The following is a 72089-nucleotide window of genomic DNA, read 5'->3' as shown; positions in this document are numbered from 1 at the left end:
ATGTCTGAAATCAAATGGGTTAGTCCAGTCCTAGTCACAAAGAAGAAATAGGGAGTCATATTAGTAGAGAACAAAGAAGGAGATTATTTTCCAGATAATTCATAGTGGGGGGCGCATCTGCATTGATTACAAAAAATTAAACACAGCCACTGGAAAAGATCATTTTCCACTTCCATTCATCAATCAGATGCTGGAAAGACTTGCTAGAAAATCACGGTACCACTATCTAGACGGATTCTCAGGCTTTCAACAGATTCCAGTTGCACCATAGGGCTAGGAGAAAACAACATTCACCTGCCTATTTAGAACATTCATGTATCGGTGTATGCCATTCAGACTCTACAATGCACCTACCACATTCCAAAGGTGTATGTGTTGGAATAGTGTCTAAGGCTGCAACTATATTTGGCAAGTATTTAACCCGATTGTGCATGGTCCTTTTGGGTTGCCATCACCATAGCAACTTGACAGGATGATTTATAATGAGAGAAGAAATATTATTAATATATTATGAGTATAATATAAGGAATAATAATATTGTTATTTGATTTATATAAGTCATAAATAAATTAGGAATTAATTTGGTGACTTAAAGAGATTAATTGAATAAAGGGGCATAAACTGTCAATTGTATGATAGTTGTATTTTGGGTTGTGATTCCTTATGGATAAGGGGTGGACGATTTTAGGGTTTGGAAGAGCCTAGAAATCGTCCAAGGGCTTATCAATAAGGATATTGGATTGCTTAAGGCCTAAGTTATCCAATTAGGGTTTTAAGGGTGAAACCCTAGGAAGCTCACTAGTATAAATATACCCATAGGGTTGAGGAAATCGACACTCTTGCATCTCAAGAAACCCTGGCCGATTTCTCACCCTCCTCTCTCTCTCTCTCTCTTATCATCCTCTTGCTAGTTGGTGTTTGTAAGCCATTAGAGGAGTGACAATTGTGACTCTAAGCTCCAAGGACAAGAAGATTCAAGCAAGAAATTCAAGGCAATCTTTTAGATCTGTTTTCATATGTTATGATTTGAATGTTTACACTAGATCTATCAATCAAAGTCTTGGATACATTGCATGTTCAATTAGAGAAACCTAGATCCAAGCATTAGGGTTTGTATGTGCACATAGGAATGTTCTTATGGCTCAAACCCATCAGTGGTATCAAAGCCTTGATTGGTTTCTATTGAATTGATGCATTGGTTGCTTGATTGTTGATTGCAAAATCGTTTTTTGTCCTTCTGCCTGATGAACTCGACGAGTACCACAGTGTACTCGGCGAGTCCATTGTGGTACTCGGCGAGTTCGAGCATCAGAAGGAGCTAGTTTCGGGATTTCTTGATGTTTATCTTATGGAAACTTGCCTTTATCTTTATGGGTCAATATAAATCTGATTTTAACATATATTTGAGTATATCCTTGACCTAACAAAATATATTTACCAATTAATTGAATAATAATTTCCTTATATGATATTAATTGATTATTTTAACTAAATTGGTGAATTGTTTTGCAAGAAACATTTAAATAAATCAAATATGGGTAATTATGAGATTAAATGGTCAACTTAAATTATTTGTTATTTGATCCCTTATGTTTTAAAAGTTTAAATATTAATCCTCAAGTTTGTGAAATTTAGTTTTGTGATTAAAAGTTTAATTTGGACAATTTAAATTTCAAACCCTAGAATTTTACAAAGTTTAAAATTTAACCCTATACTAATATAATATTAGAAGACTAATATATATATATATATATATATATATATATATATATATATATATATATGTATAATTAAAATGCTAGTCTTACCGTGAGTAAGCCTCATTTACGAAGCCGGTCTATAAGGTGGGTATAAGGTTGTTGCCTATAAAATGGCGCTTAATTGGTGTACACTCACACCCACCGCTTGCTTGACCGGTGGATGGTCGTTAACCGAACGGGTAGGATAGGGCGACTTTGTCTCCTCATTAAAAGTCTAATATTAAAATACAAAGTAACTACATGATTTTAAATTCCCAATCCTAGATACTTTAGGAAAAGTGAATTGATGCAATCCCATGAAATTACACTTTGCACCCTTGCTAAGAAGTTAGTGGAGCGCGTGTGGTTTACCGGCAAACTAATTGGTTCTAAGCAAAGTGGCAAAGGGTGATTCATTGTTTATCATAGTTCGGTGGAGCGTGTGTGGTTTACCGGCACATCAAATAGGTGATTGTAACAATGAAGGCACCATGTAGATTTGCATGGTCGTTCACACCCACTTTGTGACCCTCGTCATCCCAGTCACAAACGAGAGGGGCATATCAAAATTTAAACATGTCATTGAAAAGTTCAATGAATCTCATCGAAATCTAGGAATTCTCAATACATTTAGAACTTAAGGTTATGTTTTCATGATGGAGAATTAGTGAATCGTCATTCACTTACCTTCAAATTGTTTGCATGTTGGATTACGGCATCCCTTTTCTAATGTGTAAATAATGTTGTTGGATCCTAGCCCTAATTTTTCATATTGGGTGATAATTAGGGATTCAATTCTAATCATACTTTGTCCTTTCTATTTGTAGATGTCGAACGCGAACAACGCTGTTGCTAGCTCATTCACGTTGATGAACCTTTGCAAAAAAGTGACTTTCGATGGAACGAACTTTAGTGAATGGATAAGATACATTCGCACAATTGCTCGCTACGAGGACAAGGAGTATGGCCTCGACGAGAAGCTCGAAAAGATCAATCCAGAAATCGCTACTCCGGTTGAAATGACTGCCTTTGAGACTCTTGAGCGTGATGCAACGAAAGTTCATTGCATCATGATAGCCACAATGAACGCCGAATTCCAAAAGTCCTATGAGGACATGTATCCGTACAAGATGCATCAAGACTTGTTGGAGAGATACCATCAAAACGCGAGACAAGAACGTTACGAGATCTTTACTAACATGATCAATACTAAAATGGGAAATGGAGAATCTCTAACCGTACACTTGCAAAAGATGCAAAGGTATGTCGATCGTCTTCGCAAGTTGAATGTCGACTTTGGGGAAGATTTGGCTATCGACATGGTCCTTCACTCCTTGCCTCCGTGTTACAACCAATTTAGGATGACCTACCACATGAACAAGGAAGAGGTCACCCTAAGCAAGCTCCAAGGGCTCCTAAGGGTTGCTGAGAGCAACCTTAAGGACAAGTTTGTTGCACAAACTCCCAATCCACCCGCTGCTCCTGTTTTGGCTATAGGGCAGGGAAGGGGCAAGAAGAGGAAGGCTCCGTCAAAGAGCCACCGCAAGGGAAAGTCCCGAGATGGTTCCTCTTCTAGTGGGACCAAGGTTGATCCTGCTAAACCCAACCCTAACCTGAAGGAGGCAGAGTGCCACCATTGCCACAATATAGGGCATTGGAAGAGAAGTTGCCCAGAATATATGCAGGCCATCAGGGAAGGGAAGATCAAGCCGTTTTTCACAGGTATTTACACAATTAAATCTAATGATTCATCTCATGCTATTTCTTGGGTCCTTGACACCGAGTGTGGTTACCACATTTATTCTGAATTGCAGGGACTAAGAAGAAATAGGGATGTGGAGCATGGAAGAATAAATCTAATCATGGGAAACAGAAGATCGTCACCTGTCACCAAGATTTGAGTGTATTCTTTAGTGCTTAGTAATGGATTAAGTTTACATTTGAATAATTGTTGCTACTCGCCAGATATGGCAAGAAACGTCATTTTGTTTCATGGTTTGTTTAGACAAGGATTTAGACATCCGTTTAATAATGAGAATGGTTCGATTTATGCTTATCTAAACGGTGTTTTATATTTTGAAGCAATGCCTTGTAATGGAATTTATGAAACTGTTATGATTGTAGATGACCTAGGAAATGATGTTTTATGCATGGATTCTTCCAATAGTATGGATAAAGCATGTTTGTGGCATTGTCGTCTTGGACATGTCAAGAAGAAGCGCATAGCCCAACTCCAAAAGGATGGAGTTTTGGAGTCATTCGACCTTTGGGAAGATGACACGTGTGAGTCTTGTTTGCTTGGAAAGATGACCAAGTCACCCTTCACTGGTACTTGTGAGACGGGTGAGGGTTTATTGGATCTCATACATACCGATGTATGTGGACCCTTTACATCCACCACAAAGGATGTGAACTGCTTCTATGTGACTTTCACCGATGATTATAGTAGATATGGGTATATTTAGTTAATCAAACACAAGTTTGAAATGTTTGAAAAGTCCAAAGAATTCAAGAATGAAGTGGAGAATCAATTGGGCAGGAAAATAAAGATGCTTCGATCCGATCGAGGAGGAGAGTACCTAAGTCTTGAATTCCACGACTATCTCAAGGAATGTGAATAGTTTCACAATTGACGCCACCTAGGACACCGCAGTTAAACGGTGTAGCAGAAAGGCGCAATCAAACCTTGTTGAACATGGTTCGCTCTATGATGAGTCGTGCTTCACTACCTATCTCATTCTGGGGTTATGCCTTAGAGATTGCCGCCCATATCCTTAACCAAGTCCCTACAAAGAAGGTTGCCAAAACACCTCACGAGATGTGGACAGGGAAAGCTCCCTCGTTGGCACATATCAAGGTTTGGGGTTGCGAGGCTTTCGTAAGATGAGATACTCACGACAAGCTCGAACGTCTTAGTGAGCGATGTATTTTCATCGGCTACCCGCAGAAATCCTTTGGATATCTCTTCTATAGACCGAATGACAATGTTGTCTTCGTTGCGAGAAGAGGGGTTTTCCGAGATAGAGAACTCATAAGCCAAGGAGACAGTGGGAGGCAGATCGAGCTTGAAGAGATTCAAGAATCGAGTGATGAAGGAACCTCCACCGCTGGTGCTCAACCCGAGGAGGAAACTCCGGTTGAACCAATAGACGAGTCCTTACCTCTTAGACGTTCTGAAAGAGTTAGAGTTCAACCCCAGTTTTATGGTTTTCATATTACTACCGAAGGGGACACGTATATTAGTGATGGTACACTAATAAATCTAGATGAAGCTAATAGCTATAAGGAAGCCATGGCAGGCCCGGAGTCTGAAAAATGGAAAGAGGCAATTGACAGCGAGATTCAATCCATGTATGACAACCAAGTTTGGAATTTGGTTGATAATGTGCCCAGATGTAAGACGGTTGGGTGCAAATGGATCTTCAAGAAGAAGACCGACATGGATGGGAATGTGCACACGTACAAGGCGCGATTGGTTGCGAAGGGCTTTACTCAAACTCCCGGAGTTGACTATAATGAGACCTTCTTACCAGTTGCGAAAATAAACTCTATTAGAGTGATGCTAGCTATTGCCGCATTTCATGATTATGAGATATGGCAAATAGATTTCAAGACCGCCTTTCTTAATGGGAAGTTGATTGAGGATGTTTACATGGCTCAGCCAGAGGGTTTTGTCGATCCGAAGCATCTGAATAGAGTGTGCAAGCTTGAGAAGTCCATCTATGGGCTTAAGCAAGCGTCTCGCAGATGAAATCTCTGCTTCGATGAGAAAGTCAAAGAGTTTGGATTTGTACGAAGCGAAGATGAATCATGTGTATATGTCAAAGCCAGTGGGAGTATAGTTAGCTTCCTCGTTTTGTATGTCGATGACATACTACTCATAGGAAACGACGTCCCGACCCTGCAGGAGGTTAAGTCCTGGCTCGGGAAGTGCTTCGCTATGAAGGACCTCGGAGAGGCTTCCTATATTTTGGGAATAAGGATAGTGAGAGAAAGAAGTCAGAGACTAATAGGACTTAGTCAGAATACTTACTTAGATAAGGTACTAAAACGTTTTTGTTTGGAAAACTCGAAGAAGGGAGAACTACCAATACAGAGTAATACCAAGTTGAGTAAGACTCAAAGTCCGAGTACTGAAGCCGAGATAGATGAGATGAGCCGAGTACCTTACGCTTCCGCAGTTGGCTCGATCATGTATGCTATGACTTGTACTCGCCCTGATGTGGCCTTCGCTTTGAGCATGGTCAGTAGATATCAAGGGAACCCTGGCAGAGCACATTGGATTGCGGTCAAGAACATCCTTAAGTACCTTCAGAGGACCAAGGAATGGTTTCTAGTCCTCGGCGGGAGTTACAACTTAAAGGTGCGAGGGTACAGTGACGCTAGTTTCCAGACCGACAGGGACAACTACCGTTCGCATTCGGGATGGGTCTTTACCCTTAAAGGAGGAAAGGTAACTTGGAAAAGTTCCAAACAGGAAACTGTAGCTGATTCAACGTGCGAATCATATTACATTGCAGCTAGCGAAGCGTCAAAGGAGGCAACATGGTTGAAGCACTTCATTGGTGACCTTGGAGTTGTGCCTGCCATTAAGGAGCCCATGGAGATTTTCTGTGATAATGAAGGAGCGGTAGCCTTGACCAAGGAACCGAGGGATCATGGTAGATCTTGGCATATCGACAGAAAATATCACTTTATTAGACATCGAGTAGAAGAAGGACAAGTCATGGTTAAGAGGATATCATCAGAAGATAACCCAGCAGATCCGCTTACGAAGGGACTGAGTAGGGTCAAGCACTTGTAGCATGCTAGGAGTATTGGGCTGAAGGATGATATTAGTTTAGATTAGATAGTATTGGAAACGTGTAATAGATAAATGTAACTAACATTTGATGATTAAATAAAGGAGTATTATTTATGGGGATATATACAGTAAAGTCCCAATATTTTCATCGATTTGACAAGAAAGTCCTAAACTTTATTTTTTTGACAGTAAAGTCCAAATTACCGGCAGTTTTTGACACTTTTACCCTTTTTCCCCGGTTAGCCGGTAATTAGGACTTTTTTGTCAACCAAATAAAGTTTAGGACTTTCTTGTCAAATCGTCAATTAGGACTTTACTGTCAAAAAAAATAAACTTTAGGACTTTTTTGTCAAATCGTTCAAAATATTGGGACTTTAGTGAATATATAATTTTTTTTGTTAGAAATTTAATGGTATGATACTCTTTAAGCATAAGAGTTATTGAAACATTCTCTAATCAGCTAGATCCTATTGAAATCCTTTACGTTTGCTTCTTGTTAAATCGTTTTTTTAATCTCAACAAACCGACATTGAAAAAAATTGAGATAATCAAGAAAGAAAGAAAGAACCAGGGTTGTGTTGGCTTTTTGCAGTCTCAAAATGGAGAAATAAGATACCGAAAAAACGAAATTGCCCTTCTTTCCCTTCTCCACATTCACACCCTTTTGACTAGGCATGTGTTGTTTGTGTTTGTATAAAGCTAGGGTAATTTCGTTTTTTTAGGTTTCTAATTTCTCCATTTTTGAGACTACAAAAAGCCAACACAACCCTGGTTCTTTCTTTCTTTCTTGATTATCTCAATTTTTTTCAATGTCGGTTTGTTGAGATTAAAAAAACGATTTAACAAGAAGCAAACGTAAAGGATTTCAATAGGATCTAGCTGATTAGAGAATGTTTCAATAACTCTTATGCTTAAAGAGTATCATACCATTAAATTTCTAACAAAAAAAATTATATATTCACTAAAGTCCCAATATTTTGAACGATTTGACAAAAAAGTCCTAAAGTTTATTTTTTTTGACAGTAAAGTCCTAATTGACGATTTGACAAGAAAGTCCTAAACTTTATTTGGTTGACAAAAAAGTCCTAATTACCGGCTAACCGGGGAAAAAGGGTAAAAGTGTCAAAAACTGCCGGTAATTTGGACTTTACTGTCAAAAAAATAAAGTTTAGGACTTTCTTGTCAAATCGATGAAAATATTGGGACTTTACTGTATATATCCCTTATTTATGAGTAAAGTTACTGTCATATGTTAATTGTTTAACTATTGTTTCACTTTGCATGTTTTGACTTCCTGAATAATTGAGTTTATTAAGAATAATCAAATTATTCGAATGGTCCACAATCGTTCATATATTGGAAGTAGGTATGAATGAAGATTGTCGTGAATTGGTGTGTAGAGTTTATAAATGGTATTAGACATAGAAATGGTTTGCTACAACGTTCGTGAGTGCTTATGAACAAGTTTTGAGCATTAGAATAAACCCGTGCTTGCTGGAATCATTTTGGAATGATCGTAAGACGATAATATCATATGGTCTTAAAACCTAGATATATGGCTTATTATTTACTAATTGGTTGTATATTGATAATGCGAAACCGCATCAGTAAATTGATGTCATAAAATGCATTGTTGTGTATAGTTGGTTAGTCGATAAGTAAATGCATATAAGTCGAAGTTTATCTGTTACTTTTATTCTAAGAGGGTAAAAGCGATATCACGGTCGCTCGATGATTTGATTTGACTTGTGTGTCGGGCCCGGTCAGGACTGAATTGATGTGTTCAATTAATTTCTATGTCAAATAAATCTGAGATCGAGGAAATAGGTGCTGGACAATGAGTATGACAATGTCTCATGAAATCGTCTGCACGATATCAAAACAGAGGGCTGTATAATCCCTTATCTAAAGGACAGGTTACTGATAAGATCAGAGTTGACAGCGTCTTTGAGAGCTACGATTGCTAATCGGATTGTGTTTGCGTTTATAGTTACTAGACTTATCCAAGTGGGAGACTGTTGGATTTGTCTCTAAGGCTATAACTATATTTGGTAAGTACTTGACCCGATTGTGCAGGGTCCTTTTGGGTTGCCTTTCGCCATAGCAACTTGACAGGGTGATTTAGAGAGAAGATATATTATAATTAATATATTATAAGAATAATATATTAAAAGAATAATAATATTATTTGATTAATATAAGTCATAAATTAATTAGCAATTAATTTGGTGACTTAAAGAGATTAATTGAATAAAGGGGTATAAACTGTCAAATGTATGAAAGTTGTACTTTGAGCTGATAATCCTTATGGATATAGGGTTTGATGATTTTAGGGATATGGATCACCTAGAAATCGTCCAAGGCCTTATCTAGGAAGGGATTTGGATTGCTTTGAGGCTAAGTTGTCCAATTAGGGTTTAAGGGTGAAACCTAAAGAGCTTATAGTATAAATAGACCCATAGGGTTGAGGAAATCGGCCACCATTGTGATTGGAGAAACCCTAGAGCCGATTTCCCTCTTCCTCATCTCTCACAAGTCACCTTCTTGCTAGTTGGTGTTTGTAAGCCATTAGAGGAGTGACATTTGTGACGCTTAGCTCCAAGAAGAAGAAGGTTTCAAGCAAGTAACTCAAGGTATTATTCTAGATCTCTTTTCATATGTTTTGTTCTTAGATCTAGCCATGAAAGTCTTGGAATTATTGCATGTTCAATTAGTAAAACCTAGATCCAAGCTATAGGGTTGTATGTGCACTGATAGCTTCATTTTATTTACTTCTTTTTTATAGTTTTTTTTAGCACATTTCATTCGCATTTTAGTTAATTTCCATGCATATTTTCCTTTGTGTTATTTTTATGACCATTTCGGGTACTTTCTAGTTTCTTGAGCATTATTGCAGATTTTTTTGAATACTAGTGTGTGGGATCTTTTGGAAGGCGATTGGGCTTGAATAGCAGTGGGGATATCATGCTTGATAGCTTTGGAGGTTATCCATGGAGTAGGCTTGTCGATTGCTTCAAGGCGCAGAAGTGTTGAACTATAAATTTGAAAGGGCGCAAGAGACTTCTTGAGTGTGCAAGATCGATGTTTAAGAGTTTGCGGAAGTTTTGAATGATGAGGAAAGACAAATTGGGCTCAAATTGAAGAAATAATGAAGAAAAATGGGCTAGAAGTTGATTGGACTCAAACTAGGCCAATGGATTAGCTGTGGGGGGCCAAGACTTGAATAAGCCCAAAAATCCATCAGAGCCCGCGACCTGCGTAAGATTCCCCGCGGCCCGCGTGGATTCCTGACAAGGGCAATTTTGGGATTTTGCTAAGAGCTCTATATTGGGAAGGTGGGTGTGCCTCTTTAGCCTAATCTTGAAGGTCCGAGTTTGACTTGTTCTCTCTGGAGTTTGGAGTGCTTTTGAATGCCAAGAACACCTCAAGAACATCTTGATTTCACCTCTTGATTATTGTAAAATGTTTGGTACAATTTTCTCTAACTTTGTTTCTTTGAGTTAAGCCATGCTTGGCTAAACTAATCTTGGTTTACTTTTTGTTGAATCCTTTGAATTTTTGTTGAATATTGAAGAATCCATGAACTTGTTCTTAAATCTTTATGGAAATGTTTTGTGTTTTATCATGTTATCACTACTAGTATGTTTTCATTCATGAGTTTAAATGTGTTTGTGGTGATTAGTTGGCTAATTTCTTGATTAAGTAAAGGATCCTCAAATTAGCAAGCAACAAATGATTTTTGTGTTGTTTTTGCTTCACACAATCATAGAAACATTTCCTCCAACATGGTGGTGAAAGCATTTGACTCCTCTTGGATTTGGTGACTTTTGGTTCTTAATGCTAGTTGACTTTCACTAATTACATGCTATTTGGAATTAGTGACTTTGACTAAGGAAATTGTTATGAGCTTCTCTAGCCATTTCAACAATTAAGAAAAGTCTAGGTAATCTCAAGCTCCTTGGATTACTATAGCCAAATTTTAAGGATTTAAATCAAAGTATTGCACCATTGGATTCTAATGATATGTTCATCAAAAGTCAAAGTGAGGAAACTTTAAGTCAACCATCTCTCCCTTATTGATTTTACATCAAACCCTTATCTTTGTTGAAATTGTCTATTTAAGTCATAGTTAATTATAGTTTGTTTCAAGTATTTCAAAACACCAAATCCCCCCATTTTATTTTTATTGTTATTTTACAAGTATTTTTACAAAGAGATTTTTCATAGAGTTATAAATTGAACCAATCTCCATGGATTCGATCCCTTTACCACTATACATTATTTTAGTGTGTAATATTTAGGGTTATTATTTGTGTTGGCCTCGACAACCACCATGCACATTGGGAAAGTTCTTATGTCGAAAACCCATCAACAAGCACCGATCAGACCTAGGGTTTCAGGTAGGGGACATGGTTCTCTTGAAGGTATCACCTTGGAAAGGTGTCATCCGGTTCAGGAAGAAGGGCAAGTTGGGCCCCAGGTACATCGGTCCATTCAGGGTTTTTGCTCGAGTGGGCCGGGTTACTTATCCTTTGAATCTTCCAGCAGAGCTTAGCTAGATCCACAGTACTTTTCATGTCTCCTAGCTGCGGAAATGATAAGTGGATGATTCAACAGTCATGACTTTGCAGGATATTCAGGTGGACGAACGCCTGAACTACATTAAGAAACCGATAATGATTCTCGATCGAAAGACGAAAACCGTAAGGAACAAGGTTGTACAATTGGTGAAGTTGCAAGGGATGCACCGCAAGGGATCCGAGTGGACTTGGGAGCCCGAGAAGGAGATGAGGGAGCACTATTTGGAGTTTTTCAGGGCAGCAGACTTCGAGGACGAAGTCTGATTCAAGTGTGGGAGAATTATACCATCTGTGACTTCAGGTAATGCTAAATTATTTAATCTTTTAATTTATTTGTTGGACTATGAGAATTAGTATTGAATCATGAGTTAGGCCTTTATTGAGTTGGGCTGGCTGAATCCATACATTGGGCGTATGCTTGGCGTACATGGAGCGTAGTAGGAACATCATATGCGGGGGTGAAGCACGTACGTGCAGCGTACAAGAGCTGACTCAAAACCCTAATTTTTAGGGTTTAGGCCATATATATATATATATATATATATATATATATATATATATATATATATATATATATATATATACACACACATCATTATCATTATGTCCCAGACCCCAGCCTCCTTAACTCAGAAACCCTAGAAACCTAATCATCTTCATCTTTGTGCGATCTTGATCTTGTGAAGTCCATTTTAGTAGCGTCGAGCATGGAAGGAGATAGAGGAAGTTGGTGAAGAAGAACTTGTGTAGCTTGAGCTTAAGGATATGATACATCATCATTATTTAGCACTCATTTAAGGTAAAAAAGCTCAAAACTTGCCTCATGAATTCTTAGATCTCTTGTAATGGGGTTTTAGACCTTTTTGGTCCCAAGAATGGAACTTTATGGTTCCAAATCCGTTTTTAGGCTTAGGGTTGCCACCCTTAGTGCTATTGGAATCCCAAAGATAGAAAAATTACCATCTTAAAGGTCTTGATGTGGCCATGCATGAGTATTTGTCATTTCTATGGAAGTAGGTTGTCATATTTCAAGTTTGCGTCCATTTGGGGGTTTGCAAGCGACCAAGTAACCGACTTTATAGGTTAAGAGACTTTATTGGACTCAGATACGTGTTTGGAGCTTTAGGTCTTAAGGGGTTAAGCTCCTTTTAAGATTATAGCTTAACATGGGAGTACGCTGGTTGTACAATCCCGGACGCACAGCGTACTAGTCATGCAGCTTGTATGCTTAGCGTACAGAGGAGTATGCCCCGTGTACTCACTAGATTTGGGCTTTGCGTTATTTGGGCCTCGGTTTCGGTTATTCCTTGGCCTTTGTTATTTTGGACAATAGTGGGCCATCAGAAATCAGTTATTTTGGCCTAAGAAATGTTTGGACTTAAGGGAAGGCCCATTTGAGGAGTTGGGCCCAATTTAGAAAATTAGGCCATTGGTGGGCCATTAGTGGGCTTGGAAAGGCTATCAAGAATTAGGCCTTTCATGTTTTTGATTTAGGCATATGTTATGGACTTGATTAGATCAGGGGTAAAATGGTAATTTTACCCTAAGAAGGATTATTGGGTTTTCACTGAGCGTTATTTTGTACTGATAGCTCGGAGAGTCGTCAGAGCAGCCGTTAGAGATTTCTTACCGTGAGATTTTGCATTCAGCTTTGCGAGGTGAGTTTCCTCCTGGTTTGAACGGGTCGAAGGCACGAATGCCGGCCCGTGTATATTATGTGTGCAGATTAGTAGCTTAGTGTGGGCAGGGCTCGTATCTTAGCATTATTTGAGTATGGATATGAACGGATTGGTAGATTTGGTTATGCTTGTTGTCTGTATGATACTTGTATGTGGTTCTTGGTTAGCTGAGTGTGGGCGGGGCCCGAATCTCACTATTAGTTGAGTGTGGGCAGGGCCCGAATCTCCTAGTTAGCTGAGTGTGGGCGAGGCCCGTATCTCCAAGATAGCTGAGTGTGGGCAAGGCCCGTATCTCACTAAGCACGGGTGGGGCCCGTAATGTATAGGGCGGGACCCGTTAGCCGAGTGTGGGCGAGGCCCATATCTCCTTGAGTATGGGCGGGGATCGTATCTCCTAGCTGCATGTTATGTGTATGGTATGTGGTAGTTTGGGAAGACTCACTAAGCTTCATGCTTACAGTTTTGGTTTCAAGTACTTCCGGTAGCAAGGGGAAGAGCTCGGGATGACTGCGTTGCACACACCATATTGTTTAGCCTGGTATGTTTACTCTAATATATTTGACAGATGTTTTGATATGGATATACCGTTTATGATGTTTTGACTTATGTTTGATGAGATTATTTTGATAACTATGGTTTTATTTAATAATTAAAAATGAAATTTTTGGTCATGATTTTTGGGATGTTTCAATTGGATCTTTCTTTTAGATGATGTGTTATGGGCTCACAAAGGAGCGCACAAAACAATGATTGGCATGTCACCTTTGTAACGACGTAAATTTTAAAACCAAATTTTTCATTTTAAAACACATAAAAACTCATAATATATTTATCAAAACAATATTTTTCAAATGTCAACACAAATCCACATAAACTATCACTATCCCAGAATCATTCACAAGGTCTCGAATCGGGGTGTACAATCAAGTCGGTGCCTTCCTGTGATCCTAAGAGGTACCTGAAACACATTACACATAACACGGTAAGCACGAAGCTTAGTGAGTTCCCCAAAATACCATACATAGCTCATTAGCCTCTCATGACTATACTCAGATAAGACCCTCCCGTTAATGTGTCTCAGTGGAACCCTCCGGTTACACAGCTCGGATGGACCCTCCAGTCCTAACTCAGTAAGCTCAAAATAATACACAACATAAATCACATAGACATAATGCAGGATATCACAATACTCAATATAAACACATAAGACTCTCCGGTCACACAAAGGTTAGCACTCTAGGTGAGTATAGTGAGAAGACTCACCTCGTAAGCAAGCAAGTAAATAATCTCATACACGAATCTCGAACTAGCCTCCGCCTAATACGTAATATAATTATCTCTAATTAACATTTAATTCACGACTCTAAGTAAACTAGGTTATTCTCTCTCTCAAACTCTTGGAATGGGTAAAAGACCATCTTACCCCTCCATGGTCCCTATAACCCCTACCTTGACCAAAACCTTAAAGTCAATAGAAATCAACACTCGAGTCACCTGTCCTTGTTGACCTGACTCGTCGAGTCCCCATTGTTCCTTCAGAACATTGCGAAAACCCAACTTAACTCGTTGAGTTGTCTCATCAACTCGCCAAGTTACCCATGTCCAGACTCATCGGGGAAAACCCTAGGCGACTAGTCGAGTCCCTTAAGTCAAATTCTCATTCAGACGTTTTAATGCAGAACCCATGCCCCATACTCCAGATCTGACTTCTTAAGGCTCGATTATAACGTAAAGCTTCGATCTTTACGTTCAAGCATGGAATATTTGCTCCATAATGCCAATTCAAGCTCTAACAAGGGTTAGATGCACATGATCTTATCTTTAGCTCAATAAAGTTCGGGTATTTGGACTCACAGGACCTTTTACACTCCAGATCTGAGGTTTCAGCCTCAAATCATGCTCAAAGGACTCAAATGACACAAAAAGAGATGGGACAAACCCTAGAAACTCCTAAAACAAGATCTCATAAGGAAATGATCAAGTTAACATCTTTTTACCTCCAACTGAAACAAAACTCTGATGAACCTCTAGATCCACAGCCTGCTCTTGATCCAAGCTTTGATACTCTCCTCTTCTCCTTCAAAAGTGCACTAATAACTACAAGATTAGCTCATCTCTCACTCTTTAGCTCAAGTGGACGATTAGGGTTTCTCTCAAGGGTGTAAGGTGACTAGTGAGGCAGAAATGAGGGCTTAAGTCCCCTTAAATAGGTCACAAGCCTGGGGATTTAGGGTTTCCTCACACAGCGCCAACTCGGCGAGTCTACTCTCTGACACGTTGAGTCGGTCATTAAACCCACGTGACCATTCCAACTCTACTCGACGAGTCGGACACACAACTCGTCGAGTCACTCATTAGATCCCAAAAATAAATAAATAAATATATTTAATACCTAGGAGTCGGGATGTTACAACCTTATAGGATAATTTACACAGAACGTGTCGACTTCCAGTGAAACTGGAGCATCAAGCGTACAGGCAGTCAAGAAGCTAAACACACAACTACAATTTGGAACTAAGTCCAAAATCTCACTCATTAGGTCTAAAAGTAGTCCACTAACTAGCCCATCAATAATCTAAAACCCATTAGGCCCACCAAGGCCCAATAATAAATGGGCTCTCCTGAGGCCCAACTCTCAAATCTAATTGGCAAGCCCAACTCAAGGGCCCAAAGCACATACATATATTCCTTTGGTCCAAAACCCTGTTGCAACCAACCCAAACTCCAGGCCCAACACTCAAGGCCCAAAATGAGACTTAGCCCAAAAGTCCACAGTGAGGTTACGTGGGGATTACCTCCATTGGTACACTCAGCATACTCATGAATCCAGATTGGCCATCGGGGAGTATTGGGATTATGCTCAGCATACGTCCCAGCTTCACTCTTTCTACTCATTTGGTCTTAATCAGTTAAGACCTTGGCTCATATCACAGATCTGGACTACCTAAAATCTCTTACTCCATAAAGTCATTGACTGTAATCCTTGGCATGGCGGATAAGGTCACAAACACACAAAACTCTCACTCTCTTATCTCAAAATGCTCATATCTCATGCATGGCATGATTCCAACGTCCAAGTCTTGATTTTTATGACATTACATTACCGAATACACTCAAAGGGGTTGATCATAGTCTCTGGAGCTCAAATATCACATAAAGTCTCTAAAATACTCTATTATGATGCACATAACAAAAGAGTGAGAAAGCTTGAAGCTTTATACCTATATATGAAGCTCGCAACACATATATGCTCAGATCTAAGGGCCTAGACTCTCACTCCTTCTTCTCCAAAGCTTCATCTTCACTCTCAGAACACACAAATCACTTAAGGCTCTCAAATGGACACACACACAAGTCAAGAACGAGGATTAAGGATTGAGAGGGTTTATTGTCTGAGGAATGTGGCCAAGAATGAGGCCATCTCATTCTTTATATAGGGATACCCCTCAACTAGGGTTTTTCATTCAGTTCCTAGTATGCCCAGCGTACTAGGTGGCTACGCTAAAAAGTCACGTACATGAGTACGCTAAGCGTACACACACGTACGCCCAGCTTACTCAGCTGCCACCTTTCTCAAATAAGGGAATTATCATACCAAAACTTCAAACATCCATAGCTTCCTCGATATAACTCCATTTCCAATGAACCTCATACCCATGGAAAGGTGACGAGATGCCCTACGCTTCTAGCAACTCGTCACAACCCCGAGGCTTCCCCATGTGCGGGTTGCAGCCCATAAACACTAATTACAGACAATCTGAAATAGGATGTTACAATTCTCCCCCACTTGAATTAGATATCGCCCTCGAAATCGCTCCTTATCAACCCATAGATCGAACCCAAAAACCCGAGAAGCACCACCGAAAGGACCTCATATCATACAACAATCTCTTCCAAAGACACCTGGACCCAACATGAACTCTTGACCCCGAAGAAGGTCAGACCCTTCTACCGCTGTGGTACTCGATTTGACTCTCTCCAGAACTTGAAAACTCTAGTGGTCTGTCTCCCTGCCAGACCACCCTCGCAAAATATCATCATGTTAATTGCTCATCGAATAACAGACTCTAAGAGCACTCTACCAACTCTGAGTCTTTAATCGATCCTCGTTGAACTCAAGAGGAACGAAAAGTTCATATCCCACTAAGGACCCACCGCCTGAACAACTATCAAAACTCTCCCGAAGGAAATGATCCTCAAAACTCTGTCCTCGGGCACAAGAAAGCGGTCAAACCAGCTCGGAACAATCCTCTGACACCCTTAATCCTAAGCCCCAGTTCATCTTAAATGTCCCTTCCAACATTGAGCACCAGGTCAACTCCGACCTAATAGTTGAACCTCCAAAGTTTACCCCCTGCGCACCCAATAAAACGGCTTACCGGCTTCCTTCTCACGATAACTATCTCGGCTCATTGTGACACACAAGTCACGAAGTTCACTTTACCCCAAGTGAAGACTACAACCCCACCTGAAGTCATCTCACCTCCGACCTCTTACGTCTACCACCTACTGGTTCCATGCGTCTCGTGGGTCTTCCCATACCAACGAAACTAGCGCACTCTGGTCTAAGACATCAGATGGAGATCACGACCCCTCAAAATGGAACCCATCTACAAAACTGGAACCTCATCTCACTTACTCAATACATGAATTGACCCAAACTCAACTCGAGAGTCTCATTTAAGAGAAAAATTGGAACCACTCATTTACAACCTGGTACTCAACTCATGACCCAAGATTCGCGAATTTATGCACACCCAATCTCTCCAATTCCTTCCGATTACAATAATCCCTTCTCAACCCATGGTATAACAATTCTCGACCGCCACAGAGACCCCAGTCTCGCCCCTGTTCCGGCAACAAGGTTCCCGAAGACTCAAGTGGTAAGGCTACCCAAGCCTAAGAACTCCTCTGCGTCATACTCTAACTAGTGAATACTACAGCTCCCTGCAGAATAGGATTCACTCTTATCGACTACTGAGTGCTATGGTCCCCCCCCCCCCCGGTAGTCTTAGGATACTCCTTTATGGACTAATGAATGCTACGACTCCCTGCAGACTTACGAAACCCTCTCACTGACTCGTGAATGCTACCGCTCCCCGCACTATCACAATGCTCTCTTGCTAACCAGTGAATACTAAGGCTCCCCGCAGTATCACGACACTCTATCGTTGAATAGCAAATACTACAGCTCCCCGCTGTATCATAACACTCTCTTGCTATCCAGTGAATACTACGGCTCCCTGGAGTATCACTACACTCTCTCGCTGAATAGCGAATACTATGGCTCCCCGCAGTACCACGACACTCTCTTGCTGACTAGTGAGTACTACGGCTCCTCGTAGTACCACGATACCCTCTCCCACTAACTCATGGATGGTACGGCTCCCCGTAGTCTTACAGCAATCTCTCGCTCACTAACTCACCATGGGATCACTCCTTGGTTTCTCTTGACAATCGCAAGCGATTACTCCCACCCGAATGCACTTGCTCTCTTATCAAACCATAATCTTGTCATCAAGTCATCACTACCCTGAGTTCTCCAACTCATGCTCCGCAACTCAACATAGATAGGTGCTTACACCCACCCAGCTTATGCACCACCACTCCTGATGTAACTTCTCACAGGCAAGGCACTAGTCTCAGCACATATACACCCTTAGACAGTCCCACTCCAGCGACAATTAACTAATGGGTTCCAACTGGAACAAAAATCACTCAGGTACCTCGGTACAGGATCACAACATCTCACGATGTCTTGTCTCAACCACTGATCTTCCACTTACACAACTTGAAACCTAGAAATATTCCCATCTCACAAATTGAAGCACGGTGGAATCGTCAACGACTGAAAACACGTTGACAAAAATCCGAAGCTCTACCTTCTACTGATCACCACCCATACGAAAATACTCATACCGAATCTCAAATTGGTTTACAATTCAATTGCTGCCCCTCCTGGAGTATAGATTACAATCTATACCTATACCCACAAATCTCAGCTATTGCACCCTGACTCAGCGACCCAACCACCTCGAACTCATATTTGCAAACCCGAAAAATCCCTGGTCACAATAAATTCTCTGACCAATGGCCACCTGCGGTGGATTCAGTCATCCTTTCTTAAGCACATACACATACATCATCTCGTCTCATCCACGAATAACCCAGGTCTCATGTGTCGGCACTGCAGATCTCCATAACCAGTTCTCTAACCGCACTTGAACGGATGGCTAATCCTCTCAATAGAATGCCCAGTTCTCCCCCACTTGGGGTTTGAACCATCACCAATTGGCATACCAACAATCTACTCCATAGACTGTTTCACCAGGTATGTCACACTTGACTCTTGGAACGTACCACATAATCACTCAATGATCTTCCAAATGGAAACCAAGAAACTCCAAATATCCCATAACTCAGACAAAAATCTCAGAATCCTCCCAACGTGACTGCCTTTAGTCATCTCGAAACCTTATATTGATATATCGCCGGATACCCCACCTGTTCCGAATTAGTCCTGACTCTGAGTCCGGAAATAATGCACTATCACGCACCTCGTCTCTAATTCCTCGACCAGCCTCCCATCGTAGGAATCATCATAAAATCAAGAGACCTCACTCTCACAATCGATACAAAACGTAGATAACGAGGGCCACCGCCCGATATACTCCTTTTGATCACCTAGAACTACTGCTAAGAGTATATCTCCCTCAATAAGGCACCTCCTTGTTCTCTTCCATCTTAGTCCCACTAATGACTCTCTTGTGGTATAAAAATACCTCGCAGCAAACATACTATCCAAATACTCTGGTGAAAAGGTTGCAACCCTATGCTACCCTAAGGGGTTTACCTCCAAACTCTGAAACCGGAAGATCGTTATCTCTTTTACTTCTCCCGAAAAACGGGGACAACGCAACTCTTGTCACAGAAGATGACGTCTCATCTATTGGTCAATTGCTCAACTCATACTGCGATCCTTCAATAAACATCATCTCTACTCATCCCGGAGTCTTGCGACTTCAACTGGCATCTCACCAAAAATCCCTTGAAAACTAACTCGATTTCCTTCTCAAGGTATGCTCCATTGAAACTCGTTCGACAGGGCCCTCTGACCCAACACTCTATCATATCTGCTCTCTATCTAATCAATCACAATGAGAGAACTGGTAAACTCTGATGCACTAACCGCCATGAATCATGGTACTCGAACCATGTGATCACTTCCCAATCTACTACAAATCATGGTACTCGAACCATGTTATCACCTCTCAATCTTCTACAAATCATGGTACACGAACCATGTTATCACCTCTCAATCTTCTACGAATAATGGCTCTCGAACCATGTTATCACCTCTCAATCTACTACTTAGAACCTATGGAATTCACCTTGTTTCAGGTATGGGTCCTTTGCTTTCAGTAGTATGGGCCCATACTACCTGCCACATCTTCCCATACTTTCCACACGGATTGTCCCAAATTTCCTAAGTAGCTGCTCAACCTTCGATCACCAATCCCGTTAAACCTGGTCGCTCCCCAGCGAATACTCTCCTCTATCAGTGTACTCAGCGGACTAAGGTCACTCCCTAGGCTCTTCCTAGGTTCTCTCACTTCTCTGTCATCAGCTGCTGAAGAACTCCTTATGTTGCCAGCCATCTATCTCTTGATATCGTCATATTCACTTAGTAGTTGACTCCCATCATCAAGAGTTCCACAAAGCACGAAGCAAGCTAATTCGGGCATCGAATAATCTCCACCAACACGTAAAACTACTCTAGGTTACAAATCCACTTGCTCTACTCACACTCAAAAGGTATCACCAAACTCAAGTAACCCTACCCCTTGCGGGTATCTAATTACTCCCTCAATAGGCTCCTCCAATGCTCATCTAGGTATCTCTCCTAGATTACTCCTCTACTCAAAGCACATCACAGATAGAAAAATTCATAGGCTAAGACATCACAAATTAGGCAACTGTAGCCCAAAAATATGAAATACCTAGCCTATAATCTAGCATGCAACACCAATATCTTAATAATAACTCTTAACACAAATAAGTAAGGGTATTTTGGAAATCACCATTCGGGCTCTAGCTAATTGTACACACTGCTCCTTCTCTTTTTCTCTTAGAAACTCTTGCTCATTTTAGAAAAATCTCATTTATTTTGAAAACTTTTCTCAAATCCTCAGTTTGAGTCCAGATATACCAGAAGGTGCATCCGAATCCCTCAAACCAAGGCTCTAATACCAACTTGTAACACCGTAAATTTTCAAACAAAATTTTCATTTAAAATCACATAATTCTCATAACACTTTTCACAAAAAATCTCATTTATTTTATTTACAAAACTCAACTCCATAATTGTTTGATTAATAATCTAGGATCCTCAAAACATAACTCTTTCTCTGGTGTGTAGAATCAAGTTAGTGTCTTCCCTCGATCCTGAGAAAAACCTGAAACACATATCACATAACACGGTAAACACGAAGCTTAGTGAGTTCCCCAAAATACCACACATATCTCAGTAGCCTCTCATGGCTATACTCAGATAAGACCCTCCGGTCAATGCGTCTCAGTGGGACCATCCGGTCCCAAAACTCGGGTGGACCCTCCGGTCCTAACTCAACAAGCTCATAATAATAATACTCACCATAAATCACAAATACATAATGCATAATATCAAAGTACTCAATAAAAACACATAAGACACTCCGATCACTCAAGAATTACAACTCTAGGTAAAGTATAAGGAGAAGACTCGCCTCGGATGATAAACAACCCCTATAAACACTATTGTTGCGCACCGACCTCTATCTCTGAGCCAAACCCACAATTAACCCAATTAGGAACTAAGTCCAAACTCTCACTTATTAGGTGCAAAGGTAGTCCACTAACCAGCCCATCAATAATATAAAACCCATTGGGCCCACCAAGGCTCAATAATAAATGGGCTCTCCCGAGGCCCAACACTCAAATCTAAATGGCAAGCCCAACTCAAGGGCCCAAAGAACCTATATATATATATATATATATATATATATATATATATATATATATATATATATATATTCCTCTGGTCCAAAACCCTATTACAACCATCCCAAACTCCATGCCCAACACTCAAGGCCCAAAATGAAACTTATCCCAAAAGTCCACACTAAGGGTACACAGGGTGTGCCTCCCTTGGTACGCTCAGCGTACTCACAAATCCAGATTGGTCATCGGGGACACTTGGTCAGTACACAGGGTGTACTGGGATTACACTCAGCGTACGTCCCAGTTTCACTCTTTGTACTCATATGGTCTTAATCGGTTAAGACCTTCGCTCATGTCATAGATCTGGACTCCCTAAAAGCTCTTACTCCATAAAGTCAGTGGCTTTAAGCCTTGGCATGGCTGATAAGGTCACAAACACACAAAACTCTCATCTCTTATCTCAAAATGCTCATATCTCATGCATGGCTTGATTCCAACGTCCAAGTCTTGTTTTTTATGACATTACACCACCAAATACACTTAAAGGGGTTGATCATAGTCTCTGTAGCTCAAATAACACATAAAGTCTCCAACATTTCTTGGAAAAAACCCTAAAATACTCTATTATGATGCACAAAAGAAAAGAGTGAGTAAGCTTGAAGCTTTATACCTCTATATGAAGCTCCCAACACATATATGCTCAGATCTAAGGGCCTGGACTCTCACTCCTTCTCCAAAGCTTCTTCTTCACTCCAAGAACACACAAAATCACTTAAGGCTCTCAAATGGAGACACACAAGCTTAGGAATGAGGATTAGGGTTTGAGAGGGTTTATTTTCTGAGGAAGGTGGCCAGGAATGAGGCCATCTCATTGTTTATATAGGGGCACCCCTCAATTAGGTTTTTTCATTCAGTGCCAAGTACCCCCAGAGTACCCTCTATACGCCCAGCATACTAGGTGGCTCCGCTTAAAAGTCACGCGCATGAGTACGCTAAGCGTACACACACGTACGTCCAGCATACTCAGTTGCCACCTTTCTCAAATAAGGGACTTATCCTACCAAAAATTCAAATTTCCATAGCTTCCTCAATATAACTCTGTTTCCAATGAACCTCATACCCACAGTAAGGTGACAAGATGCCTTACGCTTCTAGCAACTCGTCATAACCCCAAGGCTTCCCCATGACCGGGTTGCGGCCCACAAACCCTAATGGCTTACGATCCAAAACAGGTTGTTACAATTCATGTCAGTCAACTTTGCGACCTCATTCATGCCCCTACCCAGGACACATACGGTCCCAACAAAATTCGTTTTCTCCGTCCTGATACTTTTCATGTAGCCACTTTTTAGAAATCAATAACTAGTCTTGAATCCTACGATTCTTTTATATTTCTACATACTAGTATTATCCATCCCGTCTTCAAGATTTGCTTTAAGATATGTCTAAAATCCTTTTTGCTCAAACCGAACAACCAAAGTTGGAAAAGCATAACTTAAATTACTTTGGTGCATGGCGACCGAACACACCATTTGCATTGGGGTCACTAGATAGTAAAGAGACTCTTGAAAGTCACTCGTTTACAAGCTGGTAAGATTGTTTGCAACGACATAACGACCCTAATTGCTGACGTTTTTAGCAGACATATTCCTGAAGACTGTCAATTATTTGTGGATGATACATGCCTTTCCGTACAGACATGTATCGCCCATCCTCGGTGGGTCATATTTTTGCTAGATATCTTCTGGTCATAGATCCTTCCGCGATCGCCTTAGCTGACCCCATCGGTTCTACAAAGTGGCGTTTGCATTAAATTTATCACATGATGTTGTTGAACCCGCATCTCAATACTAGAACATCCCACCACACCATTATGGTCACCTGTCATCTTCCCACCATCCTGGATGCTCCCTCATCTTCCACCTTACATCCAGACTACGAGAAGCCTAGTCCTATCCAAGCCATCCACCACGATTATTATGAGCAGCCTCACCCTATGTAGGCTGAATTTCAGGATGCACCCCAATCCATCCAACCCCCTCATATTGACCTCAATTCCCCTATCACTTACCATCATTATCTTGGGCTCCGTTAGGACATTTCTGATATTCGTCAGGACATTTCTGACGTCCTTCAAGACATTTCTCACATTTGTACTAATCTTTAGCGTAGAGGTACAACTTTTGGGAATTTTAGGAATGCTTTCGACTACTTCCAATAGAAGTTGTTCCAGTAGCTCCCACACCTGCCTCCAACCATCCTCAAGAGATTCTTATCTCCAGCCTTCCCAAGCATTGAGGAAAATGCTTAATTTTATGCTTGGGGAGCGGATTTGTTGTAAGTTGTAAAATCTTTATTTTTTTTAAAAAAAATTTAAATTTTCAAAAATTACAAAAATATTTTTATTTTTGTCTTACTTTTTTCGAAAAAAATGAACAACCCAAAAATATTTTCATCTTTAGTTTGGCTTTAGCTTTTTCTTTTTAGTCATAAAAATCAATACAAAAACTAAATTAAAAAAATACAAAAATATTTTCTGGTTTTGTATGTTGTATTTATAAAACAAAAATTCCCAAAAATATTTTTATTTAGCATGTTTTTCTGCATGAGAAAAAAAGCGAGATAATGATACTATTTACTCTCGATGGCTCTGAAAATATCAAAAATAAAAGTTTGAAGCAATCATATCAATACTGGTAAGTTCAGTAGTACTTCTCATAACGAGGGGTCGTAAAACACCGTTAACTGAAACGTCAACTATAAAATAATAAAAAGAAATGTATACCAAAATGCTGTGTGAGCGGGGATAAAACAGTTTTAGAACTATTTGTTTTGAAATATTTACCAAGAACCTTGATTGACAAGTTTGGAATCACAAAACATGGCCTTATTTGTTGACATGCGTTACCCTCATAGTAACAGAGAGCTATATATATTTTATTCACACAACCAACAAATTTTGAAGAAATGAGCAAAAGTGTCACATTCGAGCTCGAAGGGAGTACAAACTGTCAAATTCGGTACCTAATTGAAAAAAAATAGCAAAAAGGACGATTGAAGAACTCAAACCGAAGGCAAGTTCAATCCAATTAAGAGCCACCTTAAAGACAAATTTGGTGCAACTAAAGAACTGTGTGATATGGTGTATAACGCTCTTAGAAAAAGTGAAAACATAGAGCTCTGAACCCAATGGGAGGGTCGACTGCTTCCGCGAGAGCTGATTTGGAAATGACGGGTTCTTAATGATGACTCGCGGCCGGTTCTTAATCATTTAGTCATAAGGACATGAAATTCTAAAACATGCTATTCTCTCAAGCAAGGTTAATTAAGGTATAAAGTTTAAATAACAGTTATAATTGCTTTATTGGCTCACACCGTTGAGCTTCTTCCTGACTTTCGGAGTTTGTGAAAGATGGAAGGTATTGCAATGATCGTCTAGGTAGTGATTCTATTGGAGCTTCCTTGGTTTAGAGTCTGATCGTGTGAAAAAAAATCAATAAAAAGAAAAAAAAGCAGAGTGATTTTCATATTTTGTTATGTTTTATTTCCATTTTGTTTATCATTCTTGCATGCATATTTTAATTTTATGTTCTTATTTTATTTCCTTTTCTTTGGTTATTGTTTGTGTTAGATTGAAGTTCCATTTAATTGGTCTAGTTTTGTTTAGGATTCCTCGCCATTACCTTTACATCCCTTATTCGATTCTGATGCCTATTCTTCCCTTACGCGAGCACAAGTAAGGATGATGAATGGAACGTTTCTTAGATGCATTTTATATGCATGTTTTAGCGTGTTTTTCATGATATTTTCATATAAAAAGCCAACTATCTCCCTTGTATTGTTGTAATTTGTGTATTACTCACTATATTCATAGAATGCCTTGAACTACTCACTTTTGTTATTATTTTCACGGAAAATTGAAGTGGAAGGAGGATACGAAATTTTTATGAAGCATTTTATGAAGCATAAGAGCTTAATTGGAGTTGGAAACTGAGGATGGATGTTGGGGAATGACCAAAAGTAGTTTAATTGGAAGGATGACGTCCGATTCGCAAGAAAAAGCAAAAACAAGATCGTGCTTTTGGAAAAGCACAATTGCATTTGATGATCGAGGTTTAGCTGTCACAATAAAAACCATTTGATGAAGGAATTCAAAAACATGATCATGGTTTTGGAAAACTACGATCGCATTTTCCTTTCGAGGTTCCAAAAAGTCCCGAAATGGAAATGTATTTCATTGAAATGGTCTTGGACATGTTTTGACCAAAAATGTGATCGTGTTTGTCAAAAGCACAACTGTGGAAAGGTTCTTTGACTTGTTGGACATATAAATAGAAGCTCATAACCCTCCAGTGAACCCTAACATCGATTCCAAACGATTTGTGGCGATTTTATGAAGGTTTTTGGTGAAGAACGAAGAACTAAAGAGCAGGATCCATTATGTAATTCTTTTCTAGTAAGATTTGTCATTCAACACTCGTTTTAATCTTTTATAATTAGATTTTAGCCATGTCAGGCTAAAAACCCTAGATTTCGGTTTCACATAGACTCGACTTTCGTGCAAGTAATCATTAGGCACGATTTTTTTATTGTGATTTGTGTTTAGTTTGTTCAGTTTTATGCTTAATTGAATGTTTGATTTTGATTCAATTTCTATTGGTCACTTTTATTGTTATTGAGTCATTCTAGTTAAGTGATTGTTTAGATATGTAATTGTCTTAATTAATCAGTAAAAGACAAATATATTAGATTGGTTTTATGTCAAGTATTTAACTCTAATATAAATTAATCAGACAAGTTTTAGGTTTCCGAGTTTGTGAGAAGTATTAAACTTTACTGGGTATTTGATGTTGTTTTTAATGCTACTTTTCTCAATTAATTAAGAGTTTGTTTATTTAATTCGGTAAAAAGTAAGGTTTAATTTAAAGAGCTTATTTTGGTTAAACATTTTAGTAAAATAAGATTGTTAGAGCTTATTAATGTTTTCTAGTACCAGTTTAAACAGGGCCCAATTCAAACAATTAGGTTGAAGGTTATTTGCATGATTTGAAGAGTCGTTGTGGAATTGAAATTGCCTTTTAATCGCCAAACACCCCATTCCCCCATTTAAATTTCTATCAAACTAGTGTGTTCCTTATGCAAGAAAGGCATAGACTTTAGGACGTGTCCCTGTGGATTTGACTCTGCTTTCCTGTACTACCGCTTAGTTTATCCGAGCAAGATTTTTATACATATTAATTATTTTCTTATTCACTTATGACACGTCTTAACATCTACTTACGAGGGGTAATTTATAGACTAGATTTAGTGGGGTGTTTAAAGTGGGATTTCCAAACAGTATACTATGCATACCAAATGAACCCTACCTCCAATATGATCTTACCTGGTTATTCCTTACTTGATAGATCTTGATGTAGATATTGGGATTATTCAGGAATCTGGGCTATAATTACTCACGAGCAATATATGACTAAGACTTAGTGAGATTCATACCTAGGTTTTTCGAAAGGAAAAAATAAAGGGTTAGACGAAGTGTTGCCCAAATCACAAGTCGTGAACGTTTAAAAACTGAGTGCATAGTAACTTTCATCTTAAAGATAGAAATGAAGTGCTTGTATGAATAAATGCCATATGTGCTCATTATTTGTATCTATGTTAGGTGAAATAATATTTTACTTGATTTTATTGCATATGTATTTTCATACTTATAATATATTGGGTATCGAAAGGTGATGAGAGATGAAAAATGATAAGGAAAGGCCATGAATTTTATAGTACTATCGTACTAGCAATGTAGTCATCTGACAGAGTATATATGACAACCAAAGACTATTCTAGGCAGTCCAGTGGAACACTGGAAGGCTCGCAACCTGTAGGGGATGAACTATGTGTTCATGCAATGTACTTGTTGGGTTTTAAGCACTATAACACTCCTATGGTGCACATGAAACCCTAGATTCTTTGGATCTATGTTTTCTCTAACTATACATGCATTTTCAATTTTCCAAATCATACATCCTAACTAGCATATAATGAAGGATATACAATATAAAACTCATAGTTTGATGAATACATCTTATTTAGTTTGAAGTTCTTGGCCTTAAAAAGCTTTAACACCTCAAGTGGGATACCTCTAATGTGTCACAAACACCAAATGCAAGAGAAGGCTTGAGAGAATAGACTAGTTACCTCAAAATCGATTATCACTCTATTAGAATGAATAGGGCAACTGATTTTGGCTCTAGGGGTGTGCTTTTATAGTGTTCCAAAGGCTAGGGTTTCATCCATGTAAACCCTATGACCCTTCATATTACTTAGGCTCCATGGGTTAAACCTCTATGGACTTTCATATTGGTTTAGCCCATCCTAATTAACCATGGATCATTGGCCCACACTATAAGAATCATTGATTTACTTAATTAGTCCTCGTATATTTAATCAGTCTCTTTTGATCACTAAATTAATTCCAAATTAATTCTTGATCAATACTAATTAAATAATATGATTTCTCAATTAATATATTAGACTTATAATATATTAATAAATCACAAATAACCTTATTCTCAAAAGTCAATCTTATCAAATTACACTGTTGAAGGTAACCCAAAAGCACCATGCTACAATCGGGTCAAGTACATCCCAGTTATAGTTATGGGCTTAGACACCTAATCCAATAGTCTCCCACTTGGATAAGTCTAATAACTATACCTGCCAATGCAACTTCAATATCCGATTAGCAATCGTAGCTTTCAAAAGCTATTGTCGAACTCTAACCCAGTCAGTGACACGTCCTTTACATAAGGGATCATATATTCCTCTATTCTTCAAGATATCATGCAAACAAATACATGGAACATAGTCATACTTAATTTCCTGCAGTTTGTTTCCCGATTTCTGATTTGTCTGACATAGAACATAATTGAACACATCAATTTAGTTCTGACCGGGCCCATCACATAAGTCAAAAAAAATCATTGAGGGGCCCAAGATATTGCTTTTAATCCTCTTAGGATAAAAAGAACAGATAAACTTCGACATTATATACTCGTACTAACTACTCGTTAAATCATTCACAACAATACGTTTTATAACATCAAGTTACTGATGCGTTTTCGTATCATCAATGCACAGCCAACTCGTAGTCAAAAACTCATATATCTTGGCTTGAAGATTATATGATATTATCGTCTCACAATCACTTGTTATATATTCCATGAAGTGATTCAGGTGAGCGTGGGTTTAATCCAATACTCAAATCTTATTTCAAGAGTACTCATGAATGTTGCAGCTTACTTTTGCTACGTCTAACACCTTAGACAATCTACAAGCTAATTTCATTACAGTCTAGCCTCACAACACAATAACTTTACTTATAAATAAAACTCATTTTATTTAATAATTAAATTTCAATTATAGTTTAGCTATTACAAGTTTCCAAATATTTATCTAATCACCAAAACTAATATCGTCCGTTAGCCCAATGCCCCTTGCATGCTGCAAGTGCCTAACCCTACTTAGTCCCTTCGTGAGGGGATCTGTTGGGTTGTCCTATGATGATATTCTCTGCACAGCAAGGTTCCTTCTTCTACTTGATGTCTTATGAAGTGGTACTTTCTGTCGATATGCTTGGATCTACCATTATCTCTTGGTTTCTTGGTTAAGGCAACCGCCCCTTCATTATCGCAGAAAATCTCCACAAGCTCCTTTATGGACGTCACAACTCCAAGGTCTCCGATAAAGTTCTTCAACCATATCGCCTCTTTCGATGCTTTGCTCGTTGCAATATACTCTGATTTACATGTTGAATCAGCTACAGTCTCCTGCTTGGAACTTTTCCATGATACTGCTCCTCCATTTAGTGTAAACACCCAGCCCGACTGAGAGCGCAAATTATTTCTGTCGGTCTGAAAACTGGCATCACAATATCTTGTCACTCTTAAATTAGCATTCCCACCAAGTGTAAGGACCCAGTCCTTAGTCCTCCGCAGGTACTTAATAATGTTCATTATTGCAGTTCAGTGAGCTCTACTAGGATTCCCTTGATATCTGTTGACCATGCTCAAAGCAAAGGCCACATCAGGGTTAGTACAATTCGTAGCGTACATGATCGAGCCAATTGCGGAAGCATATGGTACTCGACTCATCTTTGCTATCTCAGCCTCTGTATTCGGACTCTGAGTCTTGCTTAGTTTGGTATTGCTTTGGATAGACAAGTCACCTTTCTTGGAGTTCTCCATGATGAAATGCTTCAACACCTAGTCCAAGTAGGTAATTTTACTAAGTCCTATTAGTCTTTTACTCATGTTTCTCAATATCCTTATCCCTAGAATATAGTGTAACGCCCGTAGATCCGGGCTAGTCAATTTAGACACGATAAGCATTAAAAGCGACTTCTTGATAAAAGATTATTTAGAATGAATAATCTTAACTAGGTTGTGGTGGTCGTGACAAGGATTTCGGATATGTAAAGAATGCTGAAATCCGAGTTATAACGAAGAAGTTATAACTTGTCGAAGTTTCTTGACAGAACCGGTACGACACTGCATGACGTAAATAGTGAATTTACGATAGAGCGATATTTAGCCTTAGTGATCTAAACGAAGGTCATAGAATACGTTAAACTGAGAGCGTGCATAAAAAGAATGTCTAAATATGACTTCGTATGAGGAAGTTATAATTTTTCGAAGTTTCGACTTAGCAGTATGCAGCCTAAAGTTTGAATATGAGATCAAGTGATTTGTAGCCGAAACAATCTAAACAAGAATCGAAGATCTCATGTTTAGTAGTCCAATGGTAAAAAGACAAACAAAAACGGATGTCGGATGAAGGAGTTGTGAATTCCTAACAGAGTTTTCCTGTCCCGGCCTACTAAAAATAATATAATAAAAGTTAAATTCAAAATAAGCAGACGGAGTCTAAATGAGAGTTGTAGAGCATAATCTCACCTACGCGTGCATATAAAAAACTTTGAAAACGGAGCTCGTATGCGAAAGATATGAATTTCTGGAGTTCGGGGCACGAACTTCAACCCCTGTGTCAGAGCTCACGATGTGAACAGAGAGTTCACGACATGAGTAGGTGATGGACGTCTTCTATGGCATGTGGCCTGATGAAGATCGCAATGACATCGAACTCATGACGTGAGCACTTGTGGCTGATGACGTGAGCGTGGAATTTCAGCCCTATGAATAGAAGCTGAAGGGAAACCGACCATGGTTGCTAATTCCCCACTCTCTCACTCCCGATACCCTCTCTAGCCCTCTTAAAGTACCCCCGAAGCCCCGGTATCATCCCGACACTTGAAGCGAGTCCCGAAGCCCCGAAGATCCCAAGGAGAAAAGAGTTTGAAGCCGAAGCTCTGCCTACGAGAAGCCCGGTGTGTGAAGATATCCCGGTTTCATAGAAGAACTTCTACTTGAAGAGCCATAGTGTTGTCCGACAATCGTCTTAACAAGTGAGTGTGTAGTTACTTTCTTCTAGCACATAGATATGAAGTATTTGCTATGAAATATGTGTTATGTGTTTATATATTGTTTGTTTACTTGGTATGGATGTTGAATGAATGTTTTATATAGGTTTTTAAATGGTTTAAACTGTATATGTAATTTTTATCTACAAATATGTTGGGTAGAACATGGGTAGACGAAATAGTTGGTGTGTGATGAAGGATGAGTTTGAGGACGAGACGAAAGATGATATAGATCATGGGATGAGGGTGACATGTGAAAAATGAGTGAAACCTTTACCCAAATGATGGCCCCGTCATTTAGTAGAGTAGGGATGACAACCATAGACGATTCTAGACAGTCTAGTGGAACACTAGCAGGCTCGCAACTTATAGGTGTTGTGGACTTGATGTTCACCGGTGTACTCTAAAAACCATGGCAATTATTGATTTAGTGCCTTATATAAATACGATGGTAGCTATGGATTTAGTGCGGTGTAGATGAACCTTGGTATCTATGAATTTATTGCCTGTTGAGAAAACCCTAGCAACGATGGATTTCGTGTCGATTCCTTAAGAGATTCCTTAGGAATAAATGAACGAGGAATAGCTAATTCTTAGGGTAAAACCTTAAGAAATAAAGAAGATAACGGGGATGGGTAATTAGAATGATTGTTTGATGATTAAATATAATAATTATATTATTGTGGGTTGAAACCCCTATATACATAAGTTGGTTGACATGACGAGAGATTTTGGATTATAGATCAATAGTTATAAATAACTGTTGTAAGGTCTATTTTATACTGTTTATGCTTTTGGTCTATATCGGAACATGACATCCCGAGATTTTGTTATTTAATGAAAATACATTTCTTTAAAGAAATGCTTTGATAAATTCTTATCACATTTTTGTTTTGGGAACAAATTCTGCAACAGTATTCTTTAAACGATTACTCTGATTTTAAAACAAAGAATAAACAAAACGGTCTTTTCTGGCCGAGAAAATTGGGAATGTCACATATAGGCAGCTTCTCCAAGGTCCTTCATAGCGAAACACTTCCCAAGTCGGGACTTAATTTCCTGCAAGGTTGGAATTTCATTTCCTATGAGAAGTATGTCATCCACATACAACCACATACAACACCAGAAGGCTAACTATACTCCCACTGGCTTTGACATATACGGAGGACCCATCCTCGATTCTTGAAAATCCAAACTCTTTGACTTTCTGATCGAAACAAAGATCCCATCTGCAAGATGCTTGTTTCAATCCATAAATGGATTTCTCAAGCTTATACACTCTATTAGGGTAGTTTGCATTGACAAAACCCTCTGGCTGACTCATGTAAACATCCTCTGCCAACTTTCCATTAAGGAAAGAAGTTTTGACATCCATTTTCCATATTTCATAGTCATGAAATGCAGCTATGGCAAGCATAACCCTTATAGATTTAATCTTCGCTACTGGTGAGAAGGTCTCATCATAGTCAACTCCCTAAGTTTGAGTAAATCTCTTCGCAACCAGTCGTGCCTTATATTTGTGTACTTTCCCATCCATGTCGGTCTTCTTCTTGAAGATCCATTTGCTCCCGACTGTCTTACGGCCCGGTACATTGTCAACCAAGTTCCAAACTTGATTGTCATACATGGACTGAATATCGTTGTCCATAGCCTCTTTCCATTTCGCAAACTCGGGGCCTGCCATGAATTCCTTGTAGTTGTTAGGTTCATCCAGATTTGTCAATGTACTATCACTGATAAATGTATCACCTTCAGCTGTTATATCAAAACCATATAACACAGGTGGAACACTAACTCTACTGGAACATCTCAGAGGTACGGACTGGTCAATCGGTTCATCAGGAGTTTCCTCCTCGGGTTGACTGCCAGTGTTTGAGGTTCCTTCATCATTTAACTCTTGAAGCTCTAAAAGGTCAATTTGCCTCCCACTTTCCTCTTAGCATATGATTTCTCTCTCGCGAAAGACTCCTCTCCTCGCAACGAAGACAACATTGTCACTCGGTCTATAGAAGAGATATCCAAAGGATTTCTGTGGGTAGCCGATGAAAATACATCGCTCACTACGAGGTTTGAGCTTGTCGTGGGTTGCTTTTCTCACAAAAGCCTCCCAACCCCAAACTTTGATGTGATCTAGCGAGGGAACCTTCCATGTCCACATCTCGTGAGGTGTTTTGGCAATCTTCTTAGTAGGGACTAGATTTAGGATATGGGTGACAGTCTCTAAGGCATACCTTCAGAATGAGATAGGTAACGAAGCTCGACTCATCGTGGAACGAACCATGTCAAACAAGGTTCGATTACGCCTCTCAGCCACACCATTCAACTGCGGTGTCCTAGGTGGCGTCAACTGTGAAACAATTCCACATTCCTTAAGATAGTCTAGGAACTCGATACTAAGATACTCTCCTCCTCGATCGGATCGCAATATCTTTATCTTCCTGCCCAATTTATTCTCTATTTCTTGCTTAAACTTTTTGAACTTTTCAAAGGTTTATGACTTATGCTTGATTAAGTAGATATAGCTATATCTGCTGTAATCATCAGTAAAAGTCACATAGAAGTGGTTAGCATCCCTTGTGGTGGTTCTAAAGGGTCCACACACATTAGTGTGTATGAGATCCAACAGACCTTCACCCCTTTCACAAGTACCAGTGAAGGGTGACTTGATCATCTTTCAAAGCAAACAAAATTCGCAAGTGTCATCCGACTTCAAGTTGAATGACTCCAAGACTCCAGCCTTTTAGAGTTGGCTTATGCGCTTCTTGTTGACATGTCCAATATGACAATGCCACAAGCATGCCTTGTCCAAAACATTGGACGAATCAATATTCAACACATTATTTCCTAGGTTATCTACAACCATCACAGTTACATATATACCATTACAAGGTAATGCTTCAAAATAAAAGGTACCATTATAATAAGCATTAATACTACCAACTTCATTATTAAAAGAAAAGTTAAAACCTTGCTTATACAAACTGTGAAAGGAAATAATATTTCTCGCCATTTCTGACGAGTAACAACAATTATTCAATTCTAATTTTAACTCACTACCGAGCAATAAAGATTAAACTCTGATCTTGGTGACAGGCGACATTTTCCTATTTCCCAAGATTAAGTTTATCTTCCCGTGCTCCACATCCCTACTTCCTTTTGGTCCCTACGAATCAGAACAAATATGAAATCCACAACTTGTATCAAGGATCCAAAAATTAGCATGTCATGAGTTATTAGAAAGAATAGTGTAAATACATGTGAAGGTGGGCTTTATCTTCCCATTCTTAATGTCCTGCAAGTATTTACGGCAGCTTCGTTTCTAGTGCCTTTTTCATGACAATGGAAGCACTCTGCATCCTTTGGATTGGTAGATGGATTAGCATAACAAACTTTGGTCCCACAGGAAGAGGATCCATCAAAATGCTTTCCCTTGTGGATCTTAGAAGGATCCTTCCTCTTCTTCCCTTTTCCATGTCCAATTTCCAGAACAGGGGCAACAACAGTAGTAGGAGTACGTACAACCGACTTGCCTTTCAAGTAGCTTTCTGCTGTTCTTAGAAGGCCTTGAATCTTGCTAAGAGTGACCTCCTCCTTGTTCATATGATAGGTCATACGGAACTGATCATAACAAGAAGGGAATGAATGTAGGATTATGTCAACGGCTAACTCTTCATTGAAGTTCACATTTAACTTCAGCAAACGGTCCACATATCTCTGTAATTTTTGCAAGTGGGTCATAATGGACTCTCCATCCTTCATTTTGGTTGTGATCATGGAGGCAATGATCTCATACCTCTCTTGCCGAGCACTTTGATGGTACATTTCCATCAAGTCTTGGTGCATTTCGACGGGCTAGAAGTCCTCATAGGAATTTTGAACCTAAACAGTCATGGTAGCAATCATAATGCACGACACCTTTGTCGCGTCCCTCTCATGAACCTTGTATTCCTCGATTTGTTCGAGAGTAGCAGTTTGTTCATCAATCTCCTTCATCTCTTTATCGATGACATATTCTTTGTCCTCATAGCGAATGGCCATACGAATGTTTCGTATCCAATTGTTAAAGTTTGACCCATCGAAGATAGTTCCCCAAACCAAATTCAAGAGGGAGAATGAGCTAGAAGGGTTTGAGCCTGAAGCGTTGTTTGGGATAGACATCTAAAAAGAAAGAAGAACAAATTTTAGATTAGATGAGAATCCTTAATATCACACCCAAATGAAATATTAAGGCTAGGACCCAACACAATATTTTACAATTCGGAAGAGGGATGCCGTAATCCAATTGCAAAATATTTAAAGGTAGGTAAATGAAGATTTACAAATTTCCACCATGAAAAATGAAATTGAATATTAAGTTTTAATTGGATTGAAATTCATAGATTCTTTTGAGATTCATTGAACTTTTCAATGGCATGTTTAAATCTCGATTGTGCCCTTCAAGTTTGTGACTGGGATGCCAAGGATCACAAACATGGTGTGAATAACCATTCAAATGTGCTTGGTACTCTCAATGTTACAAATCACCTAATCAATGTGTCGGTTAACCACACACGCTCCATTGATATATGATTAACATCAACCTACCCTTTTCCACGCTTGTTAGTCCCAGATTAGTGTGCCGGTTAAACACACATGCTCCACTAACGACTTAGCAAGGTGCAAAGTGCAATTTCATGGAATAGCACCATTTTCACATTTTTCCTAAAGGTCCTAAGATTGGGAATTTAATAAAAGTTTAGTTTCTTAATAGTTATCATTATAACTCTAACGTGAATTAAGTCCTATTCTACCCGTTCGGCTAACGACCCTCCACCAATCAACGAAGTGGTCGGTGAGAGTGGACACCCATTAAACAACCATTTTATAGACAGTAACCTTATACCCCCTTATAGACCGGCTTCGTGAATGAGGCCTACTAACGGTAAGACAGACTTGTCTTATACATATACATATATATTATTAAAAATTTAATATTATAATAATATAAGGGTTGAATTTTAAACTTTTAAAATTCTAAGGCTTGGTATTAAATGTTTCATTAATGAGAATTACAAATTCCAAAACTTGAGGGCAAGTTTTGTAACTCTTCAAAACTTTTGGTTTACATAACTTATGAAAACTTATGAGTTTAATGGTCATGAATGAGACTCTTCATATAACTTGAGGACAAGTTAAAAAACTCACTTCAAGAACAACTTAGATAACTTTTAACCAACATTATCATATAATTTTACTATTGATCTAATCTAACTCATAGCAAGGCCATTCATATCAAATAATACAAATAATATCCTATTATCTTAAAATTTGACAAATTTCCTTTAATTGGATGGGGATCATCATTACCAAATCATAAAATACATTTTTTATGATACAAAACATTTTGTGGTAATGAGCCTAAACCAATTCTGGCCAAAAACTCGAAATTATGCAACCATAAGCCTCTACTCAACGAGTACATGAACTGGACTCATCGAGTTGCCCTTTTACTGAGTGGACTCATCGAGTCAGCCAGTGGACTCGGTGAGTTCATCAGTCAGAGGCCAAAAAATTGATTTTTTCAGCTTTGAAAAATTAGGAAGAATCAAATATAATAGAAAACAATCCTAAGCTTTGATACCACTGTTAGGTTTTAAGCACTATAACACTCATGTGGTGCACATGCAAGCCTAGATGCTGTGGATCTATGTTTTCTCTAATTATACATGCATTTTCAATTTTCCAAAGCATACATCCTAACTAGCATACAATAGAGGATATACAATATAAAACTCATAGTTTGATGAATACCTCCTATGTAGTTTGAAGTTCTTGGCCTTAGAAAGCTTTAGCACCTCAAGTGTGATGCCTCTAATGTGTCACAAACACCAAATGCAAGAGGAGGCTTGAGAGAATAGGCTAGTTAGCTCCAAATCAATTATCACTCTCTTAGAATGAATGGGGTAGCCAGTTTTGGCTCTAGGGGTGTGCTTTTATAGTGTTACAAAGGCTAGGGTTTCATCCATGTAAACCCTAATGCACCATGGCCAGTCATATTACTTAGGCTCCATGGGTTAAACCTCCATGGACTTTCATATTGGTTTAGCCCATAGTAATTAACCATGGATCATTGGCCCACACTATAAGAATCATTGATTTACTTAATCAGTTCCTGTATATTTAATCAGTCTCTTTTGATCACAAAATTAATTCCAAATTAACTCTTGATCAATACTATTTAAATAATATGATTTCTCAATTAATATATTATAATTATAATATATTAATAAATCACAAATAACCTTTTTCTCAAAAGTCCATCCTATGAAATTGCACTAGTGAAGGAAACCCAAAAGGACCATGCTACTATCGGGTCAAGTACATCCCAGTTATAGTTATGGGCTTAGACACCTAATCCAACAGTATTGTATCCCCCCATGGTTTCCTTACCGACATGTATTGTTGAGAAATCCATAAAGCAATACTATCTACCCATTGCTTGCGATGATCCTTAAGATGGGTCCCTGGAAATGAATATATGAGAAAACAGGGATGGGTAATTAGGGTTATTTTTTTGATGTATATAATTAAATTAATTATATTATTATGTGTTGAAAACTCTATGTACTCACCAGGATTCCCATCCTGATATACATAGTTTCCTTGTATCATAGGTAGTGGTACAAAGGTATAAGAACAATGATGTTTGGATCGGATGAGAATTTCAAGGAGATTTAGGCCATTAGTATCATAAGATGTTGTAAGGCTTGTTAAGACTAGTTTATGCTTATGTTTCTGTATCAACTCTTATATATTAATTAAAAACATTTCTTCGAAAATGCTTTTGATATTGATATTACCTCACATTAAAATAATGTTTAGGAACAAAATCTGCAATAAAACAATACTATGAATTAATTAATCATAAAAAAAGTTTTTTGGGTCATGAAAATGGGGATGTCATGCTTATGTAGGGTTTTCTTCTGTCATAGAAAGTTATTCAAATGATAGTTGGATTACAAATATAGAAGACCTCTCTTCTATAAGTGATTGGGTGCTTCTTCTTGGTGGAGGTTCCATTTCACGGGCTTCTAAAAAATAAACAAGCATCAAAAATTCAACTTTGGAATCTAAATTTGTACCCTTGTAGCTGCTTGAAAAGAAGAAGAATGGTTATGAAATTTGATTTATGAAATTCTTTTGTTTCTAAAGCCTATATCACCTATATTTATACACTATGATAGTGTTTCCACCCTGGCAAAATCATATAGTCAAGTGTATAATGGAAAGTCGCTACATTTGGGAGTTAGGAACAGTATCGTACATGAGCTCATTACTTATGGTATCATTTATATAGAATTTGTCTAATCTCAATAGAATTTAGCTAATCATTTGATGAAGGGGTTGGCTAGAGACTTTCTAAAAAAGTGTGTTATAGGGATGAGTTTAAGGCCCAATTAATATCTCGATGTGTGAGATATCTAATTCCCTTCTAATACAATGTTAGAATTAAATTCAATGAGGAAAGCTTACTTATGGATATTGGAGCACATTTATGTTATTCCATCCCAAGGTATATGTGTATAAGATGTAGAGTTAAAGCATGTTGATTAAGTTCTTAATAGTTCTTTTGAAAAAATGTTTTAACAGGTGCATGATATAGAAGGACTACCTATATGAATGTGAAGTGTTGAGCTTCAAAAAGCTTGGGCTAGACTTTTATGCACTCATGAATGGATAGGATACATGTCGGTAATAGTGTCAAGTATGAAACATTAGATTTTGTGTTTAACGTATGTGTATAGTATCTTTAGTTAGTCAAATGAGTTGAACGGTTCAATCCTTAGTACACCCAGATTCTCGACGATTTGAAATGTATATTATACTAATATGAAAATTCAATCTTCAAGACATTTTCATTTATGCATGAGTTTCGTTTTGTGTTTTTTTTTTTTAATTAAGGATTACACTAAAATGGTGGATGAATGTTGGTGATTTTAGTGTTCTCAACACATTTTAGTGTAGTTATTATTAATATTGTATTAGCTTGAGTTCTATTTACTCACCGAGAGGGGAGGTGCAAGGTGCACACTCGAAGTGATAATATATGAACTCAGGAATACGGGGGAGCAGGAGCAACGCCCTTGGGTATGAGGTTCCAAGGGCCAGTGCCCCTAGCGGGGTCTAAGGGGTAGATCCCATGGCAGGGGTTCCAGGAAACTACCATCTTTTGGCGTGAATTTTGGTGTAACCGATTTTCAACCATTTTCTTCCTTGTATAAATGGAATGTAAATGTTCCACGAAAAGGGTTGAACTCTCATATATACGAAATTGAACATAAGAAATTTTCAATCTCATCAAACAAAAAACAACTAAGTGTTTTATGTGTTTTAGATTTAGAAGTGGTCTGACTTCTAAATTATTATTCTTGGATTATCCCAAAATATGATTTTGTTATACCCCATGCTATAGGGTCGAAATCATAGATTTTGGAAAGTAATTGCAATTTCGATCCTAAGAAATCCAAGTATATTCATATTCTTAAATGATATCACTCATACACAATCTCCTACCAGTATTATTTTGTGATTACAAAATTAGGATTGGTTTAGGGTGATGGAGTGGTGGGTATTTTCTAGGGTAAGTGGTGGGGAAGTGTTGATGATTCGTCATACATAATCCTGAAAGTTTCATCAACCCGTTATGGACATGCATACAACCTAACCAATATATCTCCTTAGTGTTGGTTACATGGTATATATTAATCAGCTCTATCATCAGCCATGCCATCTTATTAGTAGAGTTTACTTCCAAGACATGTCACTTTATATCAAAATATTTTTGGAAAATATAAGCTAGACAAGGGTAGTTTGGCAATTACCTATTAAAACAATATTTATTATCAGTATTTATGGTATAGCTTCTAGATCGATTAATTTGAACAACTGTGTAGGTTTGAATCGGTTTCCTTTGACTGGTGCATTGAATAGGATATTAATTGTCATTTGACACTTACACACACACACACACACACATATATATATATATATATATATATATATATATACACACACACACACACATACGTGTCAATGTAATGTTCCATTGGTTGCACTAATTAATAAAGAATTGTGTTTTGTGTATAAGGAAACCCTTCTCCTTCATTGTTTTATGTTAAATTCCTCCTACAAATTATGTATTTTATTTGGTTTGTTTCCAACATAGCAGTGTAGAGCCTGGTTCTATGGGTGTAAGGTTTTGTGGGTGTCGATTACAAAAAAAAAAAAAAAAAAAAAACAGAAAAGAGTTTGTCCTGATGGTTTCAACAAATTTCCATGGGGTGCAATCTCAATTCTAAAGTTCACTGGAAGGAATTACCATCAATGGAATGTTCAGATGAAGGTTTTATTTGAATCACAAGATCTTCGGAATGCGATCGAAAACAGTTTTGTTGAACCAGGAGATCAAACAACTTTTTCGGCCCAACAATGCATAGAATTGAAAGATACAAAGAGGAAATATGGGAAGGCTATTTCCTAATTTACCAGGAAGTTGATGAAGTTATCTTTGAAAGAATATAATCTTCAACTACATCAAAAGAGGCTTGGGATACATTACCCAATACTTATAAAGGGGAAGACAAAGTAAGAGCTGTGAAACTATAAACTCTCAGATGCGAGTTTGATGGTATAAAGATGAAAGAATTTGAGTCGGTTGAGGATTAATACAACAAAATTGCTATGTTGACAAATCAAATCAGATTAAATGGAGAAGATATTGTTGATAAAAGGATTTTTGAGAAAATGCTGAGAACTTTAACAAGAAAATTTAAATGTATTGTGGTTGCTATAGAGGAATCAAAGGAATTAGAAACATTATCTTTGGAAAGTTTAGTGGGTATGTTGCAAACCCATGAATTGTGAATAAGGCAATTTGATGATTCCCCGATAGGAAAAGGATTTCAAGTTTCAACCAAATGAAAAGGAAAGGAACCCGAAAATGATTTTGATGAAGATAAAAACAAGGATGATCATGATAGAGGAACTTCCAAGGTAGAAGAACCCTTCAAACGAAAAAGAATACCTTTGCTAAAAAAACAATGTTATTATTGTCACAATTATGGTTATATAATGAGGTTTTGCAGGAAGAAGCAACAAAATGAGAGTCAAAAAGATATCAAGTTCATGAAAGAGTTCGAGAAGACTATGTTTTTGATTATTGAAGAAGATGATAAAGACTTTATGGATGATTATGTTGTTTCATTAAACAGTTGTGATGCTGTACCAGATGAAAAGATTTTGGGCAATGTTTATGATGATTCTTTCTGTAATAAATTAGAAGCCGTGAAGTTCATGGTTGTGGATGTGTTTGGTGATAAATGTTTCTGATTATGTTTTCGGTGATGATGTTTTTTGGAATCTTGTCTAGCTTAAGGGGGTGTGTTGGAAAATAAAAGCTAGACAAGGGTAGTTTGGTAATTACGTATTAAAACAATATTTATTAGTATTTATTATCAATATTTATGGTATTGCTTCTAGACCGATTAGTTTGAACAATTGTGTTGGTTTGAATCGGTTTCCTTTGACCGCTTCATTGATTGAGATATTAACTGTCATTTAACAGTTACACATAGGTGTGTATACGTATGTGTCAATGTAATGTTCTGTTGGTTGCAGTAATTAATGAAGAATTGTGTTAGGTGTATACAACAATCCTTCTCTTTCATTGTTTTTTGTTAAACTCCTCCTACAGATTTTGTGTTTTATTTGGTATGTTTGGTGTATACAACATATATATATATATATATATATATATATATATATATATATATATATATATATATATATATATATATATATATATATATCGACACACACACACACAGTGACAGAGCTAGACGAGACGTTGGGGGTACAGTTGTACCCTCAAAATAAATTTTATATATTAAACTTTACATATTAATTTTCTATATTTAAGTAAGCTTAACTACCATCCATCCCTAGCTTGAAACATTAAATCTCGCTGTCTGTTTTTTTTACATCTCAATATTCCACCATCCATTCGGAAATTTTTGTTAAAAAAATACAATTTCAAGAAGCTTCATGTTTTTACCCATATTTTGATTATTCAAATGTTATTTTAAATCTCGATTATGTTTGTATCCCGTATTAAAAATTCTGGCTCCACCACTATATACACGTGTCAATGAAATGCTCCGTTAGTTGCAGTAATTAATGAAGAATTGTGTTTGGTGTATACGACAATCATTCTCCTTTGTTTTCTGTTAAACTCCTCTTACAAATTCTGTGTTTTATTTGGTTTGTTTCCAGCAAAACTAAAAGTTGGTTTACCCATTTCTTATAATCATGATATTCAAATAATAAATTAACGACACAGATAAACACCCCTCAACCAATTAACGAATATGCTTTACACATTAAAACACCTTCAAAGTTTCCGAAAAGGAAAACATACACATAAGTCTAACTAAAAGATCCACCTCACAAAATGCAATGATGAGGGGAAAAACACCCATTGACTTATAGGATATCTTTGTTTTCATTGAGCGTGATAAACCAACTTTTTTCCGAACAAGGTGGCATCGCACTTAACTCAAACCACAATGATATGTGAAGTCTTGTCAAAAAGAAATTAAATTGCCAAGTCATATGCACGGTTGTTATGAAAAAAAGGGACATCGAAGGAGATAAACGAATTAATGTAAACAAATAGAAAAGAAATATCATATAAGTTTTTGTCTCATTTATAGGATTGGATACAAAAGGGTTTCTACCTATCGGTGACCTCCTTTGAGATTGAGGGTTGAAGTCTCGTCGTGGACATATTCGAAATTAGGTGTTGTTAACTTAAAAGTAAATTAAATTTGTTATTTAAAAAAATTATAGAATTAGGTTACAAGATAAATTAATTAAACTGACGTTAAATCAATAGACAAATCAAAGGTTATCATAGATCTACCAATGATTATAATAATGCTCTAGAGAGTAGCGATGTTTTTGCCTATGAAAATCAAATGTCACATACGCGTCGCATAAGTTTTTACCAAACTATGAGGAGGTTTTTACCAATCTTGCCCATATTCATCTATGAGGAGGGTGTGCAGATCAGAGGTTATCATGTATCTACCAATGATTATAATAAGATTGAAGAGTGTAGTGATGTTTTTGCCTGTGAAAATCAAATGTCACATACACACCACATAAGTTTGTACTAATCTTGCCAATATTCATCTATGAGTAGGGTTTTTATCAATATTGCCAATATTCATCTATGAGTAAGGTGTGGTACCATTGTTATCTACCAATAAAAATAATATTGTTAAATGAAAATATTGTTTAATTGTCTCTTCCTTATTGGTTGTTGATTATTATCGTTGAGTTCCTCAGCTGTATATATACACTGATGAAAATTATCTATAAAAATTATCTACCGTAAAAAAAACAATCAAGGGGTGGCAAACACCGCCAACACATGCCACATATTATTACCGGCGGTAATGCCTTAAATATAACTCCCGATAAAATAGGCGAAGAATTGAGAAGGGTGTCGAGGGTAAATCTTTTTGACATATTTTTGGACCTAAGCTTTATTGGAATTTGAAGATAGTCAAACAAAACTTAGAAAATATATGATATTGGAAGTTGGTAAATGATAGCTAAAAACATAACTGAAAGTTAGAAATTGAAAAATTGTATTGTAAAAAGAATGTACAATTTTGAAATATATAAAATAATAAAATATAATAATTGAAAGTTCCTAACACTTATTTTTATTTATTTAAAGTAAAAGATGTAAGTTGGTATATTTGCAAGGGCGGATTCTTCAGCCCGATAGTATACATTTTTTTTTATTAAGATGTAATCTCATGAAATATTAATGCCACTACTATTTTACATTTGATTCATTGATTGGAATTTTTTTTTTCTATTAAGGTGCATTCTTTTGAGATACTGTGCACTTATATTTGCACAAAGACATTTCTTAATTTAATTTTTTTAAAAAACAAAAAAATTAAACCTTAAAAGGTTATAAAAGCTATTAAAAGCTTGTTGTGGGACGTACTCTTATTCATCATATTACGGTTTGCTAATGATGAGAAAAAGAGTTTGAGTTGCATTTTATTATTTAAATGATAATAATTTTAAAGTAAATAAACAATCAAGTAAAGATAAAGATGTGTGATTGTGGAGATTTGTTCTCATAATAACTTTTAAGATAAGAGGGAGGCGGTTTGGCGTGAAGGAAAAGCAAATGGTAAATGGAAGAAAACCGACCACACCAACAAGGTTGCAATTATTTAATTATAGCCATAGACACACAAGACTTTAATTATAGATTTTTGTTTGCTTGTCAACCAAGGGATGACACTTATTTATTTCTTTAAAATTGATATATTGTTTGAATATTAGTATATTTTAATACAAAAAGTTTACTAATAAATATACTACAAGATTTTTTTATGTCTTATTGAAAACATGGTAATTTACTGATTTGACCGGTTTGTTGGTTAAATCTTTGTATTATTCAAAGATTGTAAATGTTACTACAAAGTTGTAAAGGTTCATAACTAAACAAAGTTGGGAGATTTATTTTTTTTCTTTTTATACAAATTTGAGAGATTTATAAACAATATATTTTCTTTAATATTTTAATAGCTTAGAAATCCATATATTATACGGGTTCATATCTTAAAAGAATCAACTTATATTTATAAATATAAAAATTATAATAATATAAAACTAAAATATGAGGAAAAATAAAAATATCATTTATTTTAAATTAGTTACCATGATTTATATGTATTTTTATTTAATGAAAAAAATTTAATCCTAAAAAATAAATTTAAATTTAAATTTCTAATAGGTTTAAATTGGTTACAAATACTTAAAATATTAGTTCCCTTATTTAATGGTGTTTAAACACAAAGAAATTGTATATTAGGAAAATCTCAAATAACTTATTTTAAATTTTGAATTTCAAATCTAATACATATCTTGATTTATTTGAATTTTAAAAATTAAATTAATAGAAAAAATTATGTAAGACCGATACGTGTCAACCTGAAAATGAATGATAAAATTTTAAAATAATACTCTAAAAAGTGACAACTAACACAAATTATTTTTATTTATTAGATAGTATAAATTTAGATATAAATATAGATTTTAATCATCAACATTAATATATAACTTCTTTTTTCTATATACTTTTTCACTAAACAAATTGTTAATTTGGCGAGTTTTTTTGGTGTAGTTTTTAATAAGAAAAAAAGATTTAAAATGAATAAATTCATTTTTATCTCTATAAAAAAGTTTTTCAATTTGTCTTTTATAACCTTTCTATAAATTGTTTATGTATAATTATTTAAAAACCCATGCAAGTATATATATATATATATATATATATATATATATATATATATATATATATATATATATATATATATATATATATATATATATATGAGGGTTTAATTGAAAAAAAGATTGAGAATGAGGGAATCATTCTCAGCTACACATGTATTTTGCCGCAAAACATTTGAGCGTATCGGCAGAAATGGGTAACGGATACACATGTGTTTCCAACCAAACATGTTTCTTTAAACTATGTTAATTATTACATTAACTAGTTTATAACACGTGAGAACCACAATTATAAAATTAATTAAACTTTCATATTAAAAAATCAAAATTATCAATTAATTATTTTAAATTAATTATTACTTAAGAGATATTTTTTGCTATATAAAATTATAATAGTTGATTTAAATAAATATGTGAAGTTATATCACCTTATAATCTGTACTAATTTTATTTTATTTTTTAATCTTATGTTATTAATTTAATATAATTATAGTGAAAAATTTTAAAATTTGATATTTTAAATGGAGAATCAATTATTAATTTAATATAATTTGAGTGAGAAATTTAAATTTTGAAATTTGAAATTTATAATTAATAGGTTGACAAGTGACATGATAGATGACATATAATATTAATGAGTAGTTCTAATAGTATGACACTTGTCAATATGAGAATAAACTTATTCATTCATTAGAATAGGAAGCTATACAAATAAAAAAACATACTTTTTTTGTTTTTTGATTTTTAGAAAGCTATTTTTATCGAAAAATAATTTTAAATATATCAAAATTCGTAATTTTTATTCTTTATAAATACACATCTATATTGATATAGTTTTAAGATAAAATAATATATATATATATATATATATATATATATATATATATATATATATATATATATATATTTTAGAGTTTCAGCTCTCACTATTGATAAGTGAATAAAAATGCAACAGATTTTTATTACAGTACATTCTTATCACTTATCAATAAAATGTATGCTTAACATTTTTTTATAGTTTAAGTATCGTTTATATATAAATATAATACATAATAAAATTTTCTTACCTAAAATATTTTTTTACATCATCTTTCATCACATGTTATATTTATATATGAATAAAACGTGTATTAATTGTCGTCATATGTTATATTTATATTTGAATAAAACATTTATCAAATTTTTTGTTACAGTTAACTTGTTATTCATAGATGAATAAGTAGTATGTTAATAAAAATGAAGTGTTTTGAAAATTTGAACTACTTATTCATATATCAATAACAAATGGAGTGTAACAAAATTATAATAAATGTATTCTTCGTATATGAATATAACATGTGAGGAAAACTAATATACGTTTTATTCATATGTGAATATAACATGTGACGAGAGTTGATGTAAATTGTAAAAATTTTATTATATGTTATATTCATATGTAAATGATACTTAAACGATAAAAAAAAAATTAATCATATATTTTACTTTTATTCAGTTATGAATAAAGATAACTGAAACTATAAAAAAAATACAAATTTTATTTTATTTTAAAACTATATCAATATGGATGTCTATTTATAGAGAATAACAAAATTATGAATTTTGATATATTTAAAATCGTTTTTCGATAATATCTCCTTAAGAATTAAAAAAAAAAAACTATGTGTTTGTGTATATTATGGTAATGATTAGCATAGCTTAAGGAAACATATTTTGTTGGAAAGCACACTTGTATTCTTTTCCCATTTATGTCGGTACGATGGAGGTTTTGGCGACAAAAATAAATGAGTATCTGAGAATGATTCTTCAATTCTCAACTTTTTTATTTTTTAATTAAACTTACCTCTCTCTCTCTCTCTCTCTCTCTCTATATATATATATATATATATATATATATATATATATATATATATATATATATATATATATATATATATGGGATTGTTTATTTGAAATTCTAAAAAAAAATAAAAATCTTGAAATTCAACATCAGTAACATATTTTTTATGTAACATTCCTAAATTTACGACCAAAAATTTCATTTTTAATTTAATAATTCATAAAACAAATTATTGAAAACATCTTGAAGTTATCTCATATCATAAAAATCTCATACGTCATATCTTTCAAAACATGTCGTAATATAATAATATTAGAGTACAAAATCACAAGAACATCATAGTGCGGAAGTGTTATGATTTCTATCCAGCTAATTCCTCAAATAACACACGTAGAAAGTGTTATGATTTCCATCCAGCTCTTCTGGCAATTCCAGCTTGTAAGCTTGGTTGCCAACTCTCTCAAGAACCTTGAATGGTCCAATAAATATTGGACTCAGCTTCCCTCTCTTTCCAAATGTTATAAGTCGCTTCCATGGCAAGACTTTAAGCAACGCCAAATCTCCAACTTCGAAGGTCATTAGTCGCCGCTTCTTGTCAACATAACTGTTTTGACGATCTTGAGCTGCTAACATCCTTTCTCTAATCACCTTTAGCTTTTCAGCAGTCTGATGGACTATCTCCGATCCCATGAACTATTTTCTCCAGCTTCGAGCCAACAAGATGGCGTACGACACTTCTGTTCATACAAGGCTTTATAAGGTGTCATCTTAATGCTTGAATGGTAACTATTGTTATAGTAAACTCTAATAGGGGCCGATGCTCATCCCAGTTATCTTCGAATTCTAGGGTACATGCTCTTAATATATCTTCTAGTGTTTGAATTACCCTTTCAATCTGACCATCAGTCTGTGGATGGGTACTCAAACACAACTTCATACCTATTTTTTCTTGTAGGCTCTTATAAAAGCTCAAGGTGAAACGACTTTCATTATCTGACACAATCATTAGGGGAACATCGTGAAGTATTACTATCTCCTTCACATCGACATCTGCGAGCTTATCCATAGACCATCTCTCATTAGCCGCTATGAAGTATTTAATCTTTATGAATCAATCCATAATTACTAAAATCATGTTGTGACTACTCTTTGTCCTGGATAACTTGGTCATAAATTACATGGTGATGTTTTCCCATTTACCCATGGGTACAAGTAGAGGTTCCAAACTCCTGTACGGTTTCTGATGTTGCACTTTAACTCTTGCACATGTCACACACTCAACCACATACTTTACAACATCGAGCTTCATCGTCGGCCACCAGTAATAAGGTTTCAGATCCTTATATATCTTGGTGCTGCCTGGATGAATCGAGCATATAGTCTTGTGAGCTTCTTACATGAGAAGATCTCTCATTCCTCCCATTTTAGCACTACTAGAAAAACAACCTTTTACGACGTGCAATGCATGTCGTAAAATGCTCAGACGACGCGCAAATGCGTGTCAAGAAAGGCCCTGTCATAACGAGAGACGACACACTTTTGCGCGTCGTCTATAGACGACGCGCATTTACGATGCGTACTTACGACACACGATTTACAACGCGCATTTACAACACGCAATGTGTATCAAGGAAAGGCCTGTCATAAAGGAAGACGACACACATATGCGTGTCGTAACCTTACGACGCGCATTTACGACTCGCATTACGTATCATTAAAGCCCCTGTCAAGAAAGGCCATGTCATAAATGAAGTTGACACACATTTATGTGTATCGTAATTTTATATGTTTAAAAAAATATTATTTATAGATTTACTAATTTTCAAATTAAATTTGTATTTAATGTCTCATAATAGAAAATAAAATATCATCTACAAAAAATACAATCCATTGCATAAAATTTAATGTCATACAAATAATCGTTCCATGGAAAGATAAAACAAATCAATAGAAGTTGTAACAAAAATTTACCAACTAATTAGATACAATAAATATAAAAAAAATATACCCTCAAATACTTTTCAAAGTCTAATCTTCATGTATGCTCTTCAACTCACTTCTCCAGTTTGTATAGATGAGAAAACCTACCCACTTGCCTTTTGATTCATTGACCTTCTGAGGAGCACAAGTAAGACAAAAAAGCCACCTTCAAGGATTTCAAAAAGAAGGGGAATCAGACAGTATGTGTGACACTTTGCATTCACATATCACATAACAATACTTTTGTAGCAACTCTTTTAAACCCACATAACTTGTATATTCCATTTTCCCAAGGTATTTTGGGTATTTCAGTTAGAGTTAAAAGTTTTACAAGCTCCTTATCTATTTCTTCAATATGATTTATGTTTATGGAAAGTTCATGAAATTTCCTAAACATAGTCGCTACCTGCATTAACAATAACCTTCCAATCTAAATCTTTTAACACAATGAAAATAAAATAAAATGAGAAAGTATGAAATTAAAACAAACCTCATTTTCATATAGCAATTTGAAGTCTCTGGACATTTCATTAGCCAACTTAATCACATTAGGCACATGTATGTAAGTCCTAAAAAATTAAATCTATAGGCGCAAAAATAATAATAATAATAATAATAATAATAATAATAATAATAATAATAATAATAATAAAACATTCAATATAAATGAACTTGTCCGTAAAAAACAAAAAACCGATAAAGAAAAAGATTAATTGACCATCTAACCTCCTTGAAATCCTCAAGAAAGCTTCATGGCCAATCTCAAATCAGATGCCCTTATATCAAAGGGACACCTAGACACAGATCCAAAAACAAATTTTAAATTAGTAACATTCGAACCAAAGGTCCTCCCAACAAGATTAGAAAAAAACATAATAGAATTTTAAAATTTGGTCTTTCCAATTTATACAGAATAGAGAGGGATTAAAATCGAAATACACAAATTGAATATGAATTAGAACCAAATTTGGGTTTTTACTTCTTACAAGTCATTACACAACAATTTTTTTCCTTAATTGTCTCTGTGTACACACTTAAATCCAGGAAAAACCTTCCCAAAATACCCTTACTGTCCACTCGTTATTATTCAAATAGTGGGAATTCTTTCTGGTCATTACCCAAAAACTTAAGATCTAAAAAGAAGAAATTATTCAAGATACCCTTTTGTATATAGCAGAATGTGTCAGTCATACATGATCAGAAACTCAGACTACCTACCAGCTAAAGTCCTATGTAACAAAACGCAGCCTTAAGGATGTTAAAGCAATTAACTCACATATGTATACAAGGGTTAAAAACTCAAACCAACAACCAAGGATAGAGACAATCCATAAGGTAAAAATGACCAACATGCCCACAAGTTGTTTTTGTAGTTAAAAGTAGCATAAAATTCATCCATGTTATTGATAAGGAACTCAAAAGTGGGTAGATAGATAGATACACTCATAAATCGCTTTAGATCCTTCCATGTAGTCATTTGCCTCAACTATAAGCACCCCTGATTGATCTGATCTTTCAGCAAGAGAGCAACACAATCACACAGTTCTTGTGACAATCTAATGTCAGGGAAGTTTGGAGGAGACCTATTAAAAGAAAAAGCATTCATATATTCATGTACAAGATTTTTGTACTTGATTATAAAATAGCAACTCACTTGTTAACGAAGGAAGAAATATTAGACCACAAGAATAATATCGCAAGAGCAAGTATTAGAAAGTGACACAAAAATGGAACAAGATGATAGCCTATCCTCTCACAGAGAAGCCATATGACAGTTGCAGAGACCAGAATGGCACCAGACATTTGCTTTTGTCGCCAGAGTAAAATATAAGCAGCTGAAAATAGAGACTTAAGCCGATCAAGATATCTGAAATTCTGAATTGAGTCCATTACATACTTTTATGATTTATATCAAAAAATAGGTATATCATATGTAAAAGAAATTCCATTGTCATCGACAACAGATGAAAGATATGATTTGATCTAAAACTAAAATAAGATTGAAGAGATTTACTTTTTCCAGAACCGTGAGCAACGTGCAGAGGTTTCCGACGACCAAAGAGGTGGCGCCTTCCGAACCAGATTGTGTCTCCTCCTCATCCATATTAAGCTTGCGCTTTTGTTACACCGGCAATTGATGACACTCTTCCATTAATAGAAGAAGGTGAATTGTCCTGCTTATGTATGATATTGTGTTTTGTTTATTTGTTCAGTTCAACTTAAAATGAAAAAAAAGACATTTAAAGGTTTGTTGATGATGTTAGCATAACATTAACAAATCTTGTTTAATACATGTATTAATTTATGAGTAAATAAAAATTGAACATGATATACCTTCTTCATCATCCACATGTATTGGAGAGACACTGGTATTTGCTGATCCTGAAACATATTCCCTATGAAGGGCAACAGGAATTGAAGAATTTGATGACACTCTTCCATTAAAAAGAGTTGTAGTAGTGGTACGTAAAGTACATGAACACACAGTGAATATACTTTAAAAAAAAGAACATGGACAAGATTTTCTAAATTTAATTAAAAGGAACAAAACAAAAGAACTTGCATACCTACATCCTCTATGTTTCATTATTATAAGCCATACATCACCAAGTTATACTATATATCCATACATACAACAGTTACTAAAGAAAAATATAACTTTGTCATTAAAGATTTTTTTAGATGTACCAATGTTAGATGTGTTGAGTTCTCAGGCTGGATAACTAAAATTACCTATATGTAGTAATGGACCCTGAATTTAGGATCTTTAAATGCAAAGAAAAGAAACAGGGCCTTTAGTGTATTGTATTCCCTTATTTAACATGGCTTATACTATGCATAAATATGGCACAAAAAGCATACAATGCATGGCAATAGAGATATAATCATATAAACAAAATGAATCTTAACTAAACTGTTTGTCAAAAAAGTTCATTATGTTCATTTTTATACTCCCTCCGTCCCAATATTATTGTCCACAGACAAAAAACACACAGATTAAGAAAAGCATTAATTACCACTAACTTTATATAATAAAATGACAGTTTTGTCCTTACTTTTCATTTAATGTTCAATTAAATGTTTAGTTGGTTAAGTAATAATGAGGGGGTATTTTGGTAAAAATGTTATTTATTTTTAGAAATGGACTATTATTTTGGGACAAACCAAAAAGGAAAGATGGACTATAATATTGGGACGGAGGGAGTATTAAACAAACCAACATGAAAAAATCTCCTTCAATACATATTAAATTCTGAGGTAAATATAAATTCACATACCTTGATCATCTACCTGCATTGGAGTTGCATTTTGATTATTTGAGGATACTGAAACATGATCCCTATGAAGGGGAACAGGAACTGAAGAATTTGAGTAGCTCTAGTTGGCCATGCAGCATGAGTAGCTCTAGTTGCTAAACAGGGTGCAACTCCTATTCTTGTTCTGAAATTAAACACAACATACAAATTAATAGTTTGAATTTAACAAAAATCACTTTCACTATAAATATCAATCTTTGGTGCCTCTCATTTTTGATCTAATCTTTAATGGTTTTACTCTTGATCAATGAGTAAACCAGAAATGAGAAACACCCATATGTTCACACAACAAAAAATTATGTTTTTACTCCAAGAACAAATGAAAAAATGAAAAAGAAAGTATTACCACATGAAAAATGTTCATCATCAACTAACCTTTTGCCTCTTGGAGGCTTATTGACTTCATTAACAAGTCCTTGCGTTGCTGCATCCAGCTCCTCAACTAGTCCTCCTAAAACTCGACACACTTCTGGAACCAGCATTAGTAGCCCATGCCTTACATTTACGTTAGAAATAGCAACCTAAAACGGGAAAATTGATCTAGATTTACTCTGTTATGAACAAGAATATGTAGCAGTTGTAAATTATTCCAGTGAGTGTGAGGACTAGAATACAGAACCTTCAATCCAGCAGGTGAAAGGGCATCTATATCTTTAATAGGTTGGTATTCCATGCCAAAGATTTGTTGAACACCATCAGTCATAGACAACTTAAGGCACCTCTTTAAGCTAGAAGGTGCCTTCTTGTATCGCTCTTAAAGAGGTTGTCTAATATTTACAATCTCATTAACCTATGAAAATATATTTATGTTAGCTTGAAGCATATGGAAGCCAATCCCTAATGGTATTTTAACATATACAATGTATTTTCGTAACCAAAGCAGTTATTAAGCTAATATCACCATCTAATGAAGTCCAATTCCTACAAAAAATCATCAAAGAAGAACTAACTAGAGACAAAGAAACAATAAAATACCTGTAACACAAAGGGTCCAGGAAGATCAACGAGGTGCATTTGATGCACGTTATCTGGAAGAAAGCCTGCCCCGCAAATGTTCATGTCAGAATGAAAAAACTTCTCAAAGCAAAGCTTAGCCTTTTTGTTGCATCAAATCTGGAAAATGCAGGGACGTTTGTCTAGAGACCACGAAGACAAGCATCCAACCATTCACGTCGTAGTCTCAACCCTAAATCTTCTAAATTTTTACTAATTGGACAAGCAGATGCTTCACTCGTACCAACACTGCTAGTTCTGGAATATTCCAAAGAATAACCCATCTGGTTTGAAGGTGGGGGCGGGGGGGGGGGGGGGGGGGGGGGGGGGGGGGGAGGCGAAGGCGGAGGTGTTGGTGTGTTGAAGAAGGCCTAAAATAAATCCGAGACCTGAAGCCCAAAAACCCTCGATCAAGAGCAAGAAAGAGCAGATCCACCAACAGAAAGAGAATTGAGAGATGTGTAAGCCATGAATGCATCAAAATCTTGGCGAAATCATATGAGTAAACAGAACCCCATATATGATTTTAGGGCAAAAAAAAGGGTAATGGAGAAAAGAAACGTATGATGGCATCAATGATTTATACACATAAGGAAAGAGAGAGAAAGAGATGCAATTGATTTATTTTGTCTGTGTTCAATGATTTATACAAATGAAACGTATAAAGCCGAGGCTGTGATGATGACCATATGGGATAACGAACGGCTTACTCCGTCGCAGGTGCAATATGCGTGCATTGATGTTTTTCTGAGTTATAGAAGGGGGAGGTTCTTGATTGAGAGAACCTGAACTAATTCTATGTTGAATTCACAGTTTTCGATCTAAGGCACCGTTTCTCAAGAACAAATTAGGGTTCTTAATATTTAGGGATCTACGATTTAGGGTGATTTGGGGAGTCGTAGTAGGCGGGAAGTTTAATTTTTTTGGGAATGGAAAATGGTTATGAATGATTTAGGGTTCTTAGCAGAGAATTTTAGAAGGAGAAGAAGGAGTATCAGGCGGGGTGTTTAATTTTTTTGGGATTTCATTTCCCCAAAAAAAATACGGAGAACACGCCTTCTTAAAAAATATAAAGCGACACCTTTACACGACACACTTTTTATGATAAGTGCCCTCCGTGTTTCTTTTTTTTTTTTCTTTTTTTGACACTAATTTCAAGGCAAGCATAAGTGCGTGTCCTTTATCCTTTAAATTTTAGAATAGATGACATTATTTTTAGGGCGCACGCTTTTGTGTATCGTAAATCAATGTGTGTCATTGTTTGCGCGTCATTAAAGGGCAATTTTCTAGTAGTGTAGGCATCCAAATCATGTTTTGGAATAACTTCAATCCTTGACTGTTTATAACGAATTCCAACGTTTTACCTAAACGCTCTTCTTTTCGGTTATCTCCTTCCAAAGCTTCCTCGTGAGCTTTCTTATTACTCTATATAACTTTTGATACAACATCAATTCTCACTTCTTTTGGCTTCTTCCTTTCCATGGTGGTAAAGTGTCTCGCAACCGTAGTCCTTGAATAATTCTAGCCATCGTCTTTGTCTCATATTCAACTCCTTTTGATCGAAGAGATATTGGAGACTATTATGATAAGTGTAAAGCTTACATTTTGTTCCGTAAAGAAAATGTCACCATATTTTTAGTGCAGAAACTACCACTGCCAACTCCAGATCATGAGTGGGGTAGCTTTTCTCATGATCTTTCAGTTGTTGAGATGCATAGGCGATTAATTTATCTCTCTAGGTCAGAAGTCAGAACACGCCATAACCCAACTCCATATTGTATCATCCATAAAATTTACGTTAAATTTAAACTTTTAATACTAACAAAAGAGTCAAATAGTAATTGTTTTTACAAAACATTTCCAATTCTTTTATCATCAGAGTGTACCAAAATAGATCATGAGGATGAGGAGCGGTACAGTCACGCCTTTGCCTTCTCTCGCTCTCCTGAAGTACCTGAAACAATAAACTACAAACTGTAAGCCCGAGGGTTTAGTGAGCTACCCCCAAAATACCAACACCACACTGACAGAAACCATAGCCATAACGATCAATCAAACAGCATACATACTGGGCCATCGGCCGGACTGGTCCGCCCTCCTGGGCCTACAGTCTATCTGAATCTATCCCGATCCTTCAGCATGACTGGTCCGCCGCGTGGTCCTGTAGTCTCCCTGGACCACTCAGAGGGTGTGTTGGCCTTTAGCACAAAGCAGGACTGCCTCAACCCAACCAACAAACAACTAACCATGTACACATACTATCATATATTGGCACATACACATAGCAAACATATCTATCTCATTTACCATTAATCATAGAGTTTCACTCATAATTAGAGCATCGACCTAACAGGTCACTAACATACCAATCCTTATGGATCATAAAAGCATAACAACCATTCTAAACAGGATGAATTCTAACATAACAATAACATAACACCCATCCTAAACCAGGATGAAATCTAACATGGAAATAACAAAGCAACCATCCTAAACCAGGATGTAAAGCATAAAGGGCCGGCCTTGGTGCTGTAGACCCTATCGATATAGTGAGGATAACTCACCTTGCAGATGTCGATTCGAAGAGCAAACTCCAACTATCGGATCACTTGACACCGACTCCACCACCTATAACCATAGCACAATATACTCATAAGTTCTCACTCTTATGAGACACCCCATAACCTCTTGTGATTCCTGATCAAGGTCAAAATGCTTAGTCGAGGTCAACCGTCCTTGTTGACCTCAACTCGCCGAGTACACTCGGCCACTCGCCGAGTCCATGGAACACATTCCAACTCGCCGAGTCATCGGAGTGAGTCGTCGAGTTCCTTCGAATCCTGATCAATCCTTAAGGCCACCCGTCGAGTTTCCTCCTTGCCACTTGACGGGTACACACGCATGCATATCCTAGGGAAAATCCATCCGACTCGCCGAGTTGTTCCTCAACTCGTCGAGTTCTATGGTGATCTTCATCGGACTCGCCGAGTTGTTCATCCAACTCGCCGAGTTCAATGACCATCTTCATGTGACTCGCCGAGTTCATTCTTGCGACTCGCTGAGTCCATCCAGTCCTCTTTCCATATTGACTTGTTTTGAGCCATGCAGCGGCTCCAAATCACAGATCCAAGCTTCTAGGGCATACTTACCACGTACAGTTGCAAACTTTACGTGCATGTATGGTTATAAAGGCTCCAAATGTCTAATTTAAGCTCTTAATGGAGCTTCTAGTCCAAGAGGGACTTCAACCACAACCAATACAGCAAATTCATGACTCTAGCATCCAAGGAGGGTCCAGATCTGAAGTTACAACTTCAGATCTAGCCCATAGCTCAACATCCCAACTTGAAAATCCATAAAAATCCCTAGAACTCAACAAAAGGGAAGAAAAGGAAGTAAAAATGGTACTTAGATACCTTCAAACGATGCTAGCTGAGGAAAAACCCGCTTCCCACTCCTTTCTTCCTCCAAGATCCTCTTTTCCAAGCTTCAAACCCACACCAAGGCACACACACACACGAATTAGGGTTTCAAGGGCTCTCAAAGACTATAAGGAGGCTAAGGCTCCTTTAAATAGGGGTGCAAACCCCGGGATTTAGGGTTTCATCTGTCAGCTCCTACTCGCCGAGTCCCAATAGTGGACTCGCCGAGTAGGTCACTAAACACGTGTTCTCACCTCGCTGTTACTCGACGAGTAGGTCGACCAACTCGTCGAGTAGAGATTTATCCATAAATTCTTAATTAATTAATACCTGAGGATCGGGGCATTACAATTCTCCCCTACTTGAACTAGACTTCACCCTCGAAGTCCGCTGAAGGAAACAATGTCGGGTAATGCTCGCGCATTTCCGCTTCCGGCTTCCACGTCCACTCGGATCCCCTCCGATGTTCCCACTGCACCTTTACTAAAGCTATTTCCTTGTTTCGCATAATCTTCTTCCTCCTTTCCAAAATAGCTACAGGCCTCTCCACATAGTTCAGGCACTCATCGACCGGAATGTCATCCAATGATACCACCGCCTCCTGATCCATGATGCACTTTCGCAATTGCGAAACATGAAATGTGTTGTGGATCCGGCTAAGTTCCTCCAGAAGCTCTAGCCTATAAGCCACCTTGCCAACCCTGGCAACAATCCTGAACGGACTGATGAATCGGGAACCCAATTTTCCCCTCTTCCTGAAACGGATCACACCCTTCCAGGTTGAGACCTTCAGGAGAACCATGTCACTCACCTAAAATTCCAACTCAGATCGGCTTCGATCAGCATAACTCTTCTGTCGACTCTGAGCGGTCTGCAGCCGCTGTATAATCTCGGTAGTTTACAGAACTACTTTTATCCGACCCATCACCCTGTGCCCAAACTCGCCCCAACAGACTGGGGTCCTACGCTTCCACCCATACAACAGCTCGAAAGGCGGGGCGCCAATACTGGAATGATAGCTGTTGTTATAGGCGAACTCTGCAAGAGGTAGGTGGGAATCCCAACTCCCACCGAAATCAATGACGCATGCCCTCAACATATCTTCAAGGGTCTGAATGGTCTGCTCACTCTGCCCATCCGTCTGCGGATGGAACGCTGTACTGAAATGCAGCCTCGTACCTAGTTCCTCGTGGAACTTCTACCAAAAACGGTAAGTAAATCGGACATCCCGATCGGAAACTATGGAAATTGGAACCCCATGGCTAGAGACAATCTCGCGAACGTATAGGTCGGCTATTTCTCCGCCGACGAACTCTCCCGTATAGCTAGGAAATGGGCACTCTTGCTCAATCGATCCACAATAACCCATATAGCGTCGAATCCCTTTGCCATTCTTGGCAATTTCGTGATGAAATCCATCGCGATCCATTCCCATTTTCACATGCGAATCTCCAAAGGCTGCAGCTTACCATGCGGCCTCTGGTGCTCGGCCTTGACCATCCTGCAGGTCAATCACCTCTCAATGTACCAAGCGATATCTCGCTTCATACCAGGCCACCAATAACTCAAACTCAAATCTCGGTACATCTTGGTAGCCCCCGGGTGAATAGAAAAACGAGACCTATGAGCCTCCTCCATCACTGTCTGCCTTACTCCTCCAGTCATCGGAACCCAAACCCGACCATATCGAGTCAATAGCCCGCAGCTACCCTGAAAAAACCGGGCGCTTCCGTTCTTAATCCTTTCAAATTTCCAGTTCTCCGGTTTCATACCCTTGATCTAAGCACCCTGACCAAACCTACCAGCGGGGAATCCACCACTATCCTCATACATCTAGCTGGGGTAGAAGACCCAACTGACTTGCGGCTCAGAGCGTCCGCAACCACATTCGCTTTACCAGGATGGTAAAGGATCTCGCAATCATAGTCGTTGACTACATCCAGCCACCTGCGCTGCCTCATATTCAAGTTCGGCTAATCTATTATGTGCCTCAAACTCTTGTGATCCGTGTATATGGTACAACGGACCCCGTACAAATAGTGCCTCCAAACCTTGAGAGTGAAGACCACCTCTCCTAGCTCAAGATCGTGCATGGGGTATCTCGTCTCATGCGGCTTCAATTTCCGCAATGCGAAAGCTATCACTTGCCCCCTCTGCATGAGGACTGCTCCTAAGCCTGTGATGGATGGATCACAATATACCACGAAATCCTCCACTCCCTCGGGGAGTGTCAACATTGGCGCCTCGCATAACCGATGCCGGAGGGTCTCAAACGCCCTCTGCTGCTCCGGGCCCCACCAGAAATCCACTCCCTTCCTCCTTAGACGAGTGAGGGGTACGGAAACCTTGGAGAAATCACGAATGAATCTCCGATAATACCCTGCTAATCCCAGAAATCTCCTGATGTCTGAGGGAGATCTCGGAGTCTCCCATTGCATAACTGCCTCCACCTTGGCCGGATCGACCAAAATCCCATCCTGGTTAACGAGATGTCCAAGGAACTGATCCTCTTGCAGCCAGAACTCACACTTCGAGAACTTGGCATAAAATCGTTCTCGTCGCAGCACCTCCAACAGCTCCCTGAGGTGCTCCTCATGTTGCTCTTGGGTCTTGGAATACACCAAGATGTCATCTATAAACACAATGACCGGGCGATCGAGCATCGGTCGACAGACTTGGTTTATTAGATCCATGAATACTGCTGGCGCATTGGTGAGTCCAAACGGCATCACCACGAACTCGTAATGACCATAACAAGTCTGGAACGCAATCTTCTCTACGTCTTCCTCCCTCACGCTGACCTAGTGGTATCCTGATCTCAAATCGATCTTGGAAAACCAATATGCACCCTGCAACTGGTCAAAAAGATCATCTATCCTCGGGAGCAGATAACGTTTCTTCACCGTTAACTTATTCAGCTCCCTGTGCGAACCATCCTTCTTCCTGACGAAGAGGATCGGTGCTCCCCAGGGTGAGCTACTCGGTCGAATGAACTGCTTACCCAGCAGCTCCTGCAGCTGAGATGATAGCTCCAGCATCTCTGGCGGTGCCAAATGGTACGACGCCTTGGCAATTGGGGCCACACCTGACACTAGATCAATCCTAGACTCAACCTGCCTCACCGGAGGCACTCCGGGTAACTCCTCCGGAAACACATCAGCAAACTCTCTAACCACAAGGACTTCTGAAACTTAGAACTGCTCCCCAACCCACGTATCTACCACATACGCCAAATAACTGACACACCCGTGCTGAATATACTGTCGAGCCCTGGCCGCCGAACAAAACCCTGATCCCGACCTGGTGCCCTCACCATATACTACCAGTTCTCCCCCACTTGGGGTTCGAATCACTACCCGCTATCCTTCACAGTCGATCATGATGCCAAAACGGATAAGCCAATCCATTCCTACAATCACGCATACATCCCCCATGGGGATAGGAATCAAATCTATCGGGAAAGACACCCCGAAAATCTCCAACTTGCATCCTTGGTAGACCGAAGAAGCAGAAACCCCGTGCTCGTTGGCGATCGAAACTCGCAACGGACACTCAAGATCATCTATCAGCACACTGAACCCTCTAGAGAAGGTCTGAGATACGAACGACTGACTAGCCCCCGAGTCAAATAAAACCAAAGCAGGCAAAGAATTTACTAAAAACATACCTGATCATAGGCACAACCAATAAGAATAGTATAAATACAATAACTGAGATAGAGAATAGAAACATACCAGCAACCACATCCGGTGCTGCCTTGGCCTCCTCGACAGTGAGCTGGAAGGCGTGACCCTGAGCCTTCGGAGTCTCCATTTTGACTGGCCTCCCATCTCTAATCCTCACAGTAGCTGGCACGGCACCCTGCGCCGGCCTAGTGGCGAGCTACGAAGAGTTGGTCTTCACATGACCAACCTGATGACAATGGAAGCAAATCCTCATATCTGCTGGAGGGGCGGACTAACGACAGTCCCTGGTATAGTGCCCCTCCTTGCCACATTTGTGGCACCCACCTCCTGCTCGACAAACCCCTGAATGAGCCTTGCCACACTTTACACAAGTGCGGCTTTGATGACCCCCGGACCGTGTATCAGCGGTTTTAGACCGCTTAGGAGCCGGCTGAGACTGTGCCGGTGCCTGACGCTGCTCCTTCAGCTGCAACTCTATCTCCAACTCACGCCGCCGCGGGGCTTCCTGAAGATCCAGAAGGGTATTGCAACGCTGTGTAGCCACTAACTGTCGTATATCTGTCTTAAGCATACTCAGATAACTGGTCATCTGAGATTGCTCTGACGCAAACTCCGGGCAAAACATAGCCCTCTCCGTGAACATCCGGGTAATCTCCATCACTAACTCCCCATCCTGTCTCAAGGTCAAAAACTCCTGAGCAAGCCGCTCCAGTTCCACACGCGGAATGTAGCGGGTGCGAAACATATCCTGAAACTGCTCCCAGGTAATAGCAGCCCTCTGATCATCAGTATACAACCCAGTCATCAGCCTCCACTAGTCCTTCGCCCCAAGCCTCAGCAGGTTCAGGGCACACCTGACCTTCTGGTCAGCAGGGCATGAACACGTGAAGAGACATCCCTCCACGTCAGATAACCACCTCATAGCCCGAATAGCATCCTGTGTACCATCAAATGTAGGGGTCTTCGTATTGTCGAAGTCCCGGTACTGGAAAGCCCTGCCAGCTCCTCCTCCTCCAACCCCTACAGCAGTTACAGCCGAAGTGGCTGCAGCGGCAGCAGTCTCTGCTAGAGCGGCATACCACTCATCAAAATACTCGAACATCGCGGTCTTAATCGACCCAAACATCTCTGGCAGCTGCGCTCAGAATGCAGCATCAATCTCATCGTGCATGATCTCCCGAATCCGGGCATCCAACTCCTCAGTCCTTATCTGAACCACGGGCTCAGGTGCTACCGACACCTCTAATCCTCTGTCTCCTGACCCTGATCCTGATCTGGATCCCGAAGCAACACGTCTAGTCACCACCATACTGCAAACACACTCAATGACTCAGAAAAATCGTATAATGATGGAAGACCAATTACCCTCAATCCCTAGGGGTTGTGACTTCCTTGATACGCGTATGGGTCCTATGCTTTCAGTAGTATGGGCCCCTACTACCTTCCACACATACCCATATTTCTCTCAAGAATCACCAAAATGCCCTAAACTATATTTAACATAATATGCGCTCAACCCTCACTAACAGGGGACATCGCCTTAACTAGCAACTGATCCTGTAGTTCCGCACCACTCACGCATCCATGAAAATTCCATCATCCCCTACAGCGCTAGTGTACATTGGCCGTACATAGCGCTGGACCCGATAGACTTTTGAATATCCGACCCTACACTAAGGTTGAATCGGACATTCTCAGGCTATAAGATCTTGACTACCCACAGCTGTGATGCATACACTAAAGATCTACAGTTATGATGTCAATCTCATATTTAAGAAACCCTAGGCTAATAGGTATCATACAATCAGGCCAATCTATCATGCGATTCCTGAAAATACCTAGCCAAGCACTAGCATGATGTTCTAACATATCAGAATATCAAATAACTGTATGGTATTTTGGGGCTTACTTACAGGCTCCGGCTGATCGTACCCTTTGCATCCTCCATCCTTTATTTTGAAAACCATTTTAAAACTTATTTTCCGAAAATCTCCTTGATTTGAGACTGGATTGACACGAGTGTTCATCCAATTCACTCAAACCAAGGCTCTGATACCAACTTGTAACATCCATAAAATTCACGTTAAATTTAAACTTTTAATACTAACAAAAGAGTCAAATAGTAATTGTTTTTGCAAAACATTTCCAATTCTTTTTATCATCAGAGTGTCCCAAAATAGATCATGAGGATGACGTACAGTCACACCTTTGCCTTCCCTCGCTCTCCTGAAGTACCTGCAACAATAAACTAAAAATTGTAAGCCTGAGGGCTTAGTAAGCTACCCCCAAAATACCAACACCACACTGATAGAAACCATAGCCATAACGATCAATCAAACAACATACATACTGGGCCATCGGCCGGACTGGTCCGCCCTCCTGGGCCTATAGTCTATCTGAATCTATCCCGAGCCTTCGACATGACTAATCCGCTGCGTGGGCCTGCAGTCTATCTGAATCTATCCCGAGCCTTCGACAAAGCATGACCGCCTCAACCCAACCAACAAACAACTAACCATGTGCACATACTATCATATACTGGCACATAAACATAGAAAACATATCTATCTCATTTACCATCAATCATAGACTTTCATTCGTAATTAGAGCATCGACCAAACAGGTCACTAACATACCAATCCTTACGGATCATAAAAGCATAACAACCACCCTAAACAGGATGAATTCTAACATACCAATAACATAACACCCATCCTAAACCAGGATGAAATCTAACATGGCAATAACAAAGCAACCATCCTAAACTAGGATGTAAATCATAAAGGGCCGACCTTGGTGCCATAGACCCTATCGATATAGTGAGGATAACTCACCAGGCAGATGTCGATTCGAAAAGCAAACTCCAACTATCGGATCACTTGACACCGGCTCCACCACCTATAACCATAGAACAATATACTCATAAGTTCTCACTCTTATGAGACACCCATAACCTCTTAGTGATTCCTGATCAAGGTCAAAATCCTTAGTCAAGGTCAACAATCCTTGTTGACCTCAACTCGCTGAGTACACTCGGCTGCTCGCCGAGTCCATGGAACACATTCCAATTACACTGGTCAAAGATGTGTTTGCTCTAAAGATCTGGAGACATTACTTGTACGGAACGAAGAGGACTATCTTTACAGAACACAAGAGCTTACAACACATCTTCGGCCAGAAGGAGCTCAACATGAGACAACGACGGTGGGTCGAGCTACTCAGTGATTACGAATGCGAAATTCGTTATCATCCGGGTAAAGCCAACGTAGTAGCTGACACCCTGAGTCGGAAGGAATATTCTGGTCGTAGAGTCAAATCATTGACTATGACTATCCATTCACACTTGTCCACCCAAATTAAGGCAGATCAGCTTGATGTTTTGAAGCCCGAAAATGTGGCGGGTGAATCCCTAAGAGGGATGGATAAGAACTTGGAGGTTAAGGGTGACGGAGCTTACTATTTCATGGAACGGATTTGGACCCCGAACCTAGGTGGTTTCAGAAATTTAGTCATGAACGAGGCACACAACACTCGTTATTCCGTACACCCGGTATCAGATAAGATGTATCTGGACCTCAAAAAGTTATATTGGTGGCCTAACATGAAAGCAGAGATTGCTACCTTCGTGAGTAAATGCCTTACTTGCGCAATGGTCAAGGTCGAATACCAGAAACCCTCCGGTCTTTTACAACAGCCGGAGATACCAGAATGGAAGTGGGAGCGGATAACTATGGATTTCATAACCAAGTTGCCCAAGACAATGGGTGGACTTGATTCCATATGGGTCATCGTCGATAGACTTACCAAGTCTGCACACTTCCTGCCGATCAAAGAAACAGACAAGACGGAGAAGCTTATATGGACTTACATTAAGGAGATTGTAGTACTGCACGGTGTTCCTTTATCCATTATCTCGGACAGAGATAGTAGATTCACTTCGAGGTTCTGGCAGTCATTACAAAGTTCCTTAGGAACTAGGTTGGACATGAGTACAACCTACCATCCGCAGATCGACGGGAAAAGTAAGAGAACTATGCGGACCTTGGAAGATATGTTGCGAGCCTATTTGATCGACTTCGGGAAAGCATGGGATAGTCATTTACCCCTTGTCAAATTTTCCTATAACAACAGTTATCACACGAGCATAAAGACTGCTCCATTCAAAGCCCTCTATGGCCGAAAGTGCAGATCCCCTCTGTGCTGGGCTAAGGTGGGTGATACCCAGTTAGCTAAGGGACGAGTTCCTGAAAGCACTCTCACAGGTCTGGAAATCATACGGGAAACGACGAAGAAGATCGTTCAGATCTGTGAACGATTGAAAGCCTCCAGAGACTGACAGAAAAGCTACACTGATAAACGTAGGAAACCATTGGAATTCCAGGTGGGCGACCGCATTCTATTGAAAATCTCACCATGGAAGGGCTTGATACGCTTCGGAAAGCGTGGAAAGCTAAATCCAAGGTACATTGGGCCTTTTGAGATTCTCGCAAGAATCGGCCTTGTAGCTTACAAACTTAACTTGCCACGTGAACTCAGTAACGTACATCCTACCTTCCACGTCTTGAACTTGAAAAAGTGTCTGTCCGACGAGACTCTTGTTATTCCACTCGACGAGATCAAGATCAACGAGGGCCTCAACTTCATGGAGGAACTATTAGAAATCATGGACCGAGAGGTCAAGCAAACGAAACAAAGCCGTATCCTGATAGTGAAGGTTCGCTGGAACGCCAAACGAGGACCTGAATTCACTTGGGAACGAGAGGATCAGATGAAGCTAAAATATCCTCATCTTTTCGTTTAGTTATTTTAACTTCTTATTTGCTTTAATTCTAATTTCTGGACGAAATTCCTTCTAACGGGGGGATGACGTGACAGCCCGAAAATTCCATTCTGTATGAACTTTATCAGGTCAATAGAAGTTATAACAGTCACAGTAAATTTTCAGACTTTTCTGTATAAGTTTGAGTATTTCGGGATTTACACTTATGGAGATATCAGGAGAGTGAATGCACTAGGGTTTTGTGCAACACTGTTATTCCAAAACTCTATTACATTAGAGTTCATTACGGGAATAAAATATTTTCTGCCAAAAATCTCAGGACTATATATAGAATTTTGAGCCATATTCATTCATTATTGACAATTCCAACTAGAGAAAAGCCATTTCTCTCTCACGGATCTTCGGGTTTTCATCCCAAATCGTGAGTACCTTTCTCTAGTTGTATTATATGGCTTATAACATGTTTAATAACATAGATTACATAGCAAAACTGCAAGATTCAGGAGTTTACCGCCCAAGAACATCTTGGGGAGTAAACTCTTATATAAGGCTTATATGATGCCTAGTCCCTTCCACTTGTTAAATAACGAACTTAGGCTTGTATGTAAGTGTATTTAAGACAAGAAAACATCAAAGAAACACCAAAGTTTAGGTGTTCACGGCCCAAGAAGTTCTTGGACCGTGAACTCCAAAAACAAGGACCAAATAGTGTTTTTAACACTCCTAAAGCTTTGAACAATTACCTAGATTTACTCCTAGTTATTTGAGGGACCTTAAAACATCATAAACCCCTCCCAAAGAGAGATTACGGTCATAATCTCTAAGGGAAAAGGCTCTTGGGCCGTAAACATGAAAGAAGGGCACAAATGTGTGCCTAAGGCCTTCATTAGCCTTAGATAAATGTATAGAACCTATCCTACATGAGTTTGGGACTTGAAAGCACAAAAATATCCACTTCCATATGAGTTTACGACAGTAAACTCAAAAGGAAATGTCCTTTGGGCCGAAAACTCCTAAAAAGAGTGTTTTGATGCCCTAAACCCTTCCAAGGATTAAACCACCAAGTCAAATTGCTTCTAGAAATCATTTAGGACTTCCAAACACAAAATGACACCTAGTCTAGGATTTCACGGCCGTAAACACAAGGGTTTACGACCGTAAACTCCTTGTGTGGGGTTATATGGAGAGTAAACTCAAGTATGAAGTCCCTTGGAACACTAAACTCACTTGCCTTGTCCCACAACAACTTAGATGCAATCCTTAGGGCTTATAACACTTATATAAAGTGTTTATTATGTTCTAGGATGTCTTAACATTATCAATTAGTAGTTTAAGACTAATTGGATACATATATGTGGTATTATATGTTAACTAGCGTTATAAAGTGTGTCCAAGACTTCACTTGTCACCTAGCGATCCTACATCTTTAGTTCATCCGTACCACTTAGTACAGGTGAGTTCATACCCCTTAACCAATGATTTAAATGTTTTTAAATGATTTATGGGGGGGGGGGGAATACAAGTTAAATACTTACAGTTATTACATCAATCACATGTGATTAACTACGAAACCAGTGATTTCTTACCGTTCAAACTGTTTATCAAACCATATTGTTTCAAACTGTTTTACAAACTCTTTTACTTATCGAATACTTTTACCTAAACTCTTTAATACTTATTATCAAGTGCATGTCAATGTATGTATACTTATATAAGAAATGTTTAAAAGGCTTAGGAAGGCCTGCCCGCCCTATTTCCTTTTCGTGGTTGAGATGTGGTCTGGTGGGATATCGGGTATCCGTCCGAAGGTCATTTAAATATTAATTATATATCATGTGTAAATATATAGTCATAAAGGTCCTTCCAGTTCATTCAGTACCCTTGGGTAGCAAGGGTATACTTCCAGGTTCATACGTACCAGTTACATCATTAGTAAGTTACCATAGGGGTAGCACAGGAGAATACTAATACTATAACTAGAACAATGAAACATACAATGAGTCAGTTCATTCATGAGTCAGTTTGAGTAGTACACACAATACATTACTATACATGCTAGATAGAGAGAACATACATTATAGCTAGCACACGCAGAACATTTCAGTACACACAGACTAGACAGAGAAAGATTACACTTTCAGTTAGCACATTCATTACATATACATTTATGCAGTTATAGGAACCATTGAGCGGGTCATGGCACTTCCTATCACGACCGTTCTTGTATCCCGAATCTCCTTAATTGGAGAGCGTATGAGTTTGCGTATAGATCTATACTGGATTGACTATCCTACACCTTGCTGCTCGCTACAGTGGGACTTGCAAGTCTACGGGTGCCAAATGTCATTTCTTACGGCGTCTTACATCTTCGTTTTACTAGAGTCGGTAGCAGGATACAGGTCGATCACATGTTATTTGGAACACCTTTTTGTATTAAGGTAGTTAGTACCACGGTAGTCACTTATTACAAATACTACGGTACGATAATATTTTCCCATTACATTCACTTCGTGAATATTCACACGATGCACGGTAATGTAGTAACTATATTTTTGGTTAATGATAGTCAGATTTGGGAAACACACACTCTAATAAGAGACATACACACGAACACGAGATGCCTTGGTAGAAGGCTACAGTTAGTAGAAAACATAGGGTTTTCTAGGAGAGTTCAAACATTATACAAAACATCTTACAGAAACAACTTTCAAACGTTTTCATACAAACTCAGACATTAATATACTTATGATCTCACCAGCATTAAGCTGATACTCGCTTTCAAAATAAGTTGTATTCTCAGGTCACCACTAGATAGGTACAGGTGCCAGGCTTTTGAGAAGATGGAGTTCGTTCAAGACTCATCTTTTATTTTTGATATGTATATTTTTGGTGTCTATAACTTTGACAGAACACACATGTATGAAATTATATTATTAATGCAATGGATGATGTTGTTGCTTGTTTACTACTATTCATTGTTATGATATTGTACATGACGTCCTCCGCCCCAGAATGTTTCCGCCATTCAAGGTTTTGGGGTGTGACAAAAAGGAAGTAAGAATGGTACTTTGATACCTTCAAACGATGCTAGATGAGGCAAAACCCGCTTCCCACTCCTTTCTTGCTTCCAATTCCTTTGCACTCTTAGCTTCCTTCCTCCAAGATCCTCTTTTCCAAGCATCAAACCCACACCAAGGCACACATACACGAATTAGGGTTTCAAGGGCTCTCAAAGACTGTAAGGTGGCCCAAAGGAGGCTGAGGCTCCTTTAAATAGGGGTCCAATCCCCAGGATTTAGGGTTTCATCTTCCAGCTCCTACTCGCTGAGTCCCAATAGTGGACTCTTTGAGTAGGTCACTAAACACATGTTCTCACCCCGCTGCTACTCGACGAGTAGGTCGACCAACTCATTGAGTAGAGCTTTATCCATAAATTCTTAATTAATTAATACCTAAGGATCGGGGCATTACACATATGCATCACTATAAACTACCACGTCTTCAACCCCGTCAGGTAAAGAAAGAATCAGTGCTTCATACAATTTCTTCTTAATTCCTCGAAATCTTCTTCGTGCTTCTCACTCCATGTATATGTAGCTCCTTTATTGTAAAACCCATAAATTCGGGCTAGGCAAATAAGTTATTATATGACATAATAATGAATTTTAAATAGGATTTTATTTAGGATGAATAATCTTAACCAAGTTATAGTATGTGTGTTAGGATTGCACCCATATAAAGAATGCTAAAATCCGACTTAGTATGTAGAATTTATGCTTTGTCAAAGTTTCTCAATTAGACAAGAGGCTTATCGTCAAAAGTAAATTTTTGATAAATTACTTTTTAGCCTGACTGATCTAAATGAAATTCGAAGCTGTCATGAAACCAAGAGTGCACATATATAGAACGTCTAAATCTGACTTCATTAGAGGAATTAATGATTTTTATAAGATTTAGCTTAGCAGTGTACAACTCAGAAATCAAATTTTAGATTGATTGATATTTATCCGAAACAATCTAAATGAGAATCGAAGATCTCGTTGATATAAACTCGACAATATAAATACAGCTGAGAACGAACATCAGATGAGAGGCTTATAATTTTTTAACAGAATTTAACAGTCTAAGCCTGTTAAAAATATAACTTTAAAATTAGGCAACGGATTGCAAATGAAGGTTGTAGAACTCGTCGATAGCAATGCATGGATATAAAACCCGTTGAAAACGGAGCTCGTATGAAGATGTTACAATCTTTCTTAGATTTTAAAAGAATTTGCACGCAGTCTCGTGCACAGACAAGATCTGCGACGCACATCGACAACCATGAGATTGCGACATGTGGCACCACCCATCGAGCAATACGTCACCCTGGCCGACCAGATGCGTGGCACATAAGAGACAGGGTGCACGACACGGTCCTTAAATAAGCCTATATAAACTTCTGATTTCAGCTCATTTTTCTAACATCCTTCCTCCGAATCTTCTGGAGATCATTTCTATTACTTACTCCATATACTCCCTAGTTACCGGTCACTATAGCGGGGCCCTACAGTGTTAGATAGCTAGAAAAAAGAAGCTCCGGGATCAAGATTATGTCCGTGTAATTTCCCGATTTTGACTAGATTACTCTGTAAGTTAATCTACACTTATTTTATTTAAGTGTAACTTTTAATTATAGTCACAATCCTTATTACGAACCTAATTAAGACTTATCAATGATTCCAAGTTGTTATACTGATTGATATACTTACGGGGAGGGTGTCTAGGATGGATTTAGTGAGGTGTTTAAAGTGGGATTTCCAGACAATATACTTTGTATACTTAACGGACCCTACCTTCGATATGATCCTACCTGGTTGTCTCTTATCAGCTATAGATCAGTGGACATTGGGATTATTCAGGGATCTCGACTACTAATTAGTCATAAGAAATAATAAACTAAGACATAGTGATAATTGAACCTAGGTCACATCAATGGAAAACCAAGTGCTAAAGCAAAGCGTTGCCCAACTTTCCAATCATCCACTTTAACAAGTGAGTGCATAGTTACCTTTATCTTACACATATATATGAAATATCTAATTGATAAATTGATATATGTTCTTATGTGAAAAGACGATATGTGTTATATGGAATGTTATAAAGATAAGTTATATGATTAATACCATATATGTATTTTTATAGATATAATACATTAGGTAACGAAGGGTAGTAATAGTTGCCATAGTAAAATGAAAGACATAAGCAATGCTAGAATGCCATGACCATAGAAAAGGTACTAGTATGCCAATGATTTTGGAATCGTACCAAGATACCAATGATATAATCACCTAACAAAGTAAATGCGCCAACCACCGGACTATTCATGATCATCTCGTAGAACACTGGCAACGTTAGACTTAGTGCCTACCAGATAAACACTAGCAGCTATGGACTTAGTGCCTATTGGATAAAAACTGATAGCGACTTTGTGTCAGTTTCGTAGGAAAAATCCTTAAGAAAAAACATAGAAAAACAACCTACTGACAAGTATTATGGAGGAATCCATAATCTAGTACCGTTCGCATAAAAGATCCTTAGGGTAGATCCTTAAGAATAACGAAGATAATGGGAATGAGAAATTGGGTTAGTTGTTTGATAATTAACAATATTATTGTGGGTTGAAAACCCTATGTACTCACCAGGCTTCCCAACCTGACCCACTCAGTTTGTCATTACATTGAGAGATTAAAGGAGATAAGTAAATAAATGTAAGATCTGTTTATGCTTATGTTTAGTATCAGTGATGACATCCAATGTCTTGAAAAGATATCAATGTCAAACATTTCTTCGGAAATGTTTAAGTTAATATTATCTCAGATTGAAATAATATTCTTGGGACCAATTCCACAACAAAAGAAATACTTTGTTTTAAAATAAGCGTAAATGAATTTTTTTAAAATGACCATAAATTTCAGGATGTTACATTTATGGTTCAAAGTTGTTAATGGAGCAGCTATCGAAGAAAAGCCTCGTATAAACCTTTTATAATATCCAGTTAATCCTAGAAAGTGTCGAATCTCGATGGAACTTTTTGGCCGTTCCCACTTCAACGCAACTTCAATCTTTGATGGGTCAACCATTATTCCTTCTTGGTTAACCACATGACCCAAGAATTGGACTTCCCGAATCCAAAAATCACACTTGGAGAACTTTGCATTCAACTAATCTTTCTTTACAACTTCTAAAATTTCCCTTAAGTGCTTGCTATGCTCCTCCTAGGTCTTTTAATATACGAGAATGTCATTGATAAACACTAGTAGATATTTGTCCTGGAAGGGTTTATAGGCCCTATTCATCAAATCCATAAATGATGTTGGAGCATTGGTTAGTCCGAATGACATAACCAAAAACTCATAGTGTAAATATCTCGTTCTAAATGTAGTCTTTTCTACATGCTACTCTCTCACATTTAGCTAAT

General features: G+C 37.9%; 1 protein-coding gene and 1 pseudogene across 1 annotated transcript; both read right to left on the bottom strand.

Moving 5' to 3' along the window:
• Nucleotides 1-49430: 49430 nt before the first annotated feature.
• LOC111886663 (recQ-mediated genome instability protein 1-like) lies at nucleotides 49431-54025 on the bottom strand (annotated as a pseudogene).
• LOC128127863 (reticulon-like protein B2) lies at nucleotides 50171-51535 on the bottom strand. The gene is made up of 4 exons (XM_052766580.1): nucleotides 51446-51535; nucleotides 51086-51327; nucleotides 50928-51014; nucleotides 50171-50225 (listed from the first exon to the last, which is right to left on the bottom strand). The coding sequence occupies exons 1-4, from the start codon at nucleotides 51533-51535 to the stop codon at nucleotides 50171-50173; spliced, it is 474 nt and encodes a 157-aa protein (XP_052622540.1).
• Nucleotides 54026-72089: the final 18064 nt, after the last annotated feature.

The sequence above is a fragment of the Lactuca sativa genome, chromosome 8 (assembly GCF_002870075.4).
Source record: "Lactuca sativa cultivar Salinas chromosome 8, Lsat_Salinas_v11, whole genome shotgun sequence".
Classification (NCBI taxonomy): Eukaryota; Viridiplantae; Streptophyta; class Magnoliopsida; order Asterales; family Asteraceae; genus Lactuca; species Lactuca sativa.
This window is presented reverse-complemented; position numbering and strand designations above follow the sequence as displayed.

Bases quoted from the DNA above. Each gene is read 5' to 3' on its own strand.
- LOC128127863 (XM_052766580.1), bottom strand. From the start codon at position 51,535: ATGGATGAGGAGGAGACACAATCTGGTTCGGAAGGCGCCACCTCTTTG. The intron at 51,015-51,085 runs GTGAGTTGCTAT...TTCTTTTAATAG, and splicing joins ATTTCTTCCTTCGTTAACAA to GTCTCCTCCAAACTTCCCTG. The intron at 50,226-50,927 runs GTGCTTATAGTT...ATCTGTGTCTAG, and splicing joins AAAGATCAGATCAATCAGGG to GTGTCCCTTTGATATAAGGG.